The following is a 56305-nucleotide window of genomic DNA, read 5'->3' on the forward strand; positions in this document are numbered from 1 at the left end:
CTAGAGGCAGAAATGAGGGCTTTTCACGGCGTCCTCTGATTGGTAGAAACTGTGAGCGAGCGCCGAGGGGGGGGGAAACCGAAGTGGGCGGGGGAATTGACTTGAACGAGTCACGTGGCAGCGCACGCTCCGATTAGTCCGCGCCGCCTTCCAATCACCATTGAGTTGTTGGATTCAAATTGAGTTGGGCGGGGGGGGGGGTGCTGGCTTTCGGCGAGTCAGTTGGCCTGTGACGGGAGCCGTTGCCGTGCTCGGGGAGGCAGAAGAGGCGTCGGGGGCCGCCGCCGCAGCAGCCTTCATCATGTCCCACAAGCAGATCTACTACTCGGACAAATATTTCGACGAGAACTACGAGTACCGGTGAGAGGGTCTTGGGGTGGTGGTGGTGGGCCACGGAGAGTGCTTTCTTTCAAATATTCTTGGTCATGAGACAATGTTTTCTTCCGGGGCGGGGGGTTGTCTCCATTTTTATTTGTTGCCCGCCTCATGATTTCAGAGGGAGGCTGCCCTTCCCTCGCCGAGCCGCCTTTTTTTTTTCCTTTTGTTCCTTGTGCCTCTTCATTCCCGCCCGTTTGAGAACGGTGTCCTTTTCCCCTCCCCGAGAAAAACAGTCAGGGACGAGGACAAAAAACAAAGAACAGGGACGCCCGCGGGGCTCTTGTTTGTGCGGCCTTGCGAGGGCGAGCGTCGATACTCGCGTCCCCCCCCCCTCGTTTTCTCCTCGTCAGCAGCTCCCAGCTGGGTTAGGCGAGAGGTGGTCGATTGCTCCAGGGCCACTTCATGAGCGGGGTGTGGGAAGAGCAGCGCTGGACCTTGGTATGATTTCTCAGGCACTAAATTCTGGGCCTCGGTAGCCCTTTCTCGTGAACAACAATCTCGGCGTGTGCGAAGGCTGGTGTGATGTTGTAGTAGTTCAGGTGTTGGGCTAGGTTCGTGGAGGGCCAGGCTCAGCGCTCCGCTCTGTTAAGGAGACTTGCGGTGTGGGTCTGGCCCCCCTCATTCTCTTGGCCTAATCTACCTCGCAGGGTGGTAGTTGTGAGCATAAAGTGGAAATGGGGAGGAGACATTGTAAACTGCTGGGGGGGGGAATGCTAAATACCTGTAAGTGGAAATAAATGGACTGGACACCTTCCTTCCCCAAGCTGTGTCTAAGGCACTCAGACTCAACTGTTGAATCTTGAGTTTCATTAATATTTCAAAATACTTGGTGCAGCCTGCCTGTGCACTTGAAGAAATGATCTTTTTTTCAGGTTTTCTTGTCAAGCTTACAAATATATAAGCCTAATGTTTGGGCTGAGGTTGCCTTGTAGCAACAAACTACTCAAAGTTTTTCTTTTGGTGCATGGATTAAACAAGTTTAATAATGTTCATTTTAATATTAAGACATTAACTTGAGAGCATCTACTTCATAAGTTGTGGACAATAAAAACTTCCAAAGCTACAAATACTTCAGATGTTCCTCAATCTGATGGAAACATTGTTTTATTTTTTCTGAGCTGTACTGTTATGCATTGCTACATGACAGTAACTCGTCTTAATTTCTTCCTGGTAGGCATGTAATGTTACCAAGAGAACTGTCAAAACAAGTACCAAAAACCCATCTAATGACTGAGGAAGAATGGAGAAGACTTGGTGTACAGCAGAGCCTTGGCTGGGTCCACTATATGATTCATGAGCCAGGTAAGTGAAAATACTTGGGTCTGGCAAGATCTTTTGCACATCTTTTCTTAAGCTTCTGGATAAATGAGGTTGCTTACTTCTGCAGCAGCAGATACATGTTTGGGCAACAACTACCCTGCTAATGTCTAGAATGTTAAACAATGCCTATGAGTGCTGAGCATTTACATGTAAATACTGTTGTATCTTGTGTCTATTGTTAAACTAATATTACTCAAATTTCCGTTTTCTCTCTGCAGAACCACACATTCTCCTTTTTAGAAGACCACTTCCAAAAGGCCAGCAGAAATGAATAACTTCTAGAAACTACGTTGAAATCTTCTGGAACTTTATGTATATGGATGTATATATGTTGGTAGTATTCAGTGAATACTTGAAAAAAGTACAAAAGTCATTACCTGTGCATGAGCTGTATTATTCACAGCAACAGAGCTCAGTAAAATGCAAAGTAGGCTGCTATGGTTTGTACTGTTAAGTGCCTATTTGATTGTTCATTGTGTTCAATAAAGTTTACAAGTTACATAGAATATGTTGACTGGTTCTCAAATATTCAAAGATCTAGTGCTTTTATTCTTTGTATAGCAGATGGAGCAATTCTTTGATTTTCGAATTGTTGGAATAGGGCTGTTTAAATAAAACCTGTTTTAATGCTAGATAATCTGCTTTGTGTATATTTCACGGATTTCAACTTATACAGAAACAGTGCTTATCGATTCCTACTGATTATGGTATTAAAAACAAATTATGCAGCTGACATGTAATAACCAGTTGTAACTGAATAAGTACAGCCTCTTAACTAGCTTGTAATACAAAATTATGCAACTGTCGTAAAGAAAATAAAAATGGACAATGTAGCAAACACTTGTCTAGAACTTTGTTTGGAAAACTTTCAAAAGACAAGAACTAGAACATATTGCATGGCCTGGATGAGCATCAGTTAAAGAAAATCAATGTCTATAGCCCATGGGCCAGATGTGGCCCCTTGAGAACTCTTATCTGGCCCGAAAGCCAGCCGAGGCAGCCACCCTTCCCCCCACCCCCGCTCAATCTGGGCTGGCAAGGGTTGCTATGCAGAGGCAGGCACTGGCAAACCACCTCTGAATGTCTCTTGCATAGAAAACCCTATGGGTTTGCCACTTTTCAGCACCATGGTGTCCAATGAAGTATGTTAAAATAAATAGAAACTGTTTTAACCAGCTGCAAGACACTTAATTTGTCACTTGCTATTTAGTGCTGGGTTATTCTTAAAGCTTTCACTTGATGTGAAGGAAACAGGAAAACTAATTAACATGAGAAATGGGCTTGTCGAGCTAGGCAATTAACCAGACAAAGCTTTTTGTCAGGAATGCCAGTGTTTTTGCTGACTATAATTTGGCTTTGGCTCTTGAAACATTACTACAGCTATTGCTCTTGAAACAATAACTTCTTGCTTGTAGAGTTAGTTATAATAAAGAAAAAAAAATATTTTTGTTCAAAGCCCTAGATCAAGAAATTATATTGGAAAATATAGATATTTGACAGTTATGAGCTGTAAAGACCCAATGTCATTATTGAGACGATAAAGCATTCAGACATACTTTTAACCAAGAATTTGTCCCTTTCTCTAGCTGAAATAGAAGTGTAAGGTTTTCTTTTGGCTGACCATAGGTAGAAAAACAGGAATGCACTAAGAACATTCTGGTAATGGAAATTAGGTAATCTTTGATATTGCATGACTTATTGAAGTTCTGCAAGGCAGGGGGAAGGACACGTAAGCCCTGTTCCTAATCCCCATTTAGAAGGAACAGAAGCACTCATTATTAAAAGAGATTATCAGAAATCTCAGTTCACAGCAGATTTTATGTCCTATGGAATTGAGCATGTATATAAGGTTTCGTAACTAGTTATATATGGTGGTAATTGATATTTTATTTTGAGAACTTTTATTACAGATATGTAGATTTGAAGGATCATAGGCATTCATGATTGAATTGACACACTGGATTGACCTAATATAGCTATTCTAAAATGGTAATACAATCCTGTTGTGTAGAAATTTTAAGTTTTTTTCAGACTGATGCAGTTGCATGTACAGGAGGTGAAAATAGCATTATACTTCATCAGAAAGCTGCTCATACCCTTGGCTATATCTAGTAAGGAGAAAAGTATTGCTGTACAAATGTATCCTTGTATTCTTTTGTAGAAGTAAATATTCCAACATGAAATATAAATGATTGGGGGGTGGGTGAGTCTATTAGGAAGCCAACCAGGGATGCAGTAGGAAATATTGGTCCTGTTTGGCTGTATAGTTTTCCAATTAATATTGCAATTAAGACACTACTAATTTTGCAAAAATATTTTCATATTAGTAATGCTGTATAAAACATACTTTTATAATTCCAGGAGTTAAAATCTGAAATTAGATTGGCTGCATTGGACATAAAATGATGTTACCATAACAATCAACATTAGTATCCATACAGTGTGTAATTTGGATTTACATAAGGAAAACAATACTGATTTTTTGTGTGCTGTCAAGTTACAGTTGACTCAAGACGAGCCCCTAGAGCCGTGTTGGCGAACCTATGGCACGGGTGCCACTTCCGGCACGCGTAGCCCTCTCTGCCGGCACGCATGGTTCCTCCAAGCCGCTGGCCATTCCGGCTCTGCCCTGCCCCGGATGGGGGAAAATGTGCATCTGGAGAGTGGCAAATCCAAGGCAAAACTTCCCATACTTGAGTGGCCTCTTTCTTTCTCCGTCTCCCTCCGTCCTTTTCTTTCCCTATTTTTCTTTCTCTCCCTCGCTCCATTTCTTTCTCCCTTTCTCTTTTTCTTTCTCTCCCTCCCTTACTTCCCTTTCCCCCTCCCTTCCCTTTCTTCCTTCTTTCCTTCCTTCCTTCTTTCCCTCCAGAGGCTTCTCCGGCGCCCTCTGGGTCGGTGCGGGCGGAGGGGCGTGCAGTCCTTTTCCACCTTTGAAGTGCCCACAAGCCATCCTCCAAACACCTTTCCATTTGTCTTGATATGTAGAGAGAAAACACTAAGGAACTAGTTCCCAATCTCCAGGTACTAGCTGGAGATCTCCTGCTATTACAAGTGATCTCCAACCAATAGAGATCAGTTCCCCTGGAAAAAATTGCCACTTTGGCAATTGGACTCTATGGCACTGAAGTCCTTCCCCAAACCCCGCCCTTCTCAGGCGCCACCCCAAAAACCTCCCACTCATGACAAAGAGGAACTTGGCAACCCTAGCCTCTCCCTCTGGGCCCCCTCTGGGGGTGGTATTCAGGTTAAATTGCCGCATTGGCACTCGGCGATAAATAAGTGGGTTTTGGGTTGTAGTTTGGGCACTCGGTCTCTGAAAGGTTCGCCATCACTGCCCTAGAGTCATTAGCTATGGAGCTGCTAGGACCACCCAAGAAACTATGTTAACCCTTTCCCATCTGGGCTGTGGAGAAACGTATTTCCTCTGCACTACAAGAGGGCTGGGGGCAGAAGTGGCGACAAGGGAGGGGTTAAAGGGGGGCAGGGCTAGAATGTGTGGCCCGCGAATGATGTTATAAATGTCCAAATGGCCCTTGGCAGAAAAAAGGTTCCCCACCCCTGCCCTAGGGGTTTTAAGGCAAGAGCCGTCACCACTCCAGTGACTCATATTGTTTGGGAGTTGCCCATTCAAATACTAACCAGAGCCAACCCTGCTTAACTTCTGAGATCTGGCGAGATCAGGCTAGCCTGGGGCTATCCAGCCCAGGGTAGTGATATATTTGTGTGTGTAAAGTGCCTTCAAGTTGCAGTCGACTTATGGCGACCCCTTTTGGGGTTTTCATGGCAAGAGACTAACAGAGGTGGTTTGTCAGTACTTTCCCCTGCACAGCAACCCTGGTATTCCTTGGTGGTCTCCCATCCAAACACTAACCAGGGCTGACCCTGCTTAGCTTCATGAGATCTGACGAGTTCAGGCTAGCCTGGGCCATCCAGGTCAGGGCAGTGATATATTTAGTCTTCGTTAAATAGCGTAAGAAAAGGTTAGCAAACGTGTAACAAAAAACAGCGCAATCAAAGTACTTTACAACATTCCTTCATCCCAAATGAAAACGGTAAGCCTATGCCTTTCCTCGACACCAACTGTTTTGCCTGAAAGTTTCCTCTTTTGCCTCTAGTGTCATGGCGGCCATCACGGGCGCGTTGCCCCGCTGTTGATTGGTTGGGACAGTTGAGACGTAGGCGGCGCTGTTAGTGCGATTTTTGTGTGCGCGCTGGTGCGGGCCGGGGGAATAGGCCGGGGATCTTCGTTGGCGGGGTGTCGGATTTTCTCGGCCCTCGCTTCTCCCGCCCCCCCCCCGCTATGACTTCAGAGCGGAAAGCGAGCAAGGAGGTAAGGAACATGAAGCCACCCTTCTCGCTATCGGTTATGCTGTGGGTGGAGAGCAGCCCAGAGCGACCCTCAAAGAGACAAGGACGAGGAAATCCGCCTGGTTTCTCTGCCTCTCTCAGCTGCGTTCCTCGTCCCGGTCTTAATAGGCTTCCTTGGGCAAAAAAGGGATTCTTCTCCCCCTTTTCGGGACACGGGACTTCCCTGCTGCTTTCCGACCCCTCTCTTTTTTGACACGACTCCTACGTTGTTGTTTTTCACAGCAGTCCCACTCCAATTCAAAAGGTGGCATTTCACTTGCTGAATGTCTGTCACCTACTGGGCATTTATCGGGTGTGTCTCTGTGTGTAAACAACCTCCATCATTAGTTCAGGAGGCGCCGGTTGGGATTGGAGCTGAAGGGTATTCTGCCATCAGCTTCATCCCCTGAACTCTGCAACACACACACACACACACAAAGTTCAGTTTTTACACCTTTGTGTCATAGCTCTGTGTTTTCCTCGAAAGGGGATTACTGGCCATGATGGTCCCTCGGAAAAGCTCCTAAAGGGAGCTGCCTTTACTGAGCCCCCCCCCCCCCCGGTCCGTGGTGGCGTGGCAAGGAGACTAAACCGGCCAGGCTGCAAGAGTTGCCTGGCTGAGTCGCTCGGTGGCCTCCTCCAAGCCCGGCCCAGACCTGGCGTATCGCCTCACCCTCAGGGGTGTGTGCCGGGGCAGGTTTCCGGCGCCTTTTTGGCTTTCCCAGTCTGCACTGGGAATTAAACTCCAGAAGTTTGGCTCTGGCATCGCCTTTTGAAATACAAATTTGCAATGTGTTTATTTGGTGCCTTTTTACCCCACCCTGAGGGGGGAAAGGAATACCTGTGAATTTGTGCTTTTAAGCAGGGACGTTATGGTGAAAGAAATACACCCCTCCCTCCCCCCACCTAGGGTTGCCAACCTCCAAGTGGGGGCTTAAGATATCCTGGGATTAAAACTGATCTCCAGGCAACAAAGATCAGTTCACCTGGAGGAAATGGCTGCTGTGGAAAATGGCTCTATGGCATTATACCCATTGAAGTCCCTCTCCAAACTCTGCCCTCCTCAAGCTCCACCCTCAAAATCTCCAGGTAGTTTTCAACCCAGAACTGATAACCCTACCCCACCTGAAGTGGTTTTTCAAACTATATAGAGATTGTCTTGAAAATCTGACACAGCTTGGTGGGTGCAGCAACAAAATGGCTGCTGCAGGAGGTAGAGCCTGCCACAAAATCATTACCACAGTTTAACTTAAGTAATACAGTGTAGAACCTTGTACTGTAGTGGCAACTACTGCCAAGGCAACATTTTAAAAAATATGCATAGCCAATCAGAAGTACTGTTGGGCAAAAGCCCTACCTGAACCTGTGTGTGTGTAAAGTGCTGTCCAACCACAGCTGATTTGTGGCAACCCAGTAGGATTTTCAAGGCAAGAGACTAACAGAGGTGGTTTGCTGTTGCCTTCCTCTGCATAACAACCCTGGTATTCCTTGGTGGTCTCCCATCCAAGTACTAGCCAGGATTGACCCTGCTTAGCTTCTGAGATCTGAGGAGATCATACTAGCTTGGCCCATCCATGTCAGGGCCTACATGACCCTAACCATTTCCTAAAAACACATGGCGGGTGCCAAAAAAAATGTTGGTGGGTGCCATGGCACCCACAGGCACCACGTTGGGGCCCCTGTTCTAATACATGTAATGTGGCAAGAGCCTTTTTCAGGCAACATCTGATTCATCCAATGCTTGATTTTGGTGAATGGGTTTTTGCCTATAAAAGTCATGCCGAATTCAGCCTGCTAACCTCTTAAGATTCTATGCTGTAATTTTCCATATTCTGGATGATTTCTGGGGTTGCCAGTCCTATCTTGGGAAATTCCTGGAGGTCTGGGCCAGTGCCTGGGAGGGCAGAGTTTGAGGATGGGAGCGAGTTTGGTGGGGATGTGATGCCATGGAGTCTGCCCTCTGAAGCTGCCATTTCCTTCAAGGGAACTGATCTCTGTAGTGTGGAGATCTGTTGTAATTCTGAAGCCTGGCATTTCTCAGTGTTTTTCATATAATGGAGCGGGACAGAAGAGCAGAATACTAGAACTTTTTCATATGGAGAGTTATTATGTTGCTCTCTCTGGCATGCCTAGCCTTGGTATTTTTTAAAAAAGCCTTATTTTTTAGACTTTTTTTGCTGTCAAGTCACAGTTGACTTATGGCGATCCTGTGGGGTTTTCAAGGCAGATGTTCAGAGGTGGTTTGCCATTGCTTGGCTCCTTGCTATGCCCCTGGTATTCCTTGGAGGTCTCCCATTCAAATGCTTGCCAGGATTGAGGCTGAGAGTGTGTGACTAGCCCAAGGTCACCCAGCAAACTTCCATGGCAGAGTGAGGATTTGAACCTGAGTTTCCCAGATCCTAGTCCGACACTCTAATCACCACACCACCCTGGCTCTCTAGACCATGTTGTACAATGTTCAAAATAGATTCCAATAATTTCATTCTTTAAACAAGCCAATCTTTCATTCTGTTGGAGGGAGTCATTTTCTTTTAACATTTAAATCTCCCAAGACCTGAGGGCCAGAGTGCATCTGACAAATCTACAAATTTCACTTTTCTCCATTGACAAAAATGAGGGGAAAGTGAAATTCGTAATTTAGTTTTTAGATGCACCCTGGCTTTCAGGACTTGGGAGATTTAGCCAACAGCTGTTTGCTGGCCCCATCTAAAGAACGTTAGTTCCTCTTACTATCTATTAAAATCAGTGGAAAAAGTTCACTTCCATTTATATTAAGCTCTACTTTCAGTGGGACTGTTTGTAGTGAAACATAACATTTCACTATAAATCCTAGATGAAAACACAGTGAAGATATTTATTGTCTTGTAATATTGAAACCATAAGAGTTAAATATATGTGTGTGGAGTTCTTCAGATTTTTAATTCAAATTAAGAATACATCTTGGGTTAGAACACAAACAATAGCTGCTTTATGATAACAGTGTTGACGTCAGGTTATGACTGTAGTATAATCCTAAAATTATTAACATCTCTGTGGGAAAAGTATAGCAATGGCATCAAGGCATTATTCTGTTTATATTAGAATCCTATGATTATTTCATTTTAGAAAAGTAGTAACAATAATCTTGCAGTTTAAAGAAGTGCTGTGGAGCCTTAACATTTGTTGGAGAATCAAACATGTCTAGAGATGATTGTTATAAGGTAACAGTGATAAGGGAACTGTAATAACCTGTATGTTAACTAGGTTTTGGCTTTAAAGAGAACCTGGATATGTTTTAGAATGAATGTAACTAGGTGTCAGATTACTTTTCTGTTCAATGACTAAAGTAGTCATGAGAAGTTTTTAAGAATTCAGGTTAAATCACCTTTTACAAATGCATGCACTGCACATATGTAACGCTGATTTATGTTTTGGACAAATGCTGGTTTTCTGTTGTCTCTCTGCCAGGAACATATACAACCGCCAGAGGGTGTTCAGTGAGCAGGCTGTTGGACTGTTGACTGAATACTTTGTCTCTTAGTTCTTCTGCTTAATCCTACTCTAGGGCTCATACAGATGTAATGCTAGTGTACTATTAACTAGGGTTGAGGCTTTGGGGATGAATGTGACTGCCTCAGTTACATATACTTCCTAGGCTTCTTTACCAGTCCTTGGCTTTACAGTTGACTGACATGAACCCTAACTGACATGAACCCTAACCTTGAGAATCTTGGAGCTACGCCAGGGTTAGATCAGATGGAGGGAGTTTTTGCATAAAACAGAAGACGGTGATCCTGCTCCTGATACTTTAACTCCAGTTAATAACTAAGCTAGTACTCACTTCTGCAGCTGTTAATTATCAAAAGGGTTTTTTTGTCTGATCTTAAAACAATTTCTGCCGTGCATGCAGTAAAGATACTCTTGAATTTTTGCATTATGATCTAAAGTCAGATATTTGTAAAAGCTATATCTGGAAGAAGTTTGCTTGAGCGCACAATCCTTGGTGCAATTCTGACTGTTCTCTTATTGATTTAATTTCTTCAGCCTTGTTTTGATTGAGCAGAAGAACAATGCACCAACTTTTCCTTCTTGTGACCACATTGTCCACATAGATGGGGTTTTTCACATATTCTGATTAATCTTTAAATGCTTGTAGCCAAACCCCCTTTTGTTTCTCAGGGCATCAAGTTGTCAGCAGAGGTCAAACCGTTTGTCCCAAAATGCGCAGCGGTAACAGTGGCATGGTCAGAACCCTCAGAAGCATGTGTCTTTCCTAGATATTATACAACATGCTACCCATATGTACAGGAGCCACCAGTGGATAAGTATGTACCTTCTTCATCTCATTTCTTGGGGGACTATTAACTTACCAAGGTCTTGAATTTAAATACTTAAAGAAGTTTGGTGAGTTACATTTTGTGCAGTGCTTTGGTAATAAACTGGCAGATTCATTCAGTAATTTGGTTCACAGCCTGGAAAATTCTATCTCACAGTTCATTTCACAGATAATGGTGATCATGATTGTGTGCCCTAAAATTGGCTTTTTATCATAAAAGGAGTAATAAATTGTAGGGTGGATCCAAACCTAAACTTAAGGAAGACTAACAAAGACTACAGTCAACAATAGCCATGCAGATTAGCTTTGGATTTCACACATTAACAGATCACTTCAGGATACAATGGTTCCATATTAACATATTAGCACATTATCTTGATACTTACAGGACAATGGTTAGCACATTACCTTTGTTACTTTTTGCAGGACAATGATTCAGCTCAAACCCAACCCCTTTCTGACTATATATTACTCTTCCTACACACTTGACACTGAGAGACACTGTCCTTCAGTGTTACTCCTCTGAAGATGCCGGCCACAGCTGCTGGGGAAACGTCAGGAAAGAAAATACCAAGACCACGGTTACACAGCCCGGATAACCTACGAGAACCAATTAAGGAAGTTCCTCCAGTCTAAGGAACCTTCCTTCAACTTAGAGCCCATTCCTGAAGGGGGATGACAACTCCTTAGGAGCTGGCATGACCCTGTGCTGGCTTAGGTGCGACCTTATCATGGAATAAGATTGTATCTATTCCAGCGAGGGGGCAAACATGTAGGTGTCTGGAAGCTGCAGAGCTCTGCCGGCCCCCACCGCCAGCGCAGCCACGCCAGCAGGGATTTCCTGGATGAAGCCCACTCTGGAGTAGGGAGGTGTTCCTGGGGCATTCCAAGAGGTGGAGCTGATGTTAGTCAGCTTCCTTACCCCTTTTGCCCTGGGAATGCCCCAGTGGTGTTGCTATGCCACCTTTTTTGGTGGCATAGCCCTGTTGCTTTCTCTGGGGGCATTTCCCCCTTTTTCATGTTGAAAGTACTTTTATTTTCCTTGCAGCAGCCAGGAAGCCTCTGTGGAGGCTGTGCTGCTCCTGGCTGCTGCCTAACTGCCCCCCCTTCAGGAATGGGCTGCAAGTGGCACTTCTGTTTGAAGGAAGGCTTCAAACTCTGCTCAGCAGAGTGGTAAAATAGAAGTAGGATCCATGCTGATACCTTGCTCCTGTGCATTCCTCAAGAAATACCGTATTTCATTAGACTGAGTAGGAAACAAACTGCAATTTGTTAGAGCACCTGATTTTAGATGTCACAACAAATTGCAGTTTGTTACAAACCAGGAAGTCATCAATCTTGGCTCAGCACATCAGGAGAGAGAATGTGTGAGTCCAAGGTCTTTGAGGCCTGTTCTGAGACCTAATCGTAGTCATGTGAAGAGTTGTATTTGCAATATTTTAAATTATTTTTTTTTGTTTTGCTATGATGGGGGGGGTAATCTGAGTTTCAGTACTATAAATTAGCGATTTTAAATGTCCTGTACTAAAAAATAGATAAGTGAGCAGCATGTGGATTCTTATCCCATGAGAGATTTGAACCCTGTTTTAATGACAACCAAGGATACATTAGATGTTCATTCTTTAAATAAATTGAAAATTGCATAAATGACATGGGGGGGGGGGTCACAATACTTTTGAACAGTGGTTTGTTGTGTAGCCTGTTAATAAACCTCCAGTAGCTTGTAGCTCTTGTGGGTATATCTTAAGGCTGTGTATTTCTGTTGCATTTATACGAAACTATAAGGTTTTTCTTTCCTCTTCCTAGCTCACTATAATGTGTTCTTTTGCAACACAGAGCTCTGAATTTTGTGCGAATAATCTGTTTTCTGAGGGAAATGCATTTCTGTTCTGTAGTGTTAAGAGGGGAGCTTTGGGAGGACATGTGCAGGAGGGGAAATCTCATCCCTCCCCTTTTGTTGTCCCCCTCTTCCCTCCCAGTTCATATTTTAAACTCCAGTTTACACAACTGCCCTATTCCTTGCACCCTCTCCTATTAGCCATTCAATTAATTTTTACTTCAGACTTTTTAAGTTTTTTTACCCACTGTGGTTGCTCGGGCTTTGGTCAACCTAAGATGTTGGCCAGAATTTTTTTGTACATCATCTACATGCGCACAAACACCACTTGTTACTTTCGGAGGGTTTTAAATCCCTACAGATTCCCCCCCCCAATAATCCCTATCTGTAGGAATTTTTTTATTCCCATATTAGTGCCAAGTTCTGAATTAGATGCATGATACAGCATTCAAAATATTGTCACTTGATGATGGAGAGTTGAAAAAATATAGGTTTTACCAATTTGTCATCAAAGGCAATGTCTTCCTATATTTAAAGTAATTCACTGTAAAGTTGGGAGAAACACAGCCCTTTTATTATATTATTATATACAGCACAACAGAAAAAAAATCCTTTGTATCTAAAAATTCATTGTGTTGCCTAGAAATCCACAATAGTTGTTCATCAACTCTACGAAGGATGTTATTGAAATGGTAGCTGTCTATGGTACTAGTGCTAAGAACAGGACATATTTTTCCGGCCCTGCTGTGCAGCCTGTGATTTCAGCGTTGCTTACGTATTTTAATTTTAACCTCTTCCATATTTCAGTATATTAGTGATTACGATTTATGGAAGGCGTTCCGTACTTCAAATTAATGCTCTCCTCTTTGAGTTTAACAGATCATCCTTGTTCTCAGTATTGAACCTCCTGTCATTTTGTGTTCACTGTTTTCCATAGGATGCTTAGCAAAGTAGACCAAGATTTAGTAGTGGCTTTTCATTGCTTAAAACAACATTGCTCTTAGATATGATAATGTTTGGATTCCCAGTAAAAATGTGTTCAAGCAAAAACATTTTTAAAGATGTTGTCATACTTGAACTAAAGAGCAATATGTTTATTTAGACAACAGGAATGTATTCAAGATGCACCCTGGGATACTACTACTTCTCTTTCCCAATATGCATCTCAGAGTCTTACGGAATGTAGTTCGCTTGGGGAATACTCCAGTACTTGTTCACTTGATGCTGCACGAAATATAAATACAGTTCCCAGCTATCAATGTGATAACACCTCTAAGCTCCGCAGCTCTTCTCAACAGGACAGAGACTATGCCAAACAGACTTCTCTCATCAGAAAAGAGGCTGGAAACCTTCCCAGGGTGAGTAATGATGGCATGTTTTTCTGACCCGTGTGTAAGTCGCTGTTCTCCAGGTCATAGTTGTTGTGCCAGATATTAATCTGTTTCAACACATTTCTTCTGCCCTGTCTTTACCTGAACTATCAGTGATGCACCCTGCTTCTCCACAACTATATCTGTACATCCTCCAGGGTGAGGCTAGAGGATGACTTCATGGACTATTACATGTACAAAGGCCCTGTTAAAATGGCAAGCTCTAAAATTTGGAGATGCCAAAGGTGAAATAGAAAAATGTCATACATTTTCCAGGGCTGAATAAAGATCACCAATATAGCTAATTCTCAGTGTGACCAAATCTATGGATATTTAAATTTGGAGAATGGAGCCATGAATGGACCAGATGTATTTTTTTACAAACCTGAAAAAAGCCCCAGGATTTTCAGAAAAACTGAAAAGATTATGCCTGGGGAGTTTAAGCCCCCTCAAAATATTAGAAACAGTGCCTGTAGCTTTAAGAAACGAACACCTTTTGTGGCTGTTGCTTGGCAACTTCAGCAGTATTGCCAGTTGTAGCTTTGATTTCTGTTAGTAAAAGGTAGCAGGAGGGTGCAGGGCCCTTTCCACAACAGTTTTGGCCTCTGAGGGAAGACTCACTGGGGCCAGTTCCATCAGCAACTACCAGGGAGGGAAAAAGGGAATGCTGAAGATGGGAGCAGAAAAAGGTAGGTTGGCTGGTGGGTGGGAAGGAGAGAAGGAAGCAGGAAAAGGGGAGAGGCTGTGGAGGATTTCAGGAATGGGAAAGAGGAAATAAAGAGTTATGGGAAAATAAGATCCCCTCCCCACAAGTCCTTGTGGGTTCCCCACCTATTTGGTTCTAGTTGGTAATCTCCATTCCTGGACTGTGCATAGGGACAAGCATTGGAGAGAAGACTTGCAAAGTCCAAGGGTGTAATTGTTTTTCATGTTTTTATCCCACCCTTTCAGCAAAGATTTCAGGATAGATTTCTCCACTTGATCATCACACACCCCTGTGAAGTCTGAAAGTTTCATGGCATAATGGGGATTTGAACCTGGGTGTCTCCCTGATCCTAATTCAAAACTCGAATACTATGCCAAATTCTCTCCCTCTTAAGAGTTACCTTTATATAGCCATGGTATAACAGCAGAAGTTTCCCATTTAGAGAGATTTTTGGAATATTTTTAAAGATCCTGTCAAACTGGGACAATTTTACTGATATCAAGCTTGGTAAAATAAGTGAAAATCACCTGAATTTATGAGGAAAGTAAGGACTGGATTAACTGAGGAGAGAAGTTCATTGCACTGTTTCTGAAGGGAGTTTTGTGTATTTCTGGTGAGAGTTTTGGCTTCATTATCCAGGCAAAAATTAAATGTCTCTAATACAAACTACTCCTTTTCACGTGGCTATTCAACATGAAGCAGCATCAAGCTACTTAATAACATACAGATTTAATGTGGTATTGCACAAATAAGGCAACTAAGCATTGAATTTAAACAATGAAAAAAGTTTGGTGTTTTTTTTAAAAAACAATTTTATTTTAACAAACACAAATAAACAATGATAGAAACATTAAAACATAGACTCAGTATAACAATATATATGAAGCTTGCCATTCAAAATTACAATTCTATTGTCAATCTCATTGAATTACATTGCTTTTTATTTATCACAGGCACCCTGTTCCTGAAAGGGGGGGGGCAGTTAGGCAGCAGCCGGGAGCGGCACAGCTGCGCCACCTCCACAGTGGCTTCCTGGCTGGAATAAAGGCAAAATGCGCCCATTAAAAATAAAAAAAGAGGGAAATACCCCATTGCCTTTAGAGAGGCTATGCCAGCAAAATACACTGCAGCGTGAGGGAGCATTCCTGGGCTGAAAGGGGTTAAGAAGCCATGTAAAGGCAGCTCCACCCCCTGGAACACCTCCCAAGACGTCGGCATTGGGCATTGAACAGTTGGAACCCTGCCAGGAGGCTGCAGCAGTGTCCGAGTGCCATGCTGCTGGTGTAAATGTCCAGGGGGTGCGGCTTAAACGCCTTCATGCCAGTTTAAGTGCCAGTTTATCATGGCACAAAGGGGCCCTTACACACATGGGGTTACGCCAGCTCCCCTGAGCATTCGCCTCCCCCTTCAGGATTGCATGCATATTCTTCCATATCTGATAGCACATTTATTACTTACTTATTGCTTAAAGCTCTCTTATTTTATCAAAGTTTGATTCAATTCTGTTCCAAAACCAATGGACATTTTTGGTGGTTGTTTTTGTACAGAGGCGACAACAACACGAGGAACCAAAATTGGACTGTAAAAGGCCTGAAGGTAGTCACTCTTCTTGCATAACAACAGGGAGCTCATTTCATACTGCTGTACATGGCAGAAGTCCTATTAAATCAGGTATATCTACAGCTATTGATTGAGTCTGTATTTTGGAAAGATTTCACAAATCAATCCACAGATAATATATTGGTTAGATTCTACTGTGCATCATTGTATTTTGAGTGCCATTGTTAAAAACCTGATTTAAGAGCTTTTTAAAAATGGAGATTGAGAAACAGCAATTACTTGTGATTTCTGTTTCATGAAAATCCTGTTTGCATAAATTTTAGTAATCATAAGCTATTTTTGTATCATGCAAAATAAATTTTAGGCTCAGACTAGGTTTTCAAATTAATTAGTTGTGTAGTTTTGAAAAATCTACGTTTGGAGTAGATTTTGGAGTACATTTAATCTAACCAATTACATTTGGAATACATTAAATCTAACCAATTTTGTACCCCCTTTGTATCTTTTTCTACGGTTATTTTATTAAACTTATTTATCTTTGCTAAGAAGCACTCAAGGTGACATACAGGAGATTATTAAATGTATAAAACCCTGTTGTGCATCATTTAATTGCGTACAAACTTTTTTCCCCATTAGACAGGCGTGGTAAAGCTGTGAACAGTAAATACAAGCACATTCCAAATACAGAGTCGCTTCCAGAACCTAAGTTTGAAATTACCCTATCAGATTTCCCAAAATTGCAAAGCCCGGGGAATAATGATCTACTCGACTTTCAAAAACGTACCTGGAGGACGTTGAGCTCAGCTGAAGGAGATGTGCTGCTTTCGAAATCCACAGGAAAACCAAAGATTTCTGCTGTAATAACCAAAGAGGTTAGCTGTTGGATGCAGAGCTGTACAGAAGACTGTCAATGTGCAGCCACTTTGCTTAATTGTGTATCTGTTGGGATGGTTTGCAAGCAAATTGTGTTTTCTTAGATGAAAAATGTAGAAGAGTAGACAGATAATTTATCATTTCAGTAGGGTTGGGTGCTGTCACATATGAAACTACATTAGGAAATGAATTCTTAAATAGTTATTAAAATTTTCCCTGGGGCTGTTGTTTTTTCTCATTTACTTTGTTTCTTACAGGTATTTCTGTATCATTATTTTAGAGACCATTTTATCTATAGTGGTAACAAAATGTAATCATGTAAAGCCATCAATAAAATTCTTGGACTGTATTTTTTGCTCAATGGAGGAACAATAGAATGAAATAAATATAGTCTTTGGAAGTCAGGTATATCCCAAATAAAAGTTAACACAATTACGGTGATAACCATTGCTTTAAAACTTAATAAGAGTCTTTCTACAACCTCAGAAGACAGATCATAAGTTTCTTAAAATAGTTAACACCCCCTTTGCCAGTACTGCAGTTTACACCACTGAAAATGGTGGCATAGCCCTGAGCAGTTCCATGGGGCTTGGAGGAAAGAGCAGGTTTTTGACTTCGGCATAGGGCCGGAACCACCCCTACTCATGCTGCCTGTTTTGAGTCCTGAAAGTTAGAGATGGGATTATTTTTAATTGTATTATCAGTGTCCTCTTCCTAACTTCTTTGTCATCGTGTATGAGACATAGGAACTCTATTTTAAAAAACTAAAACAGGTGAGTTAACAGGTGACCTAGAGTTAAAGTTTAATTGCATTATAAGCACTGAATTGTTTTGAAGGGTTTCTGAAAATACTTTGTTCAGAAATGACCACGGCATCTCACTTCTGAAGTAAAGGTGTTCTTTGACTTTTTCTTTATCAGGTTTCCAATCTTTTTGACAGCGAATAGAGCTAAGAGTCAACTCTGCCCCAGCTGAACCCAAGAAAAACTTTTTTTGTTCTGTATTTTTGTTTTGTATAAATTAATTTTAGTCTTAACTGTCTTTAAGAATGACTGCTGAGTGGTGGTCTGTTTTTAATTATGCTAGGTAAATTTATACTAGGTAAATTATGGATGGTACTCAGATTTTTGTACTTTACAGCAATATTTTATATATATGTGAGTGTGTGTATATTTTTGTAGGGAGAAATATCTGTGAGAAGGTTGCCCTCAGAAAGAACTTTAAGAAATTCTTCTGATACTGGAAGTAAGTGCTACGACTTGGGTGTCAGATCACACTGCATCCTGTTAAAGATTTAAGGCATTTTTTTCTGTATTTGGAGCCACTAAACAGTATTCACCCATAAGCGTTCTTAGAAAGGATGAAGAAAATTTTGTCTAGCTATGCTGAGTGTTAATACAACAGAAGAGGTAGCTAGCTGACGTTAAGCAATTGTATGAAAATGCCCTTGGATGTTGTAACTCTGTTTTTCAAGTCTCCTACAAATCTTGAACTTGAATATAATTGTCAGAATTAAACACATACCAAAAGCAAGATAGCCAGTATGTTTACCATTAAGATGGATAATTTGAAGGATATTCTAAAGCAGGGCTTCTTAAAAAATTTTTCCACTTGCAACCCCTTGTTTGTGGCTTCCTAGAGGCACCTGGTTGACCACTGTGTGAACAGACTGCTGGACTTGATGGGCCTTGGTCTGACCAACAGGGCCTTTCTTATGTTCTTTTCACCCAAAAACCTTTTATGCGACCCCGGGTATATAGGTATATAAAATAGGTATACAAATCAAATATTTACTGATAATAAGTCATAAAGAAATTTATTTTAAAACAATTCTTTGGTATACATATAATTTTACCATTTACAGTTGCCAAATTTTTCGTGACCCCCACATTCAGTTATATGACCCCATATGGGGTCGCAACCCATAGTCTAAGAAACTTTGTTCTATTCCAAATTCCTTTAGCAAAGGGTCTCAGGCATGCTTATAGTTTGTGTAGGGTTGTCTTTCTGATCGTTTAAAGTGAAAAGGTGAGAGAGCTTGCTTCAGTGATGAAATTACCAAATGGTTTGTTCGAGCACCAAATGTGAAAAATGGGGTGCAAATCTGAAGAAGTGAGCTAGGAAGAAGTGTGACTCACAAAGCTCATACCCTGCCAGAAATTGTTTTAGTCTTTAAGGTGCTACTGGACTCTTGCTCTTTTCTACTACTACAGACAGACTAACACAGCTACTCATCGTGTCCAGATATGATAGATGTTAGGTTTGAGACAAAATGGAGCTTTTTGTGGAACTCTTCATATCTTCCCCCAAAAAACAGTGGGCTCAGTTTTGGTAGTCCTTTGGGTGGGGGCATGTGGATGGAGCAAAGATACTGACTGCCTTTTAAAAGACAACTTTGGTTTTAACAGAGGCCATTTCTTGCAAGGATGTTCAGTAGTTAAGAGTTGTTGAACAATTTTGAATATTGTCTTCTGTCAAATGTCAGTTGCTCAGGTGTCTTCAAGTTCCTGTGATGAGACCCAGGTGTCTTGGGCCACTGTGCTTTCACAAGCTCCAAAGAGAATTATCCTTTTACCTTCCTCTGTTCTTGCCAGCAGCCATTCTGGCAGTGAAGGAAAAGATGGTGTTCCTGAAGATCATAAGGTAATAAGATCAATTTCCAGGCCACAGTGTTGTATCAAATGTCGTGATCCTTTTAAAATGCTGTCCCTGTTTGTGCTTTATTTACTTATAGCGAAGAAATAATATGCGTCAGTAACAGACAGCACAATTCTCTTATACAATTACATAATGCTAATAAGCCTAGGCATTAGAGAAGTATAAAAATTTGTAAACTCTACTGGGAAGTGATTTGTTATTTGATTTATTACTAATATTAGTTCTGTAATTTCAAGTTCTTTTATTACCCAAAATTCTGTCCTTGCCTTGGTGTGGAATGAGCCAAATTATCTGCTGTGTGTTTGGCATACTGGTACAATTGTCTATTTTTTTTCTTTGCCGCCATGAATGGTAAAGAACATAAGCAAAGCCCTGCTGGATCAGGCCAATGGTCTTAGTCCAGCATTCTGTTTCACACAGTGGCCAACCGGTAACCTTGGAGGGCCAACCAACGGTGCACAGAGGCCCTGGTTTTGCATTTTAGTACTGGGATCAGAGGTTTACTGTCTCTGAATGTGGAGGTTCTCATTTCTTACCATGGCTAGTAGCCATTGACCAACCTATCCTCCATGTATCTAACTTTCTTTTAAAGCCACCTATGCTTATGGCCACATTCTCTGGCAGTGAATTCCACAGTTTTACTCATTGTAAAGACTTTTTTTTAAAAATCCGTCTTGTACTTATTGCCCATTAGCTTCATTGAGTGACCCTGAGTTTTAGTATTATGGGATAGAGGAAAAAACCTCTGAGATTCTTTCAGAGGAAAAAACCAGAGATTCCTTCACAACTCCTAAATTGTCATCATTGTATGCTTGTTATGTTTAAAATGGAGCCACATACTCCCAAGTATAAAAAGTGCTTGGGGATATAAAGAAGTACCAGGGTCAACAGCATATTCATGTTTTCTTGCAGGGGGTAGTTTGTTTCCCTTTTCCTAGTTTCTCCTGTAAATCCCTTTCCATGTGATAGGATGGGTGCATTGCTTCCTGTGATGTATCAGACTCATTCTGAAAAACCAGGTGCTAAGGAGCTAAAATAAGGATTTTGTGGACAAGATTGATACAAGGCATTGGAAGTTGTTTCATCTGTCCCAAGAACCCAGAAACAGAAGCATATGAAAACAAGAAACATCTTGTATTCTGGCTTCTAGAGAATCAAATTATATTTCTTATACAGTATAAACTTTAGACCAGATATTGCTCTGCAAACTTAGCTTAACAGCTTTAGCCCTATATGTAATTTTTAACTTCATTTTGCAACAGTCCAAAACTAGAGAGAATGCCAGTGACAGTGAAGTCGAAGAGATATCAGAAAAGAAGAAGAAAAAGAAGAAGAAGAAAAAGAAGGCCAAACCAAACAGTGATGTGGAGAAGCTTCTTAACGAAAGCACTTTAGTTCAAGAACCTCCGCGAATTGAGGTACTGAAGCTCAATGTCCAGTGATCTCAGAGGTTTGTGTGTGTGCCCTTGATGCAGTGCCTCAGATCCATGTAAACTTAGTCCAGTCTGCTGGACTGGAGGACACTGACTTCTCTTTATATATCACTAAATATAGTACAGTAGGCAGAAAGTCTGAGGTTGACCACAGTACACATAGCAATCCAAGCAACATAATGGTGATTCAGGATCATTTAAAATAAATCGCCCTGAATTAGCCGTTAGTCATTTGGGTTTTAAGGCTTTGCATTGATCCCTTCACTAGTACCTGCTTAACTCTCAAAATAATCATATGTACCTAACTTTGATTGCCAAAAAAAAGTATAAATGAGAAGGACAACTAATTTGTAGCATCTATGTATTGTCTTAGAAAGTCCAAAGACCTTAACATACGTTATAAGATTGTTGGAAGGATTACAGTAAAATGAAGTAGGTCAGCATTGTTATTACAAATGGAGGGGGGGAGAGAGAGAGTGGCTTGCCCAGAGGGAGTGTGTATGGCAGAGATGAGGATCAAGCTCAGTAGATCCTGATTCATAGAGCAAAATCTGAATGGCTTAACCAGCTCCCATATCAGGAGATATGTGGGGGTTCTTCCACTCGCCACAAATAATTCACTAGTTAATAAGTAGGAAGGAAAAAAGATTGGAAATGAGTAAGACATGCATATCCTAGAATTCCAAATGGTTTGTTGATAAGTGAAGGTAGGGAAAATGTGCGTGTAAAATATAGCCCAAGCTAACTTAATTTTTCATTGACTCAGGATGATGAAGAATTTCCTAACTTAGCTGCTGCTACTGATAAAAACCACAAGCTAGGGACGCCGAAGTCCTACTGTTCAACGCCTACTACTAGGGAGAAGACTGAAGTAAGATATTTTCCTTTTTCATTGATGGTGTGCCATTCAACTTTGTGTCCTGTGTTCTGTCTTCTTGGCAATAAATGATCTAATCATTTCATATATGGCCTGATCATTTTAATTTTAATTGAAGGGTGGAAGAAAGTATGCTGACAGTTTCACTTGTAAGGAAATAAAAAACCTGTTTCCAAGGTTGTGGAGAGGGAGATTCTTTATTTCAGTGTTCAGAGTTTCATCCTTCTAAACCCATGGAATTCTAGCTGTGTGTATGAGCTTGGACTAGCGAATTTAAACTTTAAAAAAGTTAAGTAGAAAGCAGTAAATATGTGGGACTTTCCTGTTCCTTCATGGTGGCTTCATTGCATTTCTGTACTTCAAAGGTAATCCTAACCAGGAAATCTGAGTATGATTCTTATGACGGCTATCCTCACAGTCTTCTGGTAACTCCCAAGCCAGATGAACAATCTGGAAGAAAAGCAGGTGGACAACCTTCATCCAGTACAACAGAAAAAAGGAAAACGCAGGTAAACCAGTTTTTCCCATCTTAAATTTGTCTTATGTGAGCCCAATCACATAGACATTGCTTTGTAGATACAAACACAGTTTTTAACCAAAGTGAAAGAGCTTTATGTACTTTACTCCTTCTTCAGGGGTCATCTAAGAGCAGTCGGAAAAGTCAGATTCCTGTGCAGCTGGATTTGGGAGGGATGCTGGCTGCTTTGGAACAAAAACAGCATGCAGAGAAATCACCGAAGCCTGTGGTGCTTTCAGGTATAAATTTTAAGAGCATTTTCTTTTTTGTTGGTTTCAAATTTTCAGCACACTGAAATACCTCTGGCTTATGGTGACCCTATGAATTAATCACCTCCAAAATTTCGTACTGTTAACAGCCTTGCTCAGGTCTTGCAGACTGAGGGCTGAGGCTTACTTGACTGAGGCAATCCATCTCATGTTGGGTCTTCCTATTTCCAGCTGCCTTCAACTTTTCCTAGCATTATTGTCTTTTCCAGTGACTCTCATAATGTGACTAAAGTAGTCTCAGTTTGCTCATTTTAGCTTCCAGGGAGAGCTCAAACTCAATTTGATCTAGAACCCACTTATTTATCTTTTTGGCAGTCCATGGTATCTGTAAAACTCTCCTCCAACACCACATTTCAAATGAATCAACGTTCTTCCTATCAGCTTTCTTCACTGTCCAACTTTCACACCCATACATAGTATTGGGGAATACTGTAGTATGATTTATCTTGATCCTGGTCATCAGCGACACATCCTTATACTTAAAGATCTTTTCTTGCTCCTTCATAGCTGCTCTTCCCCGTCTCAGTTTCCTTCTAATTTCTTGGTTGCAGTCTCCCTTTTGGTTGATAATGGAGCCAAGGAATAGGAAGTCTTGAACAATTTCATTTTCTTCATTGGCAATGTTAAAGTTGTATAATTCTTCCATAGCCATTACTTTTGTCTTCTTGATGTTCAGCTGTAATCCTGCTTTGGCACTTTCTGCTTTAACCTTCATCAGTAGTCATTTCAAGTGTTCACTATTTTTTGCCAGTAATGTGGTGTCATCGGCATATCTCAGATTGTTAATGTTCCTTCCCCCAGTTTTCACCCCATCTTCAGCTAAATCTAATCCAGCTTTCCTTATATGTTCGACATATAGATTGAAGAGATAGGGAGACAAAATACATAAAATACATCCTTGTCTAACACCTTTGCCAGTTGGAAACCATTCTGTTTTTCCATGTTCTTTCTTAACAGTAGCCTCTTGTACAGATTATAGGTTGCACATCAAAATAATCAGATGTTGTGGCACACCCATTTCTTTTAAAATCAACCATAGAGTTTCATGATCCACACAGTCAAAGCTTTGCTGTAATCTATGAAACAAATGCTGATTTTCTTCTGAAATTCTCTCATATGCTCCAGTAACCACCATAAATTTGCAGTGCAATCTCTAGCACCTCTTCCTTTTCTGAATGCAGCTTGAACATCTGGCATTTCTCATTCCATATATGGTAACAGTCATTGTTTTAAGATTTTGAGTATCACTTTACTCGTGTGAGAAATTAGTGCTATGGTCCAATAGTTGCTGTAGTCTTTGGCGTCTCCTTTCTTGGAATTGGAATGTAGGTTGAGCGTTGGCATATTCTGGTTAAGATTTTGATAGATTCCATTTTTATGGCTTGAAATAGCTCCATTACTGTTCCATTTACTCTTTGTGATTTGTTTCTCCCAATTGCTTTGAGAGCAGCTTTCACTTCACTTTCTAAATTGCAGGTTCTTCTTCAAAAGATTCTTCTTGGAAGGAATCTATTATCCTTTTGTCTCTTCTGTATAGTTCTTCTGTGTATTGTTCCCATAATTTATTTATTTTTCCTGTTAATGTATTTGTTAGTGTAAGTCACAGCTGACTTACGGTGACTCTGTAGGGTTTTCAAGCCAAGAGACGTTTGGAGCTGGTTTACCATTGCCTGCCTCCGCATCCCACACCTGGTATTCCTTGGAGCTCCCATCCAAATACTAGTCAGGGTCAGGGCTGAGAGTGTTTGACTGGCCCAAGGTCAACCAGCAAGCTTCCATGGCCAAGTAGGGATTTGAACCTGGGTTTTCCAAGTCCTAGTCCGACACCTTAACCACTATACCACGCTGGCTTTCTTTGTTTCTTTACACTGGTTATTATAATAATTCTCATTGTGTCTCTGTGCCAGTTGCTGGAACGCTACATGTAACACACAGTACAGACAAAATGTTGCAAGGTTGTAATGTAGCTCATGTTGCAGTGGCACAGAAGGGATAAAGAAAAATGAACTTTGTTCATTAATGCCTCATTGTTTCCACTACCATTTCAGTTGCAATTTAAAAGTTGAAGCCCAGTAGAAGTAAAATGTTATCTGTTCCACTTTTCATCAGGCACTGATGATTTTCTTTATTATGGTAAGAATGGTTATGTATGGGTTTTCCACCTTTGAGGTTACTTTTTGTTCTATAAAAATGAATGTCTGCAAATAGTGAACATTTGTTAGCTTTTCAGCGATGTATTTGAGAACTTGTGGTTGAAATTCAATGAATCTTAGGAATAGTAATGTACTTTTGAAAGCTTATAATGATGCATGGTTCCTGTATGTAAAGTGCTATCAGGTTGCCAATATATGATGACCCCTTAGGGTTTTCAAGGCAAGAGATGAACAGAGGTAGTTTGCCATACCTGCCTTTGCGTAGCAACCCTGGATTTCCTTAGTGGTCTCCCATCCAAGTGCTAACCAGGGCCAGCCCTGCTTAGCTTTCGAGATCTGATGAGATTAGGCTAGCCGGGGCCATCCGGATCAGGGTGTGTAATATCTAGTAGCATCCAAAATTGAATTATATGTCCATTGTTCCACCTAAGTTGTACAGTGGTACATAAAATTATACTGATGGAAATTTTCTACTGAAGTTTTTCAAGAATAGTAGCATGTAGTCAAAATCCTACCCTCCCTCCCAACCTGCAGTCTAAAAAGGTACAGCCCATTCTTCTGGATAGAACCTTAAGTATATTCTGGAACAGAAGAACAAAACCTGTGCATAGGGTGCAAGAAATTCCAAGGAAATTTGGCATTGCCCAGAAATGCTTCAAGGAGACCAATTTTGCCATACTCCAAAACAGCGTTAAGCTAAATCTCAGCTAATGATTATACAAGTTTAAAAGATACAATATGTTAGACGGATGCATATACCTGCAGTAATGAGATATTCTTCAAAAACTCTCATGCTCACAATACAGTTTTATTCACAAGTGGAATAAAGCACTGTTAAAATCAAAAGCCCCATCCTACAAGCTAGTCAAACCATTAGGTAATGTACAACACCAGCAAAAGAGAAATGCACCATGCATTCCCAGGTTTCAGTGTAATTTACACGCTGAGCTTTGATAAATCTGGTTAATCTAAAATATGGTTGCTCTGTCTAATTTGTATTATTATTTACATGTAAAGAAGGAGCTCAGCCTTAGAGTTGTTTTTTGATAATAAATTTGCTTTTATTTCAGTTGGTAGTGCAGTGACATTGCCTTCAAAGGAATCTACACCAGTAATAAAAAGCCATCTGTTACACCAAGAAAAGGTTCCACATAATCCATTGGACTCCAGTTCTCCTTTGGTCAAGAAGGGAAAGCAGAGAGAAGTCCCCAAGGCAAAAAAGCCAACATCTCTGAAAAAGGTGCATTCAAATGGAACCTTTCTTCAAAGTCTAGAGTCACTCTTATTCCTCTGACTCATTAACATGCTTTATGCGGGATTTGTGTCTTGCCATAGCAAGACATTTTAAATTCCTTCAATTATGAGAAAAAAGCCAGCTGTGTATTAATTGCTGATTCAGGTTATCATTCTTTAACTGAAGCCATTTTTAGCTTAATACACCTTCCTGTGTGAAAAGCTCTTCAAATTATTTCTATACAAAAATGTGTTAAAGGCTAATAACTTAGAGCAAGTATAATATAAATGTGGGAGTGGGGGGAATCAAGTTTTGATTAAGCCACTTCTAAATTAGTCCAAAGGTGATTTGAATGGCTAACTGAACACTGGGAGTTCCCTAGCATAACACTAGTTCTTTCCTGTGGGCAGCTTTTAAGTTTGCCATCCTGAGTCTGTTTCTTCTTAAGACAGTACAGTCCATATTGTTCCCCCCCCAAAAGCAGAGTTGCAGTTAGCAGCTGGGGCTGCCAACTCCAGCTTGGATAATTCCTGGAGATTTGGGGTAGTGTCTGGGGAGGGGAGGGAGCTCCACAGGGATGTGGTGATGTGGAATCCACCCTCCAAAGCTGCCATTTCCTCTGTGAGAACAAGATCTCTGTAGCCAGGATATCACTTGTCATTGTGGAAGAACTCCAGGCCCCACCTTGAGGTTGGCAACCCCATCAGTAGATAAAGACTGGAAGGTAACTACTTTGTGCGAGCTGAAAGATCTTCATAGAAGAAGATCTTCATGGAAGAAGGTGTATGTTTGTTGGGAAATTATATCAAAGTATTTTTATTTTAAAGATTATTTTGAAAGAGAGAGAACAGCGGAAACAGCAACATCTTTTAGAACAGACAGAGATTCTGAAGGATAAAAAAGATGATCAGCAGTGTATGGAATCTACTCCTGAGGATCAGTTAGTTTCTCAAGACACCAAAGCAGGTATAATTTGAATCTGGTTGCTATTAGTTTTCACCTCTAGGCAAGGAATCTTTTGTTTTTACAGAAAATGAAATGCCACTAAAAAGTTATGTTGCACTTGCACTGCATAGTTTAAGATATAATTGCAACAGTATGTATGTGCAGATTAAAATCTAGGGATTGCTTGTGAAATGGTTTCCTATCTTATTACTCTCTGGATTTTGGTATTACCAGAAATATTTATTGAAGCAGAACTCATGACATCGGAATCTGTGGTTCTTCCAGAGCTTTAGTTTGGAATGCACATACACATAAATAACTAACAATGACAGTTAACCACTTTGAAACTTAACTATAGAAATGGTCAAATTTTTATTCCCCTTGGAAACTGCTGTGGTCAGTGCCTAGTCTTCATTTCCCCATCCCAAATTTGATTTGGTTTCTGGTACTGGCTGCACTCAATACCAGGGGTTTCAGGGGCACTGAATAGTGAATGCTTAAACTGAGAAGAAATGCCACATCATGTGAAACATTCTTTTTTCTAGTTCTGCATTTTATTTTGTCTATTTTATTTTCTGCAGCAGCTTTTGAGAGACAGAATGATTCATTAAAAGCTCTTGTGATTAGCCTGTGCATGCCTCTAGATTTTTTTAAACCTCTTTATTCAGTGCATTAATTTGCTTTCAGTGTGTTGAGTAATTGGTTGGGTTTCATATGTAGCAAAACATCTTCCCCCACTGATGTAATTTACTTTATCTTTAAAGGTTGCTTAAATTGTAACCCACTGCATGCATCTAAAAACAATGCCATAGAGCAAGTCATATAGAACGATCCTAATTGAAGTTTTCCCTACAAATGTGCTCAGATGTTACTTTTTATCAGAAAGTATCTTGAGAACAATCTGTCAAAGATTTGTTAGTATAACCTTTGAATGGTTGTGTCCACATTAATTTTATGCCAGTTTTATTTTGGCAATCTGCTGCTGAACAAAAAGTGAAATAAAACTGATAAGTGTCTAATATGGATCTTACATTCCTGGTCAACAAAAAAAACATATATCCATCATATATTCAACTTTCCTTTACCTTCAGAGTCTGCAGAAGAACCCCCTATGGATCTTGTAGTTGTGACTCAGAGTAATTCAGAAGTACCTGAGCAGTGTATAGAAGTCAGTGGCACTTCAGAAAACTCCCTTGCTCCTGCACAGCTAAATTCCACCCTTCCCAAGATCCACAGCAGAAGATTTCGAGAGTAAGTATTTTGATTTGTTCATGACATATTCTGCTTCTGTCCATCTGTCTTTCTGTTTCTCTCTCTGGATGGAGTAGACAAAAAAAAAGAAAAGGAAAGATGAACCCTTGTTACTGCCATGTTACTGAAAGAGTTGGTTCTTTCTTTAGTTACTGTACCCAGGTCCTTTGTAAAGAGGTTGACAGCTGCGTAACCGATCTTTTGAAAGAGCTGGTTCGCTTTCAAGACCGCCAGTATCAGAAAGATCCAGTCAAGGCCAAGACGAAACGTAGGCTTGTTATGGGGCTGAGAGAAGTCTTGAAACACCTGAAGTTGAAAAAATTGAAATGTGTCATCATTTCCCCAAACTGTGAAAAAATTCAGTCAAAAGGTGAAGCTTGTGTGTTAAAAGGATCTGACTTTACTATTAACGTGCACAGACATTATTTATGATGGGTGGTCTGGGTAATGAGAGGTTTTACAGAGCAAGCATCCCATTATTGGAAATGTACAGCTGTCTTGATAACTATATAGTGAAAGGAGACGTGGTGGTTTTGTCAGCTCAACTGCTAGTGCCCACTCCGTTTGCGGCTCAAGCCACTGGCTTCCAGCAGTGGCTCCCACCCGCCTCACTCAGAGCAAAGGCTGCCCATTGCTTAACCTCAGTCATGGGGGGCTAGTAGGGGGGACTCTGGGGGTTGGCCGTGATCCTGGGACCCCAGCCTGCACTTTTTCTCGGGGGCCCAGAATCACTAAGACTTCCCCCGTTTGTCTGCTGTGTTGATGGCAGTTTCAGTACTTTGTTCTCCTTTTAACTGTGTCTTGTATGATTGCTGTAGGTGGGTTGGATGAGACTCTGCATCTCATCATTGACTCTGCTTGCGAACAGAATATCCCTTTTGTCTTTGCTCTCAATCGCAAAGCTCTCGGGCGCTGTTTGAACAAAGCAGTGCCTGTCAGTGTGGTGGGAATATTCAGTTATGATGGTGCTCAGGTGAGTTTTACTAAAGGTTTTTTTCCCCCCACGACCTTCTATAGTATTTATTTGGATTGAAAACAAAAACTTAACTATTTGACAGTTGTTGGTGAAATTTTATGGGTTATTACCAACCATTAGGCTTGATGTTTGAAAATCTACTGTCTCTCTCTTTTTCTCTATGAGAAATTTGCTTCATCTCTGTAGTTCATCAGATCCACCATTTCCCCCACCTGCTTTTTTGCCAGTTGTTACATAGACCAGGCAACGGTTTTCCACAAGCAATGCTCCATGCACTACTAATTCTGGTTCAAGCAGATGCATCTAAATGCACATACCCACATGTCCCCAGTCAATCTGACCTGATCTGAAATCTGCAGTGCAACCTGAAGGAAACTGTTCTCAGTCCTCAGTCTATTTCATTCTTTCCCTGCTTAGCAACTTGTGCTTAACTTTGTTTTAGTTGAAACACTTTTAGAAAGTTACACAGGTGAGATGTGTTCAGACTTGCGCCCATTAGATTTCTTGCCCTGCATTTCTGTGTATTGCTGCAACCAGCAAAAGTGGCTGTTTGGGGGTATTAACACTGCTCCATCATCTGGGTCAGCTTGTCAGGATTTAATTCTGTAACAACACCAGCTTGTCTACACGGTCTTACAGTGTGCAGTCCGCGTATGGAGAGTTACCATATGCTTTTCTGAATCGTGATTGCATTGCACAGATTGACTAGTCACTTCAAAATCTCTTTCAAAGTAATTATGTGGGGTTAGGCTGCAAATCTGAAACTAAATCAATTGCACAGGATCTGCTGATCTCTGCAGTTGAAAGTGGTTGCAATGCCAGTTTATACAAACATTCTGATTCTCCTTGTGCAATCATATCTTCAGATACATGAGAAACCTAAGTTTGAATCAACCCCTTACTCAGGGACAGCTAGCCGCATTTGAGATTTGTGTTTTCCACTTTTTATGCCGCCCACAGTCTCATTTCCTCTGTGCTGTACTGGTTCCAGCATTCAGTGCTGGCAGCTTTATTTCCACCTGCACCAATCCCAAACCTTTGCACTTGTAGCATAAGGGGAATTCTAATACTAAGTTTGTGGTGGATCTAGGAAACTGGCATGAGCCATAAGCCGGTACAGAGCCTGGGACCTGAGAAGCTCACGTAAAGCACTTCTTGGATCAAAGGGTAGTGCCTTTTATTCAGCAGACAAGATTGACAAGCAAATTTCCGACACGGTTCTCTTAGTGAATCCCTTTAATAACCTGTTTTTTAAAAAATATTTTCTTAAGCCTGAACATTAGTAGGAAATACAATTATATGGGTTTTGCATTTTTGTGTTTTAATAAGAAACTGCTGAAGAGTTAGCTGACTACCAGTCTAAAATAGGGATTTGGTTTTTTTTAATTACCGTCTTATACTAGGACTGTTTTCATAAAATGGTGGAGCTGACAATGGAAGCAAGGTCGTCCTATAAAGAAATGATTGCAGCTGTACAGCGAGACTGTGCTGGTGAAGAAAACGAAAGCGACTGTACTCGTTCTAAAACCGACGACAGTGAGAACAACCTACAAGATGTTGTTAAAGCACCCTCTCCGGAGTCTGATGAGGATGTACCAAATTACAGTGAGTTCCCACCACCACCACCACCTAGTCTGCAGTCTTTTCCGTCTAGGTTTTAGAATTCAGTTGATATGTTCATTCCGAATGCCGCTTCTGATATGGTATGATTTTCAAACAAGATGATGCCGGTCTTGATTCTCAGCTACATAAAGAATTACCTGAACCAATTTTCTTGTTGCAAACTGAGCTGCAAAATGCAATGAATTTGAGTGGCCGCATAAAATTAGGAAAATATGAGTAGAAACTTCAGCTAAGCACTCAAGAAGCAATTTGACAGCCATCTTTATGTGACTATGGAATTGCTCTTGAAATGCCTGGGAAGCTCACTGACGTCTAACAATAGATGCCAAAGTGTGGGTGTAATGTGTGAGACTGGAAAACAGAAAGGTTTCTGACCCTTTTAGAAGAACCAGACAGAACATGCATGCCCTATCTCCATTGTATTATCGCAGGGGTCCCCAACATGGTGCCTGTGGGCACCAGGGCCCCTGCCAACACCTTTCCTGGCTCTCATCAAGTGTTTTGAGAAAGTGGGCAGGGCCAGGTGTGGCTTCTGCCCAGCAAAGCTTCTGACTGGCCATTGGAGATCTGAATGGCTGTGCAGGTTTTTGAAAATGAAGCAACAGCATGAGGATCTTCACTGTGTGGAGGTTACGCTGCGGTAGCCATTGTATGATTCGCTCCAACTTCTTTTGTGGCTGTGTCCAGCATGCTGTGTCAAAATTCCAAAGGTGCCTACAGGCTCAAAAATGTTGGGGATCCCTGTATTATGGGATATTGGTGAACCCTTTCAGACCTCCGGAGCTCGTATCTTTGGTTGCCAACCAAAGGGGTCTTCAGACAATCCTCATTTGATATTTTAGGATCCACCCCCTCCTCCCCACGCCCCTTATTGTTTGCCCTAGACTGATAGACCCAGAATTATGTCATTGAGACTGCAGGCAGTTCCCTTTTTCAGTGCAAGTCTACAGGAGGGTAAGTGTGTGTGCAGTCAGGGGTAACATTGACACGGCCCTGTAGCCATGTTTATTCTGTGGTTGCCTGAGACTAGTTGTGAGTTTTATTTACTTTGACAGTAGGACAATTCTGCACTGATCTTCAGAGCTCTTGTATTTTGCACTCTGGTATTTTGAATGTTGGGAGGCGGAGGGCTACCAATCTGAGAGTGCTGTTGTTCTCCCTGCAAGACAACATGTGAGGTGTAAGTCTGTGGTCCCCTGCCGCTTCCTGTTGTTCTCTCCTCCTTCACCTGATAATACTTTACCTCAAATGATAGGTGCATCACTATTAAGTTGGGAGCAATAAAAATGTGCATGATAGCGCACTATCATGCTAGCTATCCTTTGTACCCATAGAACAGAGTAAATGAAAATAGCCCTTCAGCTATTTGCTGAAATAGTTAACTGTCAGTTGGCAATAGCCTAAGCAAAATTCTGGACAAGCGGAGGTTATTTCCTTCTCTTGCTCTAAAATTGCCCCCATTATATAGGCAGATTATCTTCAGCTTCCTGCATAAGGAAGCGGATCCTTGTGTCCCTGAATGGTTGAGTGTTCTGGGACCTCTGCTAGATAAAACAGTTCCAAGGTTAGAGGGAGCGAGATTTTTCAAAATGCAATATTCTCAAGGCTATGATGCAAAAAGTCTTGCATGAATGCCCATCTTTTATTTTTATTACCATATTTACTTGAAAAAAAGATGACTCTGAATGTAAAGACAACCCCCCAAAATGTTATACACAAAAAGTTTCTCTTTTTTTTTATATTGAACTTGTATGTAAATTTAAGACAACACCCCTTTTTTGATAGTGAACCTGGGGAAAAAAACATCTTGCATTCAAGTAAATACCATACACACTTCTGAGCTTTGCAATATGTAGCTTCTGTCCTTAGATTTAACAGTTGAAGAAGCTAGTTACTTTCTTATTTTCTAGTTAAAATCTGGAAGAAAAAGCTTGAGGAGGAATATAATCCTTATGTGCTGGAGCTGGAAAATCGGGCAACTGCTGAAACGCCGACCCTGGGTTTTGAAGAGCCTCAGTAAATCAAGACTGCCATTTCTGGCCTTAGTGGTTTTGTGTGTGTGTAAATATATAGATATGTAAATACTAAATTATCAAAAATTGATTATCTTGGTAATAAGACAGGCTGTGTAATCGATAAGTTTTTCAAAATGATGTCTTAGTTGTTTCACAAAATAATTACACTGGAACACTCAACTCTGGACTGTTCTAACAGCTTTCTGCTTAACTAGGTGCTGCAACTTTATCAGATATGCTCAGGCAAGGCATTTACTTTGGGTAGGCAACGTCTAGTTTGCTTGATGTGCCAGGAAGTTTGCTGACTGAACAGATGCTAGACATCGTAGGGCCTGCAGCATGCTTCCTGGGACTGCTCGGTGGTAATTTGATATCAGAGTTTATGAAGTAGTCAGCAGCCTGTCCTCTTAAGACCTAATGCATCCAAGGTGTTGACCTGCCCTACAGCACCATTTTTATCTGTCTTGGCCAAACACCCATACTGTGTGTTGAAAAAGACAGCAAGAACCTAAAAAAGTACTACTGCTCTGTTATAAGCATAAAGAGAGAGTCTACATATCCCAAAAGATCTCACTGTTTTATATATCTGGACTTGTGAACTTTGTATTCTCACAATAGTTTCATTCTAAAGCAAGAGGCTTTTTTCCTTTGGATGGGATTATGATCATGTAAATAAATATCAGTATGAAAAGAAGAGTTGGTTTTTATACCCCGATTGTCTCTAAGGAGTCTAAAATTGGCTTACAATCCCCTTCCCTTCCTTTCCCAACAGGCACCTTGTGAAGTGGGTGGGGCTGAGAGAGTTCTGAGAGAACTGTGCCTAGCCCCAGGTCACCCAGTAGGCTTCACGTGTGGGAGTGGAGAATGAAACCTGGTTCTCCCGATTAGAGTCCGCCTCTCCTAACCACTACACCAGCTGTAGTCAAGCAGATACAACTGTGGCTGTTTCCTTGTAAATCTTCCTTAACCCCTAGCAAGGTCTGCAAGCACACTTTAAAACTCATTCCATTTCTCTCTGACAGAATGGGTAAAGTACTGCGAAGACTTCATTAATAGTCGGTTATATGTATCTACTATAAGATTCACTCTAATGCTACCATGTTCATGGAGCGGCTTGGTGGAGATCAGATGCTGTGGACAAAGTTTTTATCACACAGTGTTCAATGGTGGCTCACATCAAGCCAGAGATACGTGTGCCTGTGAGTCATTTCAGCTGCTTGGTTGAATGAACCCTCAATTGCCTTTTTTAGAGCCAATGGGGAAGGCTGGGGCACTTTTTGTCATTTACTGGATTATGCTTAAATCCATATTTCTGCATGAGAAGCTGATTTTTCTGCGGCATGCAGTCTTCAAAAGTAGCCTTTAGAGAGAGTGCAGGGACCTCTCTCATAGCAAATGTACAGGCATCAAAGAAGAAAAAGGGGTAACATTAATTAAGCTAGGTTTGGTGCTGTTGTAAGACTGGTCACATACTGACAAAGATACAGCCAAGGGAGGACATAGGGCCCCTGCCCATAAGATGCCACTTCTGCAGAACAGCATTTCTGACCCGGAGTGAACTTTGTGGGTGGGGTGAGGGAAGTCTAGGTTGGTTTAGGTGTTTATCAAAGCCTTTTGTCCTAGCAGGAGGTCTTTTTTTCTGCCAGGAGTGCCAACTGGTGTGTGTGAGTTTGGCACCCTCCTCCAAAATGCATTCAGCTGCTCCTATCCTTGCCAGACCGACGAGGAGGATTAATTGGTCATTTTGCACTGTTCCTTTTCAGACTTTTCTGTGTCTTCAGGGGTGTGGGCTGGTTCAGTAGCTGTAAAACAAAGCTTTTTACAGTGCAACTATTTGCACTACAGTCATAGAAGTTCTCTGCTTGGTATTTCTGCTAGCTTCTCAATTAAGGGATCAAAATGCCGCTTTTGTCTATGTAATGTCATGTTTCTTTTAAAATGACAGGAATCCTCATCATTTAATTCAATAATGGTGGAGTATTTCTCATTGCCCTGAACATACCAGCTGTGCTTTGCTCTTTTCCTAGCTTAGTGTTGCATTTAAGTCTAGACTGTGAATTTGACCTTAATCCAAGAGGCTAATATTCCACCCTACTACGGTTACGCTACTTGGTTATTATTCTCAGCAAGCTAAAGTGTCTTTGCCATACCAAACCTGCTAAAATGTATCAGCTGTTTAAGATGTTATTCTGTAGGGCCAATGGAGCAAAACTATACTAAAATAAGTTATAAGGACAGCGGATTTTTGAATGCTTCAAGCAGGATGGGCGAGAAACATGATATGAGGTAATGTGTTACACAACACCATTGACTCTGTTTAACAATGTAATCTACTGGCCCTCTTAAAAAAGCTGAAGCTCTACATCCCTGTCTCCATTCAGGCCCGTTATGGTATTCGTGCTCAACAGTAGTTTGACCAGTTTGTTCTTCACAACAAGCAGAAAACACGGAGTTGGTGCCACTAGCAGTGAGAGCGGGAGAAGTGTGAGGATAGGTGGGGGAAGTCACAGCCCACCTTGCCCTCCCTTGCTGTTCCCTGTGGTTACTACTTTGATCTCCCACCAGCACAGGCCAGGCTTGGAACAGAAAGCATCCCACACCTGCTTTCCTCTCCCTTTGGCTGAGAGGTGATGGGGAGGACTGGAGCAGAGAGGGTGCCAGGTGTGGTTTCTCTTGCCAGTTTCTGACCTCTAGCCACAGACAGCCAGTGGACACCATTCTGTTTGAAGCCCAGATCCCTGATCAGCTGGCCAGTGGTAGCATGGAGAAGCTTGAAGCAGAAAGCACACCCTGCTGCCCACCTTCCCGCTGCAGCATCCTTTCTTCCCCACTCACCTGTATGCTGGCAATGGAATCAGCACCAGCCTTCCCTTCCCTTCCCAGCAGCAATGGCCATTTGGTCCTGCTGCTGGTAGTTGTCCCTCCCCCTGTTGCCTCTCCCCTACCCAGTGGTCTTCTCCCCTTGTGGCCCTGGCAAGGTTTATTGGGGTGCTAAGCAATCCCCAGGAAGGCAGCTGAGATCTTGTGCTAGAGCAGCATGAGATGTCATTTCTCTTTAATTTTAACAATTGGGTTTAAAAAAAAAAAAAAAACCTTCCATTTTTTTGTTTTGTTTTGCTTTTTATATTTTCCTGCAAACTTGGGAGGTCTCCTAGGGTTACAGAAAAGTTTCCGATTTGTACATGACTATTATGTGAATATTTTGGTCTACAGTCTGAAACCATGTTCAGAATTGGATATAAAAATATATATCCCAAATGGGGGGAGGCAGAGTAATTCTACATTATGCAAATAACAAGTAAAATTAAATTGGGATGAGAACGCTACCTGTAAGACAAGGTCTGTAGAATAGGCCTAACCTGTATGCAGGTGGAGGGGTGGGCCTTGACTATGAAGCAGTACATGTTCTTGCTAGTGTAATAGCATAACAATGTCAATCTGTCCGATTTAAAATCAGGAAGAGGAACATTGGGAAGTGCCTTGGCCCAGCATGCATGTCTGGCTGCTTTTTTATACAGCAGCAACTGGTGATCTTTGGCATTATGGTGGGGTGAGATGTCTTAGCAGCACCACTGGGAGGAAGCAGTGAGCTTACCAACTGCTCTGTAACAACCCTGTGGACTCTGACCCACTTCCAGTGATTTAAGCTAGCAAAACATAAAATCATCATAAATGGTAAGCAGATCCTCATCAGATTACATGCCTAATTATTTGCTGCATTTTACAGATATGACTGTGACCCAGCAAGTTATAATGAACACATTTGCAAGCTAAATAATTTTTTCATTTTCAGCATCTCTTATGCTAAATGCTTGGAGGTTTAAAAGCAGGTTGGGTGTGGTGATTTTGCTTCAAATTTGGTAGCCTTCATTGTGCAGACAGGGTTGGTTGGCACCTAGTTCTAGTTTATGGCAGAAGAAACTAACTAATCTTAGACAATCGTAACCTTTAAATATTATCATGGTCTTCTTTAAACAAAATTGGAAAATTTGCAATCAGTGAGGAATCTTTATGGGTTTCAGTTAGCATTTCTGTACCTTTCAGTTAACTGAACTCATTTAGTACACAATGCCATTTATAATTAAAGTGAGGTGCCAGTATAATTTTGCACATCAGACTACATGTGCCTATGAAAGTTTCTGTGTGAATAGCTATTGGTATATTGATCTAGAGTGCATGGGCCTCAGAAGGAATGCTGTTGAAAACCAATAAAGAGGACCAAGGGGGGGGGGAAGCCACCCTTAAGCACTTGTTTAGAAGTAAACCATCTGCATAGTATTTTAATCAGTGTCACTACTGGTGCAATTCCATGCACTGTTGCCTTTCAGCCATCCACTAGCAGAGGCAGAGTGGTCATGAGCTGGTCTGCTTAACAGGCAGGGTTGAAGTCCAAGGCTCCAGGCTCTACAGGCAACAAATATACCACAAACTAGCAATACAAGTCTCACAAAACCCCTCCTCCCTTTTTGGGGGGTGTTCTTTGTAATACTGAAAAAATGATGAATTTCCAAGGGCAACACACGGTCACTCAAGTTGGCAGCCTAGACCATGTTCTTTAAAACAGGAGAGGTCTTCCGTTGCCTCTGCCACCAGATTCTTCTGGTCTGAGTGTGAGTGAGCGACCTGCTGCTCAGTCTCTCTCGCATAGGATGATCAGCCTTCAGAGCGTTCCCAGGCTTTTCCTGCTCTCTCTCTTTGCTCCTTACTCCTTGCCCTTCTGGTTGCAGCTTTCCTGAAGAATAATGAAACACAAAAAGGTTCTTTAACCTGCTGCACTGATATTCAGCATTGTTAATTGGCTTATCACAGACTTTCGCTAGCGACTCAGACTTAAGTGTACTGCTTGCTGTGTTTCTGATCAGAGTTTGCACTGTCTCCTTAACTTGCACTGCACTGCAGGAATCGAATGACATCTGCCATTGTTGTGCTTTCCAATTCATTAAAGCTCAGGGCAACCGATGAACACTGACAGCATTTCTATTAAACTTTGGTCACAAAACTTTGTAGGAAATGCCATATGCAAAGCACAATTTGGCAATTACAAACCCCTTTTGAGGAAGAATTAAATTTATTTAAAGCCCCCAAAATTTCTGTTGAAAAGCCTTCCCCTCCCCACTAGATGTTAGCTTTCTGTATGCAGGGTGTTCACACATGTGATGCCCCACACACTCTGAAGTGTTAGTATCACAACAATTGTACTGTGGCTCCTGTCTGAACTGGTTCTAAGCAAATTCTGGAAGAAGTGATTCGAATTAAACAGGAGTCTAGTAGCTCCTTGTAGTCATAACAATTCCCCCCCAGCTAGAATTCATCAAAAAGTTTAACCCTATCTCCCCCTAATTGAATTAATGTCCTTGATTTCCTAACTTACTATAGGTGCAGATACCTCAGCATGACCCAACATTTGCAGATGTTAATTTAACAGCAACTTTTGTATGGTCTCTGTACTGCCCCACTAAATCTGATTCATGTGACTCATACTATTTCCCTGTATTAGATTTTATGTTAATCCTTATTGTATCAGCTGTTGGGCATGGTTCCCACCCACTGAATGGACTTATTACTCTTTGATTGGTTTTTGTTTTGTAACTTCTTCCTGCTCCTTTTCTCTTTGAACTCTTAAGTATAAATTCAGCTGCTTTGGCTGGATGCTCCATACATCTCACAGAGTGAGCTGTGACTCACAATCTTTAAGGCACTACTGGACTCCTGTTTGATTTACACTGTGGGACAACTGCTGCAAAAAAAATTCCCCTCTCCAGGGCTGCTTTGGTTTATGAGCAGCTTCTAGGCAAGAGGCTTAACAAGATGGGCAGCAAAGATAGTGGTTTATGTGTGACCAAGGATATCACCTGGGGTGATTCTGTGTCCAGGTAACCTTGGAACCATCTGTTCAGGGCTAGAACCAGAACATATTAGATGTGGATCAGCAACAGATTCCAGATGGCAAGAGCAAATGTGGGAAGGGGTGGTGGGATGATGCCGCTTTTGTGTTGAGATTCAACAAACTAATGCTGATCATCAGCAGGGACGAGCAAGACCAGGAGCTGGATCCATGGAGGGGTACAGAGGCATGCACATGTGCTTTTGTAATATTTGAGCTAGGGTGCTAAAATGCTAAGGACCAGTTCTGAATAAATAAAACCTCCCATCTTTTTCATGTCTTGCCAGCACCAAACAAACATGACGGAAGCGACTGTCCTGTGTTACTGACCCATGTTTTTTTCCAGCTCTTCATCATTTTGTCATGCTCGCTGATGACACTTTTCCAGCTAGCAAGCTCCCTTGACCAGCTATCCTGACCTCTGCCTGCAAACAAAGTGGGAAGGGGGATAGAAAGGAATTAACACAGTTGCTGTTAAGCATTAATACACTGGATTTTTTAAACAAGTGTCTTTTAAAGTCATGCACTGATCAGCGCTTTTTTGAAAATCGGTCCGTTTCAGATACTAAACTTTAAAAACCCATCTGCAAGTGTTGATGCTGATTATGAGAATGTGTGTTCAGCGCAACGTTCCAAACATTTTGACACCCAGAAAATATATTCTACCTTGTGCTGCTTTTCTGAAAATTGTATTGAAGTGAATGGGAGGTGCACGGAAACATTGCAGAATGTCTTGCGCCTCCTGTGCTAGAACTTTGTCTGCTTGGAGAATAAAGCCACCAGTTTGCTTCAGTGCTTTTGGTTGTGTGTGGTTGTGCAATGGGATATTTCCAATCCAATAAATTGCCCATTATTTCAGGGATCAGATTGACAATATTGGATACCGCTTCTGCTTCCCTGGCATTCCTGCTTCCAATATTATCACTCCCAATAATATTGGTAATCCTGTCAAGGAAGCAGGGAGTGACTAGAGTGGAGGGAACACTCTGGGTGTCTGTGCATTAACCCTTTGAACGTTTAAGGGCCAGTATTTCTATGGGCATTGAACTTGGCCTCTCTGGAGGAAGAGAAAATGTCCCTTTAAACTTTCAGGGGCCAATGCACCGTGGCCCAGCCTGGCAGCACTGAAAATAGGCAGTAGACCAGACCTCTGGGCTCCAGGTCTATGGCCCATTGACAAATGTCTGGAACCAGGCCAGGGCTTGGTGTAGGGGCAGAGCTGACCCTGCACTTACCTATCATGTGAGACCTCTCACAGTGAATCTCTTTGGTCGAGGGCCTCGAGGGTCTAGGGCTTGGAAATCAGCTGCGGCTGACTCGGGTGAGGCTTGGCTGGCCCACAGGAAATAGTTGCATGCTCACGTCAGACAGTATCACTAGCATGACATCCTATTACTGTTTCCTAAGTAGCAAGCCAATTTTGGTTTGTAGAGTGCAAGCTTTCTTGTATACACCGCTTTTTTGACTACTGGCTACTTTAACAGCAGCTCAGATTCTGAGGGTTTCCTATCTGCCTGTAATCTGTACACGTTGTGACTGTTCACAGAATTACACCGTTACCTTCTACACTGATGGCTGCTTTCGATATTCTGTTTCCAGCTTTGGAGAGCACCTGGCAGCAGTACTCTGAATCTTGCGCTACAGCATCTGTCACCCAGCTTAGAAGATGCATTCGCCCATCTGCCAGGGCATGGGACTGCTCATTCACACGTGCTATATTCTGCCCATTCTTTTTCCAAACAAATCGTGCATCTCTGGGACCTGTGAAAAATTGCAGCTTGCTAATTAGTCAAGTCAAACACAAAGACAAGGTCCGTAGTTCCTTTAGAGTGCAGAAAGGCTTGATATAGCTGTGCTGGTTTCCCAGCCCATGTTTCAGGACAAATGTTATGGGAAAGGGTCCTTTCTGGGTTCTGGGAACCAATTTCTGCTACAAAACGCCAACATTTAACAGCCTGGACTGCAATACATCTTCCCCATTCTCATTTCAGTCATGTTTTCCACTGCAAGCCTTCAGTTTCATCTGTAAACATCCTACTTATCTGATACTATCAGATGTCATTTTATTTGAGCCCTTTCACTGAGATCAGATGAGGTCAGTCAAGAGGACACAGCTGCTTGGGAACTTGGGTAGAACCAACTCAACATAAGCCAAGCAGTTGCTTAACAGGGTAATCCTGGAGATCAATATAGCCATAAGTGATCCATCAGAGTCACTGCAAATGTGAAATATTACGATACAGCTCATGGATCATATGACAGCAAGTGATGTCAGCCAGGATTTGGGACACCTAAGACCTGGACATTGCAAAGGATTGTGGTGCAGCTTTCATGTAATTTGGCTTTTGGAGTGGCCAAGTGTCTTCACCAGCCTTAATCTTAGGACATGCCATTCAGCATTCTCTTGCATTTCCACAAAACAATCAGATTAAAGCATGGCTGAAGCCTACTAGCTTTTAGTTTGAAATCTTATCCCAGTCATCACTTAATTAGGTCGCCACTAGTTCTCAGGCTTAGTCTTTTGTGTATAACATAGGAGGTAATAAATATTGGCTAACTTCATATGGTTGCTGGAAGTGATTGCTAAAGTCATGTCCAGGAAATGTTCTGAGCCCTTGGAAAACTTGCTGCATAAAACTTACTTTATAAAATTATGTTCTACCTGTAGCAACAAACTCCACAGGAAGCATCTGGGGAGACGAGAGCACCCACAAATGGGCCATGGTTCTGCTCTGCACTGGAAGCTGCTTTTGAAATGGGAGGGGGAATGTGTGCTATCGCTTTGTAATTCCAAAGATACCACTGACAGTATCAATGTTTTTTAAAAACATCATGCTCTTGGAAGCCATTCAAAAATAGAATTCACACGACTTGTTCTACAAACAAATTAGCCAAAACAAACAGTCTGTTCCGATATGGTCTTGCAGAGCCAGCATGATGTAGTTGGTAAGAGCAGCAGAATCTAATCTGGAGAACCAGGTTTGATTGCCCACTCCATGAAGCTTCCTGGGTGACCTTGGGCCAGTCACAGCTCTCAGAACTCTCTCAGCCCCACCTACCTCACAAGGTGCCTGTTGTGGGGAGGGGAAGGGAAGGCAATTGTAAGCAGCTTTGAGACTCCTTAAGATAGAGAAAAGCAGGGTATAAAAACCTGCTGCTGCTGCAGATAACTTCTGCAACCACCACCCTTTTGGCAGCTCCCCAAGAGTGTCATCTTGGACAGGCAAGCTGGGTGTGACTTGAACATATTCTAGCTATGCTGTTTTGCTCTATTCCCATGAATGTCTCAGAGGCACGATCCATGGAATCTCTCAGCACAAAGCACTGTTTTGCAGACCGAATCTCAGTTGCAAGGCTGGCAGATCTTACTTGGTTTTTTTTGTTTGTTGATTTTGATATTTCAGGTCCTTTCTTATTAATGAGGGCTAATAAATAACCAACCTTTCTACTTTGATTACATAGTTTGCATTGATTTTGCTGCAGCACACTATAAAATGCATTAATTCTGGTGAATGCTACAGCACAATGCTATTAAAATTTTGATAACACCACCTGTGTTATGGGTGGAGGATGGTTCTAATGCATGTGCATCTCTTATCTCCATTCCTCACAGTGGCTTCTCCATTCATTCCACTTGAGCAAGCAGTTTGAGGGTGCTGATTCCTTTCCTTTTGTTTCTTCAGTTGGAATGAATGGAGTAGCCTGCATGGACAAGAGATGTGGTTGCACATCTCTGTGCAAGCAAATCTCTACGTTATGGAGTACAACTGCAAAATGTCTTACCTATTTTTATCTGTATCTTGACTGCAAGAAATATTCCACATTTTAAAAAGAATTAAAGTTTCCAAAATTAATTAAAAACTTTAATATTTCAAGAAATGTGTAATCAGATAATGCCTGCATTCAGATGTCATGAACAAACAACCATTTGTGATGAGAATGAGTTGGGAAGTCCTGGATTTGTGTTCTCCCCACTTCCTCTCAGGTTCCATGCCAAAGTTGAAGACTTCCTGCTTTAGATCACGATGGATAGCCAAGTTTCTCCCAGAAAACAGCATTCTAGCCGCATTCTCTGTACACCAACATCCCCCATGAGGATGGACTACAAGCCATTAGAAACACCATTCCTGACAACACCACAGATCTTGCCACTGAACTCTGCAGGTTTGTTCTCACCCTCAACTACTTCAAGTTTGGTGAGGACTTATACCTACAAATCAATGGCACAGCACCTGCATGGCTCCACAGTATGCCAACATTTTCATGGCGGATCTAGAGCGTTTTCTGAACTCCTACCCATTGGCACCTCTCCTTTACTTGAGATTCATTGATGACATTTTCTTTGTCTGGACTCATGGCAAAGACGTCCTCAAAAGATTTCACCAAGCTTTCAACAACTTCTACCCCACCATCAATCCAACTATGAATTACTCTGAACAAGAAATAAACTTCCTGGTCACCACAGTATGGATACACAAGGGACACACAAGCACCACATTATACCAGAAACTGACAGATCGGCAAACATTTACATGCCTCCAGCTACCACCCTATCCATATCAAACAGTCCATTGTCTATAGCCAAACCCTATGCTATGTCGCATCTGCTCCAACCCCTCAGAGATACTCACTTGAAGGATCTACAGCAAGCATTTTTGAAACTACAATATCCTGCTGATATGGCAAAAAAGATTATTAGAAAGGCCAGAATGATACCCAGGCACAGCTTGCTACAATATAAGCCCAAAGAAAATGACAATAGAACACCTCTGGTGGTCACATACAGCTCACAACTCAAGCCAGCAACATATTATTAATGACCTACAACCAATGCTGGGTTGTGACACTTCCCTCACTAAGGCACTCGGTGGGGTGGGGCGACCATTTCTTGCTTACAGTCAGCCTGCTAACCTAAAACAACTAACCTGTAATGATAAACTACTTAAACAGTAGCAAGAACTCGGGCATGTGATTGAGAATTGGCCTCAATCACATGCCAGCGATGCCCTTCCACCCTCTACATTGGACAAACAGGCCATTCCCTGCAGCAAAGATTAAATGGACATAAGTCTGACATCAGAAACCACAAGGTTCAGAAACCAGTGGGGGAACATTTTATCCTTCCAGCGCAGTTCTCTTACAAAGGGATTTCAAAGGGAGATTAGAAAGAGAGACTGCTGAATTACAACTAATAATGAAGCTCAAGACAATTCATCTCCTGGCCTGAATACAGATCTGGGATTCATGTCTCAGTATCAATGCTGATTTCTCCATGCCTACTACCCCTCTGCATATCACACCTAATCCCATAATGCCTGCTAATGTCATTTACTTGCTGTTGACCTTAACATGCTATTGCCATTGGGTGTCTGAATTCACTCTTCTCAAGGATCTCTACTGTATCTGAAGAAGTGAGCTGTGACTCATGAAAGCTCATACCCTGCCAGATATTTTGTTCATCTTTAAGGTGCTACTGGACTCTTGCTCTTTTCTTTCTGCTTCAAAACAGCAATTTGTTGTGATTGCCGAAGGGGTGCTTTTAGAAATGACGATTCCTTTCTTACTTCCAAACTAGGATATAAAACCATGATTTAGAACCATGCTTCGTGGGCAAGACATTAACCTCAACTTGTTACAGCCCACTTAAGACTTCCCAACAAATCACAGTTAGTGTTAAAGCAGGACTTCTCAGTGCTGTGTGCAAATGGAGAAAGGACTGGGATGAGCATGAACCCCAAAGACATCCAAGGCCAGGATTTGGTTTGTTCATAGCCTCTAAATTTGGCAATCAGCTCTGGTTAATACTTGCACCTACTTGCTACTCCAAGTGTCACAATGCACTGTTTGTATCTGAAATGGGTATGATGCAAGCAGAAAACAAGCCTAGCCTGCTCCTGCGCCTTTAATAGCAGCTTACTATGGAGGGATCTTTTCACTGCACAGGAATAAGCATTAACAGCAGCTAATCTTTGTAGAAGGAACTGCTATTAAAGCGAAAGGAGCAAAGGTTGATTTAAAAAGGTTGGCAACCCCAGCACACCAAACAGCTGGTGCTTTGAAGCTATGAACATCCTAAAGATTATAAACTATAAAATATTCCTCTTTGGATTTCTCCATTTTCTAAATGGGGCTTTTGTAATTGCAATGCAAAAATAACATCAATCATACCAGTGAGCTAATTAGCTTGCTGACATCTCAACAATGAATCACTGCAAGAATCAAAACATGTTGAATACTTACTTTCACTTATATCCTCATGTGTGCTTGGAGGATCAAAAAGCCAAAATGTATAACATAAATAACATAAGAATCAAAACACATGTCAATTAGTTGCCATACCCATACTAATGAACAAACACTTCCAGCATTTCTTTTGAAGAAACAGATGTGACACTGATGTAGCATAAAATGCATGAAGACAAGGGAAAGGGAGCAGCACCGATGACCAAGGAAGACCTCATATATCATAGTTTTTCATAGTTATGCTGGTCGTGCAACCTTTTTTTAGGAAACAGGTTCTTTTCTACATGAAATCTCTGCATGATACAGCTGCCTCTATCTGTTGGGTGCCGTGCTCACCATTAGCAGAGTATAGTTGCTCCACCATTGGCAAGCTCTGCCTCAGAGGAATCTCCATGCTTTCAAGGGGCCTTCATGTAGTGGTGATTAAAAAAAAAAAACAGCCCAGTGTCTCTTTTCTACAGGAGCGGACCTAAACAGGCCTACTGAAAATTAAATCTGAAGTTATTTAATGGGGCTTATTCCCAGGAAAGTGCCTTTAGGATTGCAGCCCAAATCTACAGTTTGCACACCGTTCTCAATCAAGTTACAATCTGCAACACCCATAACTAGAATGTTCTTATTTTGTTGTTTTTAATAAATCACCATCCATCGTTGTGGCATCCAACAGTTCCACAAGCCAAAAAAGAAAAGAAAAGAAAGAGGTCCTGCCCTTAAGGTGCAGCCAATCAAAACATATTTAAAACTCTGACTCAAGCACACAATACTCTACGGTCACCGTAAGAATACATCAAGAAACAAGCAACATCTGTCTGACCACAATCCCTGCAAACACTTCCCATATAACTCCTCCCCCTATCATGTGAATTTCCATGTCACCAATCCATACTCCCAGCAGCCATTATCTGTCAGCAAATATAATGGGGATGAGTCACATGAAAGGTACTTTCTAATCCTTTGGCCTGGTCAGGATTCTTGTCATGGGGAGGCTTGCTGAAATCACATCTCAGCAGTCTTTTCCTCCCTTTCATAAGGAGCACTATGAAAACTAAAGTGAATAGATATTCCCAATATGAGGCGGGATACAAAACATTCTTTTGAAACGGCCAATTCATAAACCAAGTTCTCTATCACACAGTGAAATGTTTTGTTTTTTCGCATTCTGCTTTTAGCCAACTAGCATTAGATTTTGGAAGCTTCTGAAAGCATACAATGAACTCTGTTGGGTCATCACGTTCCCTGTGGATCTGACCATATAGAGGGGACAAAGCATGACTGCATGGTGAGAAAGTGTGTAATCCTAAATTTTGTTCCAGGTAGTTAAGAAGATTGGCAAGGCTGCTCAAGGGTTCATTTAATACTGTTCACATAAGGGAACCATCATGTTCCAAAATAGAATTGGCCTCAATAGAAGACATGAAAAGGATCTAAACAAGCCAACTTCTTTTGTGAACTCGCACTGCCAAAGCATACCTGGTGTGGGTGATACTGAATCACGTAACCATGCTTTCTACTCAGAACAATCAGGACAGTTTTATAGATATACTCTCATTTATTCTATATCCTATTTCTGGAGCTAATCTGGTTTCAGTTTAGGTAAAGTCTTCCTGAAGGTCAATGACAATATGATGCATGGAAATGAAGTTGAGGGAGAAGACTAGCAAGATAAAGAGTATAAGAAAAATTGCCACCAGGAATGAAGATCCTTGGAAGTCACTGGTTAAGTGGCCATTGGGTTGGATCCTGTGGAGGATTTCTGCTGATGTAAAGAGGGGCAGTCTACACCAACTTCCCCCTGGGGTCTCGTGGGACCCCAATTTAAGGTCATTTTGAGCAGCATTAGGAGGGGGAAGGAAGTCATGCTCCACTGTTGAAAATTAATCCATCCGTGGAAATGTTCATTGGGATCCAAACCATAGAGTTTGATCTTCACAAAATGAAGAACCCTTATCTCAAAATGGAAAGGACTCGGGAACCATGTAATGAAAATCTCTCCAGTTCAGGGAACATTTGTACCAAGACTGCATTATTAGCCATGAATAGCAAGTTACCTATGCATATCTTATATTCTAATAGTGAAGTTGGCCAAATCTGAGGATACTTAAATCTAGTGACTGGAGCTGTGATCGGGCAAGACAGATCTGTCTATAAACCTGAACAATGCCCCAGGTTTCAGAAAAATCTGTAATCCCCCCCAAAAAATACATTGGGGGGATTAAAAAACCCAGAAATGATCAAAGAAATGCTTTAGCTTTAACAAACAGAATCCCCCAGTGGTTGTTGCTAGGTAACAATAGCATTCCAGGTTGGGTTTCACTGAGAAAAAGGCAGGGGGAGGGGGCAGGGTCCTGTACAGGCTGTTTTGGTCTTTAAAGGAGGACTCATTGAAGCCAGTTCTGGTCAACTTCAGGTTGGGAAATTCCTGGAGATTTTGTAGTGGAGTATGAGGACAACATTTGGGGAGGGGCCTCAGATGAATATAATGTAATAGAGTCCACCCTTCAAAGCAACCGCATTTTCCAGGGAGTCAGATCTCTGTCGCTTGGAGATCAGTTGTAATTATGGGAAATCTCCAGGTCTCACCTGGAGGTTATCAACCCTAGGCTTGGCAGCAACCACTAAGTGGCTTGATACCACCTGATTTGTATGACTCAGCTAGTCCTAGCTGCTTGCTACAGTTCAACAGCAGACACCCTTTGAAAGCCACCCTATTGTGTAGGAGGTTTGAATCCCCATCTTCCTTTGGTGATTTTAGGTAAATCATGTACTTTCAGGCTAACCTACCTCACAGGACTGTTGTGAGGATAAAAAAGGAGGAGAGCAGAATAATGTAAGCTGCTTTGGTCCTTACTGTGGAGAAAGGCAGGGTTAAATTAAGTAAATAAATAATAAATACAGCTGAAGATGTTAGGTAGATAAAAAGTAGATTGGTGAATGGCTGAGGAGAGAATGAGGCAGGGAATGGGGGAGAGAATATGGGGTTGCCAGGAGGAGGGAAAGAGGAAATGCTACAGAAAGAGGGATACAGGGGAAAGTGAGGTGCCTCCGCACAAGTCCTTGAGGATTCCCTACAATGCAAGAGGGCCTGGCCTAGTGGCCAGCCCTCACAAATGGGCCACAGTTTTACTAGGAGAGACTTCTGGGGGGAGAGAGGGAAAGCTGAAGACAGAGGAGCAGATGAAGGTAGGAGAAGGGAAGCAGTTGGGTGGGAAAGAGAGAAGGGTGGGAGGGAGAAAAGGAAGCAGGAAAAGGGGAGAGGCTATAGGGCCTGTCAGGAACAGGAAAAAGGAAATAGTGGGGGAGGGGGAAATTAGATGCCTTGCATAAATCCTTGCAGGTTCCCGTTTGTACAATGCTATTTAACAACGAAAATTTATTATGCAAAAAAGCATGAGAAGGAACAGCATCAGTAGGAAACTAAAAGCATGTTTGGCAGCAAAAACCTGTAATCAAAATGGAAGACCTCACCTGGCTAGGGTCATCACTTGTGTTTAGCCCTGCAGGTTTCTTATGAACTGAATGTGCTAATCAAGGAACAAGGATCCGGAAACATAGGGGTTTTGAAGACTCCTGCATGCAAAAGCAGCATTTGGTATGACTCATTGTAATTTGGGTATGAAGATAAGTTAGTAGGCAATTATTAATATGATTCCATTCAACTGATAGACAAATTAGTGATTTCTGTACCTGTGACCCTATTAAGGCTCATGCTCCATTTGCGCTCTCTGTAATTAAAAAAATGTAATTGTAATTTAGAAAACTGCACAAGGACTAAATTGAAAACGGGTAAAGGGATGGCAATGCAAAGCCAGCTGCACAGGAAAACAAAATCTGAAAATTAACCAGAGCGCGAGGTGCTGTACCCAGCCGGTGGTCCGAGATAAGTGAGAAGCATTGCTCAGCTCCCACAGGCCCGACACGAGAGTGGCCTGGGGTCAGCAGTCAATTTCTAATGAGAGCTTCGGGGACTGAAGCCTATAGAGAAGCCCTGCCTTCTAATCCCAAATGTGGGCTGACAGGCTGTGGTTTCTGAGTGTGGGTGAAAATGTTTTCAACATATGCTTACAGGAAGACATTCCAGAATTGAACCCTGACACTGAGATTCTTTCTTTCTTTCTTGATTTGCTTTCCTCCCTAATGGAGCCCAAAATGTTTTATCTTTCCTGCTCCACTTTATCCTCACAACAACCCTGTGAGGAAGGACTGGCATCAGTACAGCTATTAATGACTGTGTCATCCTTTTATCTCTGGGATAATAGGAGTGTGACAACCACAGATAGAATGCTCATGGACTTGTGAAAATTCAGCTGATGCTTTTGCTTGTGTTTGGACTATCTGATCTGCAATTTTGAGACCTTTTCCTGCCAAGTGTTCTCTGGCGCGTATACAATTATTTGCTGTTCTAGTGCCTTTCTGAGGCACACTGCGGTGTGGTCTTCATTTGTGGATTGACAGCTACTAAACTGAGCTCAATGGTCTTTTGTTCTTTTTAGCTTTATGAAACTCAGGTCCTTACAATTTATGCCAAATAAAGGTGTGATTTGATTTGAAGGTCCTTACAAGATTGGACTCTTATTGTGGTTTCATGTACCCACAACTTGCAATCACAAACATGGGTTAAAAGAGCTGTCCCACTCAATATTGATAGTATGAGACGTTAATATGTTCTCAGTCATAAATAACTGGGTTTTCAATGTGTGCCTTAAGAGATGGAACATTTCAAAACTAATGATTGCCTGGAAATCAAGCAGGCTTGTATGACTTCTTGCATCTGCTGAAAGGTATGTTCTAAAGCACTGCAATGAAGAGGAATGAGAAAAAAAGTGACTTGTAGTTCTGCAACTGCAAAATTGGCCACATCAGGGTCATTTACGGAGTTTTTGCTTCAACTTGGCTTCATAACTACTTTCCCCTCCACACTACACACTATCATTTGCCAGGGGTTACTCGGCTGATTTCTGCCCAACTTTCCCCCAAGTGTTTGCAAACCTTTGCACCGGCACAAACCAGACACGTTTTGTAGAGTCTGTATAGTTTGCCAGCATGGTGTAGTGGTTTAGAGTGGTGGACTCTAATCTGGAGAAGCGGGGTGGTTTCCCCACTCCTCCTCATGAAGCCTGCTGGGTGACTTTGAGCCGGTCACAATTCTCTCGGAACTCTCTCAGCCCCACCTACTTTACAAGGTGTCTGTGGTGGGGAGAGAAGGGATTGTGATTGTAAGCCGCTTTGAGAATCCTTAAGGTAGAGAAAAGCGGGGTATTAAAACCAACTCTTCTTCTACTACAGCCTGGTGTAGTGGTTAAGAGCAGCGGTTTGGAGAACCGGGTTTGATTCCCAACTCCTCCACATGAGTGGGGGAGGCTGATCTGGTGAATGGGATTTGTTTCCCTACTCCTACACATGAAGCCAGCTGGGTGACTTTGGGCTAATCATACTCTGTCAGCCCCACCTACCTCACAAGGTGCCTGTTGTGGGGAGGGGAAGGTGAGCCAGTTTGCTTCTTCCTTAAGTGGGAAAGTTGTCATATAAAAACCAACTCTTTCTCTTCCTCCAAAAGTCCCACCCAGCCACTACCATGTCCTGCTTCCTAGCTATGTTCTTTTTTCTAAGCTGCTCTTGTGCCCCTGGCTGTGCTTACCATTTTTTTTTTAAAAGCCTTGCAACATATTGATATGCCACTGTGACATCCCACCATGAGGGCTTTTTTGTTTTTGGGGGGGATAGTCAAGTTTCTTTTTCCTCTTTAATGTGCTGACTGCTAACTGACAACTCCCAACTCAGACAAAAGGGATTCGTGAGTGAACAAACAAGACGGGGGGGGGGGGGGCTCCTCAGCTCCATGCTTGTCTCTTTAATTCACACAGAGTGGAAAGGGGAGTAAAACAGGATCCCATCTACTGGAATACTGAATTTCAACCCAAGAGACTGGAGAGGGGCTTTCTCATAGCTGGGGATTAACGGTTTGGAGCTGAAATGGGAGGGAAGGGGTGTGTGTTTGAGTATGAGAGAGAAGTATGGAACCAGGTCCTCTTCCCACCCTTCCTACTTTAATATGCGTTCCAGTAAGCCTGCACAGGCCTGCTTGTTTCTTGGGGGTGGGGGCTGGGTCTTTAAAACTGCAGCCTCGGGTCTAGAAAAGGTGGAACTCTGTTTCCCTGGGAACAACCCTCTGTGTTATCCCACTGTGTTGACATAGTGCATGTGGAAAAGGAAAATAAAGGGGCAGCAGGTTGACACCTCAGAGGTGAGGAAAGGTCTGATGGAACTAAAATACCATCCTTCACTGGATCCAATGTGCAGAGGAAAGGGAGGCTTGCTAATTTAGGAGCTACAGAGAAAAATGCAGAGGAAAGCAACCATTTGGTGCAGAAGTAGCCTGGGAGAGAGTCAGAATACCTTTATGCAAGTAACATCCCAGCCAAAAAATATTACATGCAACCTGCTGGTTTTGCAAAAATGGACTATTTCATTAAATTATTATTAATTTTACAAATCCTAAAGTGGGACTTGAAGATAAACAACATTGCACATAAAACGCTGCTTGTGAAACATATAAACAAGCCACATTTTGTTCCAGGAATGTGCATATTGTTAGCTACAAAGGATACGAGAGTTTAGATTTAATCCAGGGAACTGCGGAATTAGTCCTAGGCTGCATCTACATATGGTTGGATAGTGGGCTTTTGTTGCAGTCACTTGCAACTGGATTATCCTTTGCAGACAAGACAATCCTGTTGGCAAATTATTGCTATGGCACTACAATAGCACACGTTCCTTCAACGTGTGGGCCCAGCCTTAGCATCCAGCTACTGCAGCACACTGGTTCTAGCCATAGCCAGCCAGAATTTTCTTGGGAGTCCACAGACTATTTCTGTTGCTTGCCCCTTAAAAGTAAAGGTAAAGGTCTCCTGTGCAAGCACCTGGTCATTCCTGACCCATGGGGTGAGGTCACATCCCCACGTTTACTAGGCACTTTGTTTACGGGGTGGTTTGCCAGTGCCTTCCCCAGTCATCTTCCCTTTACCCCCAGAAAACTGGGTACTCATTTTACCGACCTCAGAAGAATGGAAGGCTGAGTCAACCTTGAGCTGGCTACCTGAAACCAACTTCCGTCGGGATCGAACTCAGGTAGTGAGCAGAGCTCCGACTGCAGTACTGCAGCTTACCACCCTGCGCCACAGGGCTCCTCTGCTTGCCCCTTAGCAGCTGTTATTTAGGGGCATACGACTACATACCCACTCAAGGAACTCCTCTGCTTATTTCTCTTTCCTGTAAAAGTTGTCTATGGTTCCTAATACCAGCTTTGATTCTTTTAACTAGTTACTGGCCATTAACAGGAACTGTGTTTTATCCCATGACTACTATATTCACTCAGAACACTTAGTGAGGAGACTTTCTGAAAGTCTCCCCCCAACCCAGTATAAAACATGTACTTGATTACTTTTATCTATATGTTTGGTGATCTATTAATAATTATGAGTAATAGTTCTACTTTGAATATTGTTTTTCACCATTTGCCCAAAAGCAGATGTTAGGCTAATGAGCTTGTAATCTTTTATAGTCCCCCTGGAACCTTTTAAAAGATTGGTGTTATGCTGTTTATCGTCCAGTGCTTCAATAAGGAGACTAATTGAGTGACATGCTTCATATTTTTGTTAGATCAACAATTTTATAGTTCAGTTCTTTAAAAACTCTGCTGTACAGATCTAGTAAGGAGATGCTTTTATTTATATCAGACAAGCAGCTCTAAAGTTTTTTGTAATTGGACCTAATTCTTCAGATATCCCCCCTTGTGCTCACAATGACTGATACCATACCAACTTGCTGATATCTGACTGTATTGGCCCTATAAGAACTTGCATGATACCCCCCCCCCATGTCTCTGCTTTATGGCAGTCTGAAAAAGCAGCTGAAGATCACGCAACTTGCCATAAACTTCCCAAGATACGTCTGTTGTTTTGTTGCTGGAGGGCTAGATGCACACACTGTGCTGCAATATATTTTGCAATGCTCAGTTGTGGAATCCAAAGGATGACGCAAGAAGCTTGGCTTTGTTCCCATATAAAAGAGGGGAAGGATTAACCAGATCTCTGGCAGGATAAGATAGGGAAAATATTGGAAAGAGGATGAAGCCCTGCTATTAACCCAGGATAAGGAACAAAACTAACAAGCTCCACCTTGTATGATCTTCATGCAGCTACACTGCAGCTTCCCAGAGTCCTGCTGTGGGGTTGTAGTTAGGTGAATCACAGAGAAATTTCTGGGATCAGCAAGTCCCTGCCCTGGCAGCTTCTGCAGACACCCCACTGGCCAACTATCATCCCTGTGAGCCACATGGATTGGACTGGCAGAGAATCCATGCCAAGCAGAGATAAAGGAATGCGACAAAAGAATGCCAAACATGCAGAGAAGCTATAACCAAGTACGACAAACCCATCTCCCCTTTCTCCACCTGTCCAAAGCAGATAGTTTTTACCAAAAGCATTTTTCAGTAAAAGTACTTCACAAAATCCCACAATAGTTTAAGAGTTAAAGCAATATACATTCATACAACCATTCCCTTTCATGGGATGAGATATATGGGGAACTTCGTATAAATGTTTTAGAAATGCCAAGTAACTTGCAGGAGTGAGGGTTTGCTACAACCCAAGAGGACTCTGGAAATATGACTCAGGGTATGGGGCTTCCTAATTCAGGCATAAGTATTACCATTTTGCAAGAACCATTCAGCACACCCTATTTACTGAAAAAGTTAACTCAAGTAGAAATTGAACATGTAAAAACAGTGACCTACTGATCAACAAGAAGTGCTAAGTAATATGGTGGAAGCTTCCAATGGAATTGCCATAAGTGAGCAAACTGTTAGCCTCAGACAGCTGAAAATGGAACCTGGTACGAGACTGGGGACATATCTAAATTGGTAACCACATTTTGTTATGTGTGGGACAAATATCTTGCGACTAAGGACAGAATGAAGGAACATTCATCCAGTGTGACCTGCTGGTGAAAAAATGTGACCGTGGGCTGCAGAAAGGAAATGAACATGTTGAGTAGGAAACTCTCCCCCCTTTCCATAATGGCATGCTGGCCAAAAATGCATGGCGAATCTAAGGTTAAAAAAAATACCACAACAGGCCTGAAGTTTCTCCATGTCCTCTTACCTGGAGAAGCTGAATTACCGATTTTAATGTGTGTGCAAAGAAGATGTTGGCAGCCGGAACATTATTCTTGTAATCTGATCAGTTGGATAACTACCAGGGCAAAACCACAGTAGCACCTGACCCTCTGGCTATAATAAATCACATAATGTATTTAGTAGCAAAGCAGCCACATCTTGCCGGTGTATTTGCAGAGCTAAAACCTTTGCTCTAATTAGAAGATGCACATCACCTGCACTATATTAACAAATAAGATCTCTGTAATGTCATGCAGTTGGAAAATCAGCCCCACTGTATCACATTAAGTGAAGAGTCAAGATGACTTTTGATCAAATAATTACAAGTTGCCAAAAATGGTGATGGTTTTTCACCAATTTTAGACAATTTTGCTTGTTACATAATAAAACAGCAGCATTCTTGAAACACAGCATAAACATGAACACCACAAGCGGGCATGAGCTTTAAGGTTTTAACCTAATGGCATACTACAGATCTGCAAGAATATTTGTAAAACAGACTGATTGTAAGTATCGTAAAAATGTTGATTAAAAAAACAAAAACAAGAGCATGCAAAATATAAACACAATGTAGAACAGTATTTCTATTCCAGATATTGGGTTGGATCCACGAAGCAGTTTTGAGACGAGGTTTCCCCCCACTGAATCCTCCCTCCCACTGCAAACCTCCAACTCCACCTGATGCTGTTCCCCTGTCCTTCAGGAGGGGCATTATGGACTGCAGAAGGGGCTGAGAAACAAGGAAGAGTTGTGCTGCTGATGGAAATCTCTTCTGTCAGTGGGAAAATCTGCAGGACCCATGCCGTTGAACAGTCATAAGACAAAAGGTTTACCTTTATGCCAGATAAAATTGCTGGCTAACATCCCCTTCTCCCTTGCCCACTTATGTCCTCAGAATAAGGTTCAACAGAACGGAGTACAAGTAAGGTTTGATTAGTGCAATCAGGAGCAAAGTAGGGAGGACACTCCAACTTACCCGTGGCTTGACAGAAGAGGAGGAAGGTGCTATGGGCATGAACATGCCGGATCTGGTCACTTAAGAAAGGTTGCATCAACATGACTGTGGAACAGTCTGTGCCAGACTGGGGATTGATAGGTGAAGGAGCTGAATCACTTCCCACACAGGACAAAAAGGAGGTACCAGGAGGAGGGAAAGCTATATGAGATGAGGCTGTGGCCACAGATGACAGAAAAGAAAAAAAAGAAGAAGAGGGCACTAAGGCAAAAAGTTGTAAGAAACACTTCACATACCAAAGAAAGAATGTGCAAAGGACAGAATGTGAGGAAAGAAAAGGAGTAATGGACATTAGAGAAAGAATAGTAAGAAAGCAGAATTAGACCCCAGAGTGACTTCCATTATTCTGTTCCGTCTGCAACTATAAAAGCAGGATAAAACACCTCTCTGGTTTCACTGTGGCAAAACCATCAGGTTTAAATGCCATGCTTAGTATTTCCAGACATCATAACTTTCCTCCAACGATAAGGATGTAATACAATTTATTTGAATATTTATTTTTACCATTTTCATATGTACATAATTAAAAATAGAAAAATAAAAGCAAACTGAATCTTGCAAAATATAAAAACTATTTATACTAAGATGGTCTACAATGGGTCACAAATTTAACCGGGGGGGGGGGGTAGTTTCAGACAAACTGCATATTCAACAATGAAAATTCTCTCTATCTCTAACTCTATTTACAGTTAGCAAAATGCAGACAGTGAGATACAACTATTTAAAACTGTACAGCACAAACGAGTTTTACAGACAAATAGTGCTGTTGTGAACCACACAGTACATCTGAATCCCAGTAGGGAGAAAGTGGCTGACCCCTTTGGGCAGTTCTTCTTCCAGTGTCTGTTTTACTTCTCCAGCTGCTTTTTAAAAATATTGGCGGATGTTGTGACATGAAAACATCTGGCAGTGCTGGTAATGGAAAGGAAAAACCTCCTTTCACCTGATCACCTTCCAACTGTGAAAAAGGGTAAATCTCCACCAGCTTCTTATGGGAAGGTCAACAAATGTTTGCCAAGTTCTGCATTAGAACCACACAACAGATTCCTCTCACAATGACATGGTTCAGGGATTAGAGTCTGCCCACTAATCCACTTAAAAATCTTAAAATAAATCCATAAAATCCAGTTAACGTGGCAGTGTCCAACTTCTTTTTGAAAATCTCTCTAAGTTCCCCACGACCCCAAAATGAACATTAAACATCCAAATGATTACTATATCTACATTTCTAGAAAGAAAAAGAAAAACATTTAACCCAAGTTTATCCCTGAGAACATTATGCAAATCTAACCAGATTCATCCCAATATACAACAAAGTCTAAAAAGATACACAA

The 56305-nt window shown here is 41.8% G+C and overlaps 2 protein-coding genes across 2 annotated transcripts; both read left to right on the forward strand.

Annotated features, from left to right (window-relative positions):
- Positions 1-257: 257 nt before the first annotated feature.
- CKS2 (CDC28 protein kinase regulatory subunit 2) lies at positions 258-2239 on the forward strand. Its single transcript, XM_056848533.1, has 3 exons — positions 258-360; positions 1553-1680; positions 1917-2239. The coding sequence occupies exons 1-3, from the start codon at positions 302-304 to the stop codon at positions 1967-1969; spliced, it is 240 nt and encodes a 79-aa protein (XP_056704511.1). The 5' UTR covers positions 258-301; the 3' UTR covers positions 1970-2239.
- A 3754-nt stretch (positions 2240-5993) lies between these two features.
- Positions 5994-32699, forward strand: SECISBP2 (SECIS binding protein 2). The gene is made up of 18 exons (XM_056848535.1): positions 5994-6028; positions 10204-10349; positions 13300-13555; positions 15821-15944; positions 16470-16705; positions 17888-17951; positions 19192-19349; positions 20627-20782; positions 21564-21668; positions 22040-22183; positions 22310-22430; positions 25684-25853; positions 26675-26813; positions 27884-28043; positions 28193-28413; positions 28862-29016; positions 30423-30624; positions 32553-32699. Exons 1-18 carry the CDS (start codon positions 5999-6001, stop codon positions 32660-32662), a joined length of 2697 nt encoding a protein of 898 aa, XP_056704513.1. The 5' UTR covers positions 5994-5998; the 3' UTR covers positions 32663-32699.
- Positions 32700-56305: the final 23606 nt, after the last annotated feature.

This window comes from Euleptes europaea, chromosome 4 (genome assembly GCF_029931775.1).
Source record: "Euleptes europaea isolate rEulEur1 chromosome 4, rEulEur1.hap1, whole genome shotgun sequence".
NCBI classification, from domain to species: domain Eukaryota; kingdom Metazoa; phylum Chordata; class Lepidosauria; order Squamata; family Sphaerodactylidae; genus Euleptes; species Euleptes europaea.

Coding starts and splice junctions, on each gene's coding strand:
- CKS2 (XM_056848533.1), top strand. CDS start 302: ATGTCCCACAAGCAGATCTACTACTCGGACAAATATTTCGACGAGAAC. Junction 361..1,552: donor GACGAGAACTACGAGTACCG/GTGAGAGGGTCT, acceptor TCTTCCTGGTAG/GCATGTAATGTTACCAAGAG. Junction 1,681..1,916: donor CTATATGATTCATGAGCCAG/GTAAGTGAAAAT, acceptor TTCTCTCTGCAG/AACCACACATTCTCCTTTTT.
- SECISBP2 (XM_056848535.1), top strand. CDS start 5,999: ATGACTTCAGAGCGGAAAGCGAGCAAGGAG. Junction 6,029..10,203: donor AGCGGAAAGCGAGCAAGGAG/GTAAGGAACATG, acceptor TTTGTTTCTCAG/GGCATCAAGTTGTCAGCAGA. Junction 29,017..30,422: donor TCAGTTATGATGGTGCTCAG/GTGAGTTTTACT, acceptor GTCTTATACTAG/GACTGTTTTCATAAAATGGT.